Source organism: Coregonus clupeaformis, chromosome 26, assembly GCF_020615455.1.
Source record: "Coregonus clupeaformis isolate EN_2021a chromosome 26, ASM2061545v1, whole genome shotgun sequence".
NCBI lineage: Eukaryota > Metazoa > Chordata > Actinopteri > Salmoniformes > Salmonidae > Coregonus > Coregonus clupeaformis.
In genome coordinates this window covers 16,408,701-16,478,826 of record NC_059217.1, presented here as the reverse complement: position 1 = coordinate 16,478,826, position 70,126 = coordinate 16,408,701, and the positions used below count along the sequence as shown (strand labels likewise).

The following is a 70,126-nucleotide window of genomic DNA, read 5'->3' as shown; positions in this document are numbered from 1 at the left end:
GTTAATTTGTTAAGCTTTGGTTAAATGTGCAACACAATATTGATTATTGAATGATCATTGATCTGGTTCAGTCTTATCAATCACTTAAACATATTTAATAATGATCCCTTACCTAGCTTGATGATTGGGCATTTTTGCATACTTTATGTTGTTCTAAATAGAGACGGCTAGACGGGCCATGGGTCATATTAGATTGTGTAGAAATGTAGGAAATTAGTTTTAGATGCCCCCAAAAATGTCCTTCCCAGGGCTCGAGACTTGGTTTGTCTGACCATGCACTGCCGAAGACATAGTAAAACTCATTGTATGCTATTTTTATCTCACTCTAATTATGAGGGGGTCCCTGATGAATTGGCTATCACAAAAGGGGTCCCCGGCCCCAAAAAGTTTGAGAACCCCTTTTTTAGTGTACTCAATTATCTCTGGACTTCTATTACAGTTTACAACCCACTGTGCATACCATGCTATTCTGTATTAACATAGTTCTGTTTGGTATTCACAGAAGCACCAGAGACACACACACACCCATGGCCCAGTAGAGTTGTCATCGTGCTGTAGGGTCAGTGGCTTACACAGAGCGGAATGACGTCTGGCACAAGGGATAGGTTACATCACATGCCTCACTAGAACTGCCATCACTACCTTTCATCTCACCCTGTCCACACACATAGTTGGCATTTAGCTTTTGTGTGTGTGCGTTTGTCTGTGTGCGTGCGTGCACCTCTGTGTGTCTTCCTGCGTTGTATAACCTGCATCTCTTTCTATTCTCTTACATAATTAATTCCCTCAGAGTTAGACACAACCTTTAAAACTGCAGCCTTTTCACAGCTACCAGTCACCAGGCAATAGTTAGTCACCAGTTACCGCTGGCTACACAGAGGTTATGTCAACACACACACATTAGTGATCAACAGCTCAGTCACACACAGAGACAGAAACGCCAGAGGGTGTGTGACTGTGTGGTGTGGTGTGTCATGTGTGCTGCCCAGCCAGACATAGCCTCCAGGTGGGGGAGAGATTTCACAGGTTTCAGAAGGGAAATAATTGCATTTCAGAGTTATGAGATCTCCTTTGTGATCGAGTTCATTTCCATTCCGTTTTGTTGTTACCTTTTTGAGGGCCTTGGAGTAGATCGCAAATGAGAACTCGTATGAACATATCAACCAGTAGTACTCCAAAGGTCATTTTCCCACCTGTTGAATGGAAAGAACTCCTTTCTGATAACTTGTTATGACATAAAAATGTATAAAAAAAAATAATACATTGTTTACATAATAACCAGTAGGGTTGTGAACAGCAGAGCCCAACCAATATACAGATATTGGCATTTTACCGATATATATCGATATCGGCCGATAAATCCACCGATATTCAATAAATAGGAAATAAAAACACATATGATCCCTTTTGTTTGTTTGTTTTACTTGATCAAAAATGAGGTTACCATTGGATAGCTGGAAGTCGCTTTCTCAGTAAAACCTCTCACAGACCTAGCCTGGTTCCAAATCCACAGTAACAAAATGATGCAGAGAGCCAGATTTTTCACTTTAAAATGTACACAACCGTCATTTCGTTACCAAACTTTGAATCTAAACTGTTCTTCAAGTAAATGTGTTTAAGTAAAATGTTCAGTGGAAATTGTTAAAAGTAGTCCTTGTGAATAGAGTTGTATTGCTTGTTTAACTTTGCAATCATTGGCTTTTATTTGGCATACATTTTGAAGTGAAAAATCTGAGTCTAAGCATCATTCTGTTACCGTGGAATTGCCGATGTGTTTCAGGGAAGAGAACAGAACCGTGAAGGAGCTGTGCTTCATTCTATAGCTAGAGGACTCCTGATATCTCCAGGAGTGATAAGTATATATTTTTGGGGGGTCTTTATCTGTTGTGAAAAAGTACTGTATTTTTGCTGGCTAGGGCCATCTACTTTAAGTGCTGCCTGTTTTCCCAGTAGCCTACTTGGTGTTTGAACTGCTGACTGATAGTTGTTGACACATCAGCCAGGATCAAGGGGCAGGGCAACATGTGACTTGTTTTGGTAATCAGTGGCTGTATTGGAGGGGGAGTGGTTTTATCTCTTTTTTCTTCTTCATGGTGCTTATCTACGGAACAGCAAGAAGAACTGCCCCTCCCTACCTTCAGGCTATGCTCAAAACCCTTTTACAGATATATCGATATCGGCCGATTTATTCCACCGCTATTCGATAAATAGGATGAAAAAAGGTAATATTTTGCTTATCTGAACACTTGCTGCCGATCTCATGTCATTATTGTCACAATGTAAGAAATCCAAATTTGAAGCATTGACAATTGCTCTTTTGGATACCGATTTATGAGAATTCAGTTTGGAGAAATTACACTTTTAGATTTTCACATTGTATATCGGCAGATGTATAGGTATCGGTATGTTTTGTCCGCCAAAAAATGTGAATCGGACCCCTAAAATGTGAATCGGACCCCTAGTAAACAGAGCACTCCAACGACAGGAAAATATTACAGATCAACAGCTAAATCATTGTTATGCTGCCTCATATCATTGACACAATTTATGATTATTACAGTTGGAGTGACAGAAAAGTTGATTAAAACTAAAAACACAGGGGTCTTGGCTGATTCATTTCCACAGAAAGAGCTACAGTGAGGGAAAAAAGTATTTGATCCCCTGCTGATTTTGTACGTTTGCCCACTGACAAAGACATGATCAGTCTATAATTTGAATGGTAGGTTTATTTGAACAGTGAGAGACAGAATAACAACAACAAAATCCAGAAAAACGCATGTCAAATTTTATAAATTGATTTGCATTTTAATGAGGGAAATAAGTATTTGACCCCTCTGCAAAACATGACTTAGTACTTGGTGGCAAAACCCTTGTTGGCAATCACAGAGGTCAGATGTTTCTTGTAGTTGGCCACCAGGTTTGCACACATCTCAGGAGGGATTTTGTTCCACTCCTCTTTGCAGATCTTCTCCAAGTCATTAAGGTTTCGAGGCTGACGTTTGGCAACTCGAACCTTCAGCTCCCTCCACAGATTTTCTATGGGATTAAGGTCTGGAGACTGGCTAGGCCACTCCAGGACCTTAATGTGCTTCTTCTTGAGCCACTCCTTTGTTGCCTTGGCCGTGTGTTTTGGGTCATTGTCATGCTGGAATACCCATCCAGGACCCATTTTCAATGCCCTGGCTGAGGGAAGGAGGTTCTCACCCAAGATTTGACGGTACATGACCCCGTCCATCGTCCCTTTGATGCGGTGAAGTTGTCCTGTCCCCTTAGCAGAAAAACACCCCCAAAGCATAATGTTTCCACCTCCATGTTTGACGGTGGGGATGGTGTTCTTGGGGTCATAGGCAGCATTCCTCCTCCTCCAAACACGGCGAGTTGATATTGATGCCAAAGAGCTAAATTTTGGTCTCATCTGACAACAACACTTTCACCCAGTTCTTCTCTGAATCATTCAGATGTTCATTGGCAAACTTCAGACGGGCCTGTATATGTGCTTTCTTGAGCAGGGGGACCTTGCGGGCGCTGCAGGATTTCAGTCCTTCACGGCGTAGTGTGTTACCAATTGTTTTCTTGGTGACTATGGTCCCAGCTGCCTTAAGATCCTCCCGTGTAGTTCTGGGCTGATTCCTCACCGTTCTCATGATCATTGCAACTCCATGAGGTGAGATCTTGCATGGAGCCCCAGGCCGAGGTAGATTGACAGTGCTTTTGTGTTTCTTCCTTTTGCGAATAATCGCACCAACTGTTGTCACCTTCTCACCAAGTTGCTTGGCGATGGTCTTGTAGCCCATTCCAGCCTTGTGTAGGTCTACAATCTTGTCCCTGACATCCTTGGAGAGCTCTTTGGTCTTGGCCATGGTAGAGAGTTGGGAATCTGATTGATTGATTGCTTCTGTGGACAGGTGTCTTTTATACAGGTAACAAACTGAGATTAGGAGCACTCCCTTTAAGAGTGTGCTCCTAATCTCAGCTTGTTACCTGTATAAAAGACACCTGGGAGCCAGAAATCTTTCTGATTGAGAGGGGGTCAAATACTTATTTCCCTCATTAAAATGCAAATAATTTTATAACATTTTTGACATGCGTTTTTCTGGATTATTTTGTTGTTATTCTGTCTCTCACTGTTCAAATAAACCTACCATTAAAATTATAGACTGATCATGTCTTTGTCAGTGGGCAAACGTACAAAATCAGCAGGGGATCAAATACTTTTTTCCCTCACTGTATATACATCTCTAAAACATTAGGGCTCCACCAGGTGATGACGTCAGAGTGGAGTTTTCTTAGAAGTCGTGTTGACACATTAGCTGCTTTGCTGAATACAGAAATAAAATGATAAGTACAGAACTCATGAGTACAGAAATAGCTGTGTCTGTTCCAGTGAACAGTTGTGACAGCTCATCCAAAGTTTTTGAAAGCTTAGTTCAACATTTGTTCCAGAATAAAAAATTTTCATGCAGTGCAATTTGGTATTGAGCAGGTGATGAGTTCTATGGTTGCTGAGTTCGCTGAACCCCATAGGGCTCTGGTCTAAAGAAGTGCACTATATGGGGAATAGGGTGCCATTTGGGACGGAACCACAGTCTTTGCTGGACAGTATAGAAGCATTCAAGTTGACACTGGTCTGCAGTGATTGTATGGATACACAGTAGTGTCTGTGGTTTATGTGACTATGTCTATGCATATTTGACTGTTTGTACTGTTTGTCTAAGTTTGTACAGCACCAATGTGACAGTGCATGTGTCAATTGTGACAAATGCCTTTCATGTATTAATAAAAACCAGCCGTGGTGGTATGCCTCACTATAAAAAGAGACCATTGTCATCTATGTCAACACATTTTAAAGTGTACAATTACTTCACACATCCCAGCTATCCCAGAGAGCGAGAGAGCGAGATGAAGAGAGAGAGCGAGCCCAGTGCAATGTGGGAGTAGCTTAGAAAGGAGGGCAGAGCTATCGGTCCATCTCTCTATGGTTACATAAACACAGATAGAGGAGGGAGGATGGCGGGAGGGATGGGGGCAGGGTGGGAAATTAACTTGTTGGTCCACCAGCCGCAGTGGCTGGTGAAAGCCCTAATTTTACCAGCCACTCAAATCTTTTACCAGACACATTTGTTTATGAAAAAAAAAAAAATTTGCATGAAGATATATCACAGAAAACATTGTACGCCAACCCACTTTCACCACTGTAGCGTTGAGATTCTCTCTTCCAGAGCTGAGACACATACTCAAACATGTTTGTTTATTTACAAGTGGGATTTGGATATTTTTTTGAGGCTGCTCCCAGTTGTTCTGTGTGACCACCCGCTAATAGAGTGGTGAGAAGGAGGAGTCTACCGTGTCCTGAAACGAATTCACTATTCATTTTCTGTATTCAGGGTTCACTCAAACATCGTTTTATGCTTTGTGTTACTATTGACAGTTACAGCTGTTTTTGGGATTGTATATCGATTTGCTCTACTTAAATATAAATCATTTGATTTATTTGTTTCAGTCTCTGAATGTTTAATCAAACTTTTCAATGCTGGCTCCTGATATCAGGGCATAAAAAAAACGAGTCTCCTGAATTAGCGTAATGCGCATGTGCGCCCTATGCCCGAGCTCGTTTTCCCTGGGTAAACTAGCTGGCTAGCTGAACTATGCTAGTTTCCGTCCTCATTGCGAAACTTCATAAATACTGCACCCTCAACTTCAAAACTCCTTTGCTAGTTATATAATCATGTAACTAAGACATTTGCTGGAAAGAAACTTAAAAATGATGTATTGTTTTGTTTAATAGTCATGACTGGTTCAAGATATATTTTGTAAGACAACAGAGGCAAAGGATATCATTGCTACTTAACGTGGACCCTTTTTATTATATACTTTTTGTAAAACAAAAAATAGATTTAAAAAAAAGTTCATGGGGGAACACAAGTATATTTAAGTGATAATGCCAGAGAAGCCAGTGTTTGAATGATATACTGGCACGGGTGTTGTTAACCGTGCCAATATATCCTCCAAACACTGGGGCTTCGAGGAATTATCACTTTTATACAACGTGTTACCAACATATTCAAATAATGATTGAGATATTTTCATTAACTTTAATTTGATTAATACAAGATATAGTCCCGACACAAATCTAGGGTTCCTACCCAAGCCGGCCTGTCGTTCGTTCTATCGGTTCGGATGCCAGAGACGCGACCCAGTCGTTCAGTCTTTTTGTTCTGTATGTGTGTTTTGGATCAGGTCTGTGTTTGTGTGTGTTTTGGTTCTGACGTCTGAGTGTGTGTGTTCACAGGGAGAAGTTGCGTGTGTGTGGGGGGGGGACTGAGTTGGCAGAGCTGAACGTCAGTCTGGAGCACTGCACTGAGGTCACGTCCCGGCAGGTCACACAGCACGTGGCCCTGATTAGGGGGAAGTTTGGACCAGAACATCCAACCAGAGGCCTTTAATCATATCGCATCTCAACGACTTTACTTGAAGCTACTGTTGTCATGTGTGTGGATATTGGTTTTCGAGTTTGTTGTCTCACTCAAAAGAAGTGGAGAAGGAGGGAGGGCATTGAAGTGAGCAGCCAACATGGCTCTTCTGGCGCTTCTAACAGTAGCCATTTTGTGCTACTAGAAACCTCTCCATCTCCCCACCATCTCTATACAGAGTATGTTAATAGGGACGTGGATCCTTCTTACAAACAGTTTGTTATCCTCACACTGGAATGGAATGTTTACACATACAGTACCAGTCAAAAGTTTGGACACCTACTCATTCCAGGATTTTTCTACATTGTAGAATAATAGTGAAGACATCAAAACTATGAAATAACACATATGGAATCATGTAGTAACCAAAAAAGTGTTAAACAAATCAAAATATACTTTATATTTGAGATTCTTCAAAGTAGCCACCCTTTGCCTTGATGACAGCTTTGCACACTCTTGGCATTCTCTCATCCAGCTTCATGAGGTAGTCACCTGGAATGCATTTCAATTAACAGGTGTGCCTTGTTAAAAGTGAATGTGTGGAATTTCTTTCCTTAATGCGTTTGAGCCAATCAGTTGTGTTGTGACAAGGTAGGGGTGGTATACAGAAGATAGCCCTATTTGGTAAAAGACCAAGTCTATATTACGGCAAGAACAGCTCAAATAACCAAAGAGAAACGACAGTCCATCATTACTTTAAGAAATGAAGGTCAGTCAATCCGGAAAATTTCAAGAACTTTGAATGTTTCTTCAAGTGCAGTCGCAAAAACCATCAAGCGCTATGAAGAAACTGGTTCTCATGAGGACCGCCACAGGAATGGAAGACCCAGAGTTACCTCTGCTGCAGAGGATACGTTCATTAGAGTTACCAGCCTCAGAAATTGCAGCCCAAATAAATGCTTCACAGAGTTCAAGTAACAGACACATCTCAACATCAACTGTTCAGAGGAGACCGCGAGAATCAGGCCTTCATGGTCAAATTGCTGCAAAGAAACCTCTACTAAAGGACACCAATAATAATAAGAGACTTGCTTGGAAACAAGAGCCATGGACATTAGACTGGTGGAAATCTGTCCTTTGGTCTGATGAGTCCAAATTTGAGATTTTTGGTTCCAACCACTGTGTCTTTGTGAGACGCAGAGTAGGTGAACGGATGATCTCTGCATGTGTAGTTCCCACCGTGAAGCATGAAGGAGGAGGTGTGATGGTGCGGGGTGCTTTGCTGGTGACACTGTTGGTGATTTATTTAGAATTCAAGGCACACTTAACCAGCATGGCTACCACAGCATTCTGCAGCGATACGCCATCCCATCTGGTTTGCGCTTAGTGGGACTATCACTTGTTTTTCAACAGGACAATGACCCAAAACACACCTCCAGGCTGTGTAAGGGCTATTTGACAAAGAAGGAAAGTGATGGAGTGCTGCATCAGATGACCTGGCCTCCACAATCCCCCGACCACAACCCAATTGAGATGATTTGGGATGAGTTGGACTCTTATGGGTTAATGATTTTCAATTTGAGCATCATTATTTCTATATAGCCTACACTTTCTCGTTCTGAACTTCTAACGCGAGTAGGACGGTTGTTGCTTCGTGACAATGATCACAAGAGCAGCTAGGTGTTGGCTGTCACCGGTTAACGCTTGATCTGACTGAATCTATGCATAGATTAGAAAATTACTTACAGTTAGTGAAACATTTGTCACAGAACATGTTTCATTCCAAACCTCCCCTGTGGGACCCTGATCCTAGCTAAAGCTCATGCCTCTATGTGTCTGATTCACAGTGAAACAAAATTCTGACTGTTCATTTTTAGAGCAGATGAGACAATTATAATTCCATAGAATTATAATTCTATTTCTATGGGTAGGTAATTGTTTGACATGGCCTGGCCAAAAGCCACGACCGCTCAGCAGAAAGTGAAGTGCTGCCCTCGACCCTTCTGTGGCCTACTTCCCTCAGCCAGGTCACGACGTGATTGACAGGTGTGCCGTTAGACTCGTAACAGATTATAGGAGGCTATTTTGTGAATTGACAGAACGTAGAGGGGAAGGATTAGTGGTCTTTGACCGACGTGTTAGGTTAGCCAATGTCCAAGGACAGGGTCATTCAATGGATTGCAGGTGCAGCTCAGCTGTTGCGCCGTTCACCCACCTTTAGAGATCATGTGACCCAGACTGACTGGATCCCGCTATCCTTCCCTCACTCCTTCCTCTGCAGGCAAACTACATTTACTGTAATCTCTCAAATTACACACTAATGGGAACAGAGAAAGGATTTAGGGCTCTATTCAATCCATAACGCTGAAGATCTGCTTTATAGCGCAATTGACAATTAAAAGGCAATGTTCCCACAGTTCGCGGAGACTGCATTCAAAAATTACCTTAATTTTAATGCAGATCTTCCGCAATACGGATTGAATCCAGCCCTTAGTGAGGTAGGTAGGTAATCCGGTCCCAGTGGAAACTAACTGGTAGAGGAGCTAAGGCTGCGTTTACACAGGCAGCCCAATTCTGATATTTTTCCACGAATTGGTCTACTGACCAATCAGATCAGATATTTTGCCAATAATTAGGCAAAGGATCAGAATTTGGTTGCCTGTGTAAAAAGCAGCCTTGGACGGCTGCAGAGACCATGCTGCTAATCACCTGACAGATGTTTCTGCTTGTGTAGAGAGAGAGAAAGAGAAGGAAGGGAGAGAGAGAGAGAGAAATGCTATATTTGGGGACAGTAATTGTGTCCTGGTGGAATAAATAGTGAGCTGCAACGTCCAATTGGTGGAAAGTTTATAGAACGTGTATAATCAGGTCGTTATTTCATTAGAACCCCAGGGTAGAAATTCCCCAACGCTGCCTAAAAGACAGCGAAAGGCTGACAGTCACTCCACTTTAACAAACCAGTCAAACCTGACTCTTAGTTCTAGTACTGTATTGACCTGGAAAACTACAAGAGGACATACTGTCAGGTTGAAATGGTTTATTAGTTAAGAAATATCAGCTTGTTACAAATGTGATGCAGCACTTTCCAATTGAATCATTCTAAACTCAAAAAAGAAAATCGAAGCCCAATGTCTGAACCCCTTCTAAAACACTCAACACAAGAAAACAGCATCTCTATAATAGTAAATTAGTCAAAATGCAGCAACAAAAGAGTTGGTTAGCAGAACAAGCACAGAAGCGTGTTAGGCGTTACTAAACTGGCACTGGTTCCGTTTGATGACTCAATAGTCATGTGCGTCCACTACTTCCTCTATTGGTAAATCAGCAGTGTATAAAAATATAAAAAAGGCGTTCAAGATTCGTCAAGCAATCCAGCTTTAGTTTAAATGACACAAAAAAGCCATGATGAAGGGAGTTACCCTCTTTCTTTGAATAAGGCTTCAGAATTGCAGATTTTAAATGTGTGAGCTAAAATAACAGTTCAACAAACAAAACAAAAAACTTTCCTAAAACAAGTCAACCCAAAGTTTTCCAGTAGTCACCTATTCTGATCAGACCAGTAAATCTAAGGTAGTCTTGAGGTGACCAAAACAGTAGCCTTTTCTCTGTAAACCCTCAGAAAACAACTTTCAACAAAGAAAAACTAAATTGCACTAAAAATGTATTAAATGTTGGCATTCTTAAGAAAAAAAAGAAAAAGAAAAAATGTAAATATATACAGAACGAAAAATATTGTATGCAATATGCAAAGGCTTGATGTTGCCTTCGGTGGCAACCCCCCCCCCACCCCCACCAAAAAGGATTCCCCTCCCGCTCACGTAAATAAAATCATGAAACACGATTACATCACTAAGCATGTTAGTTTAGGACCCCCCATAACACAACCTTAACCCCTGATTCTCAGGCGGAAGAGGAGAGGGCCTCGGCGCAGTCACTCCACTCATCCGTCTCAGGGTTGTACACCTCGAGCGTGTTCAGGAAGTTGTTTCCGTCAAAGCCGCCCACGGCGCAGATGACGTCACCCAGCGCGGCTACACCCGCATTGCTCCGTGCCACGGTCATGCTACCCAGCATCCTCCACCTGTTACAGGCTGGGTCATACACCTCTACGCAGCGCAGTGCATGGGAGCCATCGAACCCACCAACCACTAAGAGCTTCCCTAGAGAGGGGAAGAGAAGGAGATAAGAGAGAGGAGAGAAAGAGAGCGAAGGGTCAGCACAAATCAGATTTTATCTGAGGAGTATTGTTTTGGATATTTCTGCCAAATTCCAAGGTTGCAACCACAGCAAACTGCATTCCCACCCTGTGAACTGATTACACTATACAGTGGGGAGAACAAGTATTTGATACACTGCCGATTTTGCAGGTTTTCCTACTTACAAAGCATGTAGAGGTCTGTAATTTTTATCATTGGTACACATAAACTGTGAGAGACGGAATCTAAAACAAAAATCCAGAAAATCACATTGTATCATTTTTTATTAATTAATTTGCATTTTATTGCATGACATAAGTATTTGATCACCTACCAACTAGTAAGAATTCCAGCTCTCACAGACCTGTTAGTTTTTCTTTAAGAAGCCCTCCTGTTCTCCACTCATTACCTGTATTAACTGCACCTGTTTGAACTCGTTACCTGTATAAAATACACCTGTCCACACACTCAATCAACAAGACTCCAACCTCTCCACAATGGCCAAGACCAGAGAGCTGTGTAAGGACATCAGGGATAAAATTGTAGACCTGCACAAGGCTGGGATGGTCTACAGGACAATAGGCAAGCAGCTTGGTGAGAAGGCAACAACTGTTGACGCAATTTATTAGAAAAAGAAGAAGTTCAAGATGACGGTCAATCACCCTCGGTCTGGGGCTCCATGCAAGATCTCACCTCGTGGGGCATCAATGATCATGAGGAAGGTGAGGGATCAGCCCAAAACTACACGGCAGGACCTGGTCAATGACCTGAAGAGAGCTGGGACCACAGTCTCAGAGAAAACCATTAGTAACACACTACGCCGTCATGGATTAAAATCCTGCAGTGCACGCAAGGTCCCCCTGCTCAAGCCAGCGCATGTCCAGGCCCGTCTGAAGTTTGTCAATGACCATCTGGATGATCCAGAGGAGGAATGGGAGAAGGTCATGTGGTCTGATGAGACAAAAATAGAGCTTTTTGGTCTAAACTCCACTCGCCGTGTTTGGAGGAAGAAGAAGGATGAGTACAACCCCAAGAACACCATCCCAACCGTGAAGCATGGAGGTGGAAACATCCTTCTTTGGGGATGCTTTTCTGCAAAGGGGACAGGACGACTGTACCGTATTGAGGGGAGGATGGATGGGGCCATGTAATGCGAGATCTTGGCCAACAACCTCCTTCCCTCAGTAAGAGCATTGAAGATGGGTCGTGGCTGGGTCTTCCAGCATGACAACGACCCGAAACACACAGCTAGGGCAACTAAGGAGTGGCTCCGTAAGAAGCATCTCAAGTTCCTGGAGTGGCCTAGCCAGTCTCCAGACCTGAACCCAATAGAAAATCTTTGGAGGGAGCTGAAAGTCTGTATTGCCCAGCGACAGCCCCGAAACCTGAAGGATCTGGAGAAGGTATGTATGGAGGAGTGGGCCAAAATCCCTGCTGCAGTGTGTGCAAACCTGGTCAAGACCTACAGGAAACGTATGATCTCTGTAATTGCAAACAAAGGTTTCTGTACCAAATATTAAGTTCTGCTTTTCTGATGTATCAAATACTTATGTCATGCAATAAAATGCAAATTAATTAATTAAAAATCATACAATGTGATTTTCTGGATTTTTGTTTTAGATTCCGTCTCTCACAGTTTACCTATGATAAAAATTACAGACCTCTACATGCTTTGTAAGTAGGAAAACATGCAAAATCGGCAGTGTATCAAATACTTGTTCTCCCCACTGTACATGGTAATCCCCTCGAGTCCGCCCCAGTTAATAGCAGACCATAGAATTAGAATGGTCCATTTCTATGGAGTAGTCCCTTACCATCGTAGACGGCCACCCCAGCCCCCCTGCGAGCAACGTTCATGGGGGTGATAAGGGTCCAGGTGTTATTCTCAGGGTTGTAGCGCTCCACTGTGTTCAGGCAGTTCCACGACTCAGCACCTCCAATCACGTACATGAAGCCATCCAGCTCACATACCGCAGCCTGGTGCCTCTCTAGGAGAACAGACAAGGTTAACACTACACATTACTCACTTTTCACATTCACAGACCAACTCAAAGCTGTTCCAGTTCTTAACTAATACAGTATGTGCAATACAGTGCATTCGGAAAGTATTCAGACCCCTTTACTTTTTCCACATTTTGTTACGTTACAGCCTTATTCTAAAATAGCTTAAAATGTAGTTTTTCCCCCCCTCATCAATCTACACACGATACCCCATAATGACAAAGCGAAAACAGGTTTAGGCATTTTTGCAAATATATATACACTGCTCAAAAAAATTAAGGGAACACTAAAATAACACATCCTAGATCTGAATGAATGAAATAATCTTATTAAATACTTTTTTCTTTACATAGTTGAATGTGCTGACAACAAAATCACAAAAATTATCAATGGAAATCAAATGTATCAACCCATGGAGGTCTGGATTTGGAGTCACCCTCAAAATTAAAGTGGAAAACCACACTACAGGCTGATCCAACTTTGATGTAATGTCCTTAAAACAAGTCAAAATGAGGCTCAGTAGTGTGTGTGGCCTCCACGTTCCTGTATGACCTCCCTACAACGCCTGGGCATGCTCCTGATGAGGTGGCGGATGGTCTCCTGAGGGATCTCCTCCCAGACCTGGACTAAAGCATCTGCCAACTCCTGGACAGTCTGTGGTGCAACGTGGCGTTGGTGGATGGAGCGAGACATGATGTCCCAGATGTGCTCAATTGGATTCAGGTCTGGGGAACGGGCGGGCCAGTCCATAGCATCAATGCCTTCCTCTTGCAGGAACTGCTGACACACTCCAGCCACATGAGGTCTAGCATTGTCTTGCATTAGGAGGAACCCAGGGCCAACCGCACCAGCAGATGGTCTCACAAGGGGTCTGAGGATCTCATCTCGGTACCTAATGGCAGTCAGGCTACCTCCGGCGAGCACATGGAGGGCTGTGCGGCCCCCCAAAGAAATGCCACCCCACACCATGACTGACCCACCGCCAAACCGGTCATGCTGGAGGATGTTCTTGGTGTTCTCTGGCAAATGCCAAACGTCCTGCACGGTGTTGGGCTGTAAGCACAACCCCCACCTGTGGACGTCGGGCCCTCATACCACCCTCATGGAGTCTGTTTCTGACCGTTTGAGCAGACACATGCACATTTGTGGCCTGCTGGAGGTCATTTTGCAGGGCTCTGGCAGTGCTCCTCCTGCTCCCTCCTACGGCCTCCTCCACGTCTCCTGATGTATTGGCCTGTCTCCTGGTAGCGCCTCCATGCTCTGGACACTACGCTGACAGACACAGCAAACCTTCTTGCCACAGCTCACATTGATGTGCCATCCTGGATGAGCTGCACTACCTGAGCCACTTGTGTGGGTTGTAGACTCCGTCTCATGCTACCACTAGAGTGAAAGCACCGCCAGCATTTAAAAGTGACCAAAACATCAGCCAGGAAGCATAGGAACTGAGAAGTGGTCTGTGGTCACCACCTGCAAAACCAGTCCTTCATTGGGGGTGTCTTACTAATTGCCTATAATTTCCACCTGTTGTCTATTCCATTTGCACAACAGCATGTTAAAATGTTCTGTCAATCAGTGTTGCTTCCTAAGTGGACAGTTTGATTTCACAGAAGTGTGACTGACTTGGAGTTATATTGTGTTGTTTAAGTGTTCCCTTTATTTTTTTGAGCAGTATTTGTATATATAAAATACCTTATTTACATAAGTATTCAGACCCTTTGCTATGAGACTCGAAATTGAGCTCAGGTGCATCCTGTTTCCATTGATCATCCTTGAGATGTTTCTACAACTTGGAGTTCACCTGTGGTAAATTACATTGATTGGACATGATTTGGAAAGGCACACACCTGTCTATATAAGGTCCCACAGTTGAGAGTGCATGTCAGAGCAAAAACCAAGCCATGAGGCCGAAGGAATTGTCCGTAGAGCTCCGAGACAGGATTGTGTCGAGGCACAGATCTGGGCAAGGGTGCCAAAACATTTCTGCAGCATTGAAGGTCCCCAAGAACACAGTGGCCTCCATCATTCTTAAATGGATTAAGTATGGAACCACCAAGACTCTTCCTAGAGCTGGCCGCCCGGCCAAACTGAGCAATCGGGGCCTTGGTCAGGGAGGCGAGCTCCAGAGTTCCTCTGTGGAGATTGGGGAACCTTCCAGAAGGACAACCATCTCTGCAGCACTTCACCAATCAGGCCTTTATGGTAGAGTGGCCAGACGGAAGCCACTCCTCAGTAAAAGGCAAATGGCGGCAAGCTTGGTGTTTGCCAAAAGGCACCTAATGGACTCAGACCATGAGAAACAAGATTCTCTGGTCTGATGAAACCAAGATTGAACGCTTTGGCCTGAATGCCAAGCGTCACATCTGGAGGAAACCTGGCACCATCCCTACGGTGAAGAATGGTGGTGGCAGCATCATGCTGTGGGGATGTTTTTCAGCTGCAAGGACTGGGAGACTAATCAGGATGAAGGGAAAGATGAACGGAACAAAGGACAAAGATCCTTGATGAAAACCTGCTCCAGAGCACTCAGGACCTCAGACTGAGCACACAGCGAAGACACCGCAGGAGTGGCTTCGGGACAAGTCTCTGAATTTCCTTGAGTGGTCCAGCCGGAGCCCGGACTTGAACCTGATCGAACATCTCTGGAGACCTGAAAATAGCTGTGCAGAGACGCTCCCCATCCAACCTGACAGAGCTTGAGAGGATCTGCAGAGAAGAATGGGATAAACTCCAAATACAGGTGTGCCAAGCTTGTAGAGTCATACCCAAGAAGACTTGTACTCACTGCCAAAGGTGCTTCAACAAAGTACTGAGTAAAGGGTCAGAATATTTATGAAAATGTGATATTTAATTTTTTATACATTTGCAAACATTTCTAAAAACCTGTTTTTGCTTTGTCATTATGGGTTAGTGTGTAGATTGATGAGGGAAAAAAAACAATTTAATCCATTTTAGAATAAGGCTGTAACGTAACAAAATGTGGAAAAAGACAAGGGGTCTGAATACTTTCCGAATGCACTGTACATAAGCACAATTACTAAAGCATTCGGCCCTGGTGACAGATCAAAGAACCCCTTTTTGGTATTATCTGGAACCCTTTTTGCTCAGTGTGTAGTGTGTGTGTAGTATTGGTACAGTATGTGTGTAGTACAATCGTATTTGAACAATGAAGCTAAAACTTTTAATTTGGCTCTATACTCCAGCATTTTGGATTTGATATCAAATGTTTTATATGAGGTGACAGTACAGAATGTAGCCTTTTATTCGAGGGTATTTTCATACATATCTGTTTTACCGTTTAGAAACTAATGCACTTTATGTATCTTGTCCCCCCTTTAGATGTCAAATATTTTCACAAATTCACTTAGTGTACTCAATTTAGTCAAAAGTTTAGTATTTGGTCCCATTTTCCTAGCATGCAATGACTACAATATTGTGACTCTTCAAACTTGTTGGATTTATTTTCAGTTTGTTTTGGTAGTGTTTCGGATTACGTTGTGCCCAATGAATGGTAAATAATGTGTCATTTTGGAGTCACTTATTGTAAATAAGAACAGAATGTTTCTGAACACTTCTACATCCAAGTGGAAATTCCCTCAAATAATCGTGACATTCTGTACTGTCACCTCATATAAAACATTTGATCTCAAATAAAAAAAATGCTGGAGTATAGATCCAAATTAAAATAAATACGTAGGGAAGTGTATGTGTGGTATAGGTACTTACTGATGTTGAGGGGGGCACAGTTGTTCCAGGTCTTGGTCACAGGGTCAAAAGCGTCACAGTTCTTCAGTCCTTTCTGCCCACAGGGGTCTGACCCTCCCACCACAAACAGCTTATTGTTCAACGAGCAGACACCTGCGTTGCAGCGATTGGTCCGGAGCTCTGGCACCTGAGCCCACGTGTCAGTGTGTGGATCGTACGTCTCCCCACAGCTCAGCTCGTCTGAGTGGCCGTTGGAGCCACCCATCACGTACAGCTGACCCTATGAGGGATGAGAGGAGACAAAGAGGCGGGTTTAAGTCAGACAACTCCTGATAGGTCCGAGTCAGACAGGCACCTGTCAATCATATGAAATGCGGGTCCAAAGGACAGGGGTGTGTGGTACCGTGAGCACGGCCATCTGGAAGCGAGCCCTGGCAGTCCGCATGGGGGCGGTGAAGGTCCAGCGGTCCTCTTTGGGGTCATAACACTCCACCGTCCTGAGGCACTCCTCCCGGTTATACCCTCCTGGAGAGGGAACATACAGAGAGGATACCAGGTCAGAGTCTAGGCCTACTGAACCATCAGGTTATATACACTGCCAGTCAAAAGTTTGGACACCTACTCATTCAAGGGTTTTTCTTTATTTTTACTATATATATTTTTTTACATTGTAGAATAATAGTGAAGACATCAAAACTATGAAATAACACATGGAATCATGTAGTAACCAAAAAAAAAAAAGTGTTAAACAAATCAAAATATATTTGAGATTCTTCAAATAGCCACCCTTTGCCTTGATAACAGCTTTGCACACTTGGCATTCTCTCAACCAGCTTCATGAGGTAGTCACCTGGAATGCATTTCAATTAACAGGTGTGCCTTATTAAAAGTTTATTTGTGGAATTTATTTCCTTCTTAATGTGTTTGAGCCAATCAGTTGTGTTGTGACAAGGTAGGGGTGGTATACAGAAGATGGCCCTATTTGGTAAAAGACCAAGTCCATATTATAGCAAGGACAGCTCAAATAAGCAAAGAGAAACAACAGTCCATCATTACTTTAAGACTAAGTCAGTCAATACTGAACATTTCAAGAACTTTGAACGTTTCTTCAAGTGCAGTCGCAAAAACCATCAATGATGAAACTGGCTCTCATGAGGACCGCCACAGGAATGGAAGACACAGAGTTACCTCTGCTGCATAAGTTCATTAGAGTTACCAGCCTCAGAAATTGCAGCCTAAATAAATGCTTCACAGAGTTCAACAGACACATCAAGATCAACTGTTCAGAGGGGACTGTGTGAATCAGGCCTTCATGGTCGAATTGCTGCAAAGAAACCACTACTAAAAGGACACCAATAAGAAGAGACCTGCTTGGGCCAAGAAACACGAGCAATAGACATTAGAAAGGTGGAAATGTGTCCTTTGGTCTGGAGTCCAAATTGGAGAATTTTGGTTCAAACCGCCATGTCTTTGTGAGATGTGGTGTGGGTGAACGGATGATCTCCGCATGTGTAGTTCCCACCGTAAAGCATGGAGGAGGTGGTGTTATGGTGTGGGGGTGCTTTGCTTGTGACACTCTCCCCGTGATTTATTTAGAATTTAAGGCACACTTAACCAGCATGGCTACCACAGCATTCTGCAGCGATACGCCATCCCATCTGGTTTGGGCTTAGTGGGACTATCATTTGTTTTTCAACAGGACAATGACCCAACACACCTCCAGGCTTTGTAAGGGCTATTTGACAAAGAAGTGCTCAGCATGTGGGAACTCCTTCAAGACTGTTGGAAAAGCATTCCAGGTGAAGCTGGTTGAGAGAATGCCAATAGTGTGCAAAGCTGTCATCAAGGCAAAGGGTGGCTATTTGAAGAATAAATATAAAATATATTTTGATTTGTTTAACACTTTCTTGGTTACTACATGATTCCATGTGTGTTATTTCATAGTTTTGATGTCTTCACTATTATTCTACAATGTAAAAAATAGTTTAAAAAAAGAAAAACCCTTGAATGTGTAAGTGTGTCCAAACTTTTGACTGGTACTGTGTATAGATAGATAGATAACGTTTGTGAGTAACAGGACAGGGTTGATTTGGAGGATCTGAGACCTGTCAGTGCCAGTTTCCAGATAGAGGCCCATTGGCTTTTTAACCCTGTATACCTGCAGCGATGAGCCTGCCCTGCAGGGTGGCAGTACCCAGGCCAGAGCGGGCATAGTGCATGGCGGTCAGCGGGTGTTCCTCCAGCTCCTCAGGCCGGGCCTCAAAGCTCAGGCTCTTCATCAGACAGGGTGTGGCAGAGGGAGAACTCTGGGGAGAGTTGCGGCCATGCAGGAAGATCACACATAACACCCCGTCCAGCACAGCCAGACACAGGTAGGTGTTGTCTGGGAGAGAGAGGGAGAAGGAGGAGAGAGGGAAATAGCCATGAGTGGAGGTGATGGTTAAACTTTATGCTATACACCCACTCCATGACACCGAAGGCTTCAAACATTCTTCGACACATTCACTTACTGGTGGTCTTCTCGGAGGCGATGTACTTCCACTCTCTCCTGCAGGGTTTGGGTGTGTTGGAGGCCAAGCCGGAGGGTGAGGTGCTGCCGGAGGAGCTGGAGCTCGGCTGTCTCTGGGTGTTGCTGTTCTCACGAGGGGGCTTCTTCTGCAAGAGCACAAAGCAGCTACAGAAGCCCAGCCAGAGGCAACAGCCACATCATTCCACCACTGGCTATTACACCAGCTGGCTGCAGAGCGCACACTCCACAATCTGGCCTGAAAATGGACTAAACCTGGGTTTAAACCTGCCTAGAAATACACCCAAGCACATTCTTTTAGCAGTGCTAATCCCCCTGAAATGGTTCAAACCAGCCTACAACCCATTTTAAACCATCTGAACATGCTGAAAGACAGCACAGACAATGCAAATACTTTTACAAATGCAGAAGCAGCTACATACGGAGACAAAACACAAAAGGTAGTAATCACTACCATTACCATTGAACGTGCAACATGAGCTACGCAAGCAAGTCTGTAGTATCCCCAGGTTCTACATGCTAATTGTTTCCCTTGTTGTCAGGCTACATAAGGTGGGATGAAGGCCAGGTTGGGCCAAGCGACACTCAGGTAGGCCCAGGAAAGGTCCAGGTAGGGGTGGGTAGTGCGTACGGCCCAGTACATCACTGGGGCCAAGCTCCATGCCATCCAGGACCTCTATAGCAGGCAGTGTCAGAGGAAGGCCCTATAAATTGTCAAAGACTCCAGCCACCCTAGTCATAGACTGTTCTCTCTGCTACCGCACAGCAAGCGGTACCGGAGCGCCAAGTCTAGGTCCAAAAGGCTTCTTAACATCTTCTGCCCCCAAGCCATAAGACTCCTGAACTGCTAATCATGGCTACCCAGACTATTTGCATTGCCCCCCCACCCCAACCCCCTCTTTTACGCTGTTGATACTCTGTTTATTATTTATGCATAGTCACTTTAACTCTATCCACATGTACATATGACCTCAATTAACCGGTGCCCCCGCACATTGACTCTGTACCGGTACCCCCTGTATATATCCTCCCTACTGTTATTTTATTTTACTGCTGCTCTTTAATTGTTAGCTATTTTTTACTGAACACTTTTTTTATTTTTCTTAAAAACTGCATTGTTGGTTAAGGGCTTGTAAGTAAGCATTTCACTGTAAGGTCTACACCTGTTGTATTCGGCGCATGTGGCAAATAAAAATTAATTTGATTTGTGTACCTGCACAAACTGGATGTGGTCCTCCTCCGCACCAAACCCAAACATCCCATGTTCCTCAAGGATGAGTGCGCCGTCGAGCAGCTTGTGGTCAGCTGAGTAGTACAGCGTTTGCACCTGCAAGACACACAGCGACAACACCCATGTGGCAGGCTGTCTCCATGGCAACACAGCAGCACCCCGGGCAACACGAGAGGGAGGGAGGTGGAAGGAAGACGGTGGGGGAGGGGGTTGGTTGGGGAGGAAGGCTGATCGGTTGTCACTGGTAGGAACCAATGCTTCTTTATCAACATGGACACACAGTTGAACGAACAGAGGTGGTTACAGTACATGTAGGAGTCCACACAAAATCAGCAGTTTCGACTTCTGTGCTGCCCTCTCTCCATAAGATCTAAAAAAGGAGGAGTCTGGGGTTGGTAAAGACGCAGCATCTGGAAACGTCTTCAGTCCTCACACCGGCTGCTTGGAAACCAGAAACCACGCTCACGGGTGGCTCAGGAAGTTGGTCAGTACAATTGCATAGGAAAACATAAGAAAAAAGGCACTGCAGTTCCCTGATGTAAATCCATGAGTTGTTCTTTCATACAGCAGGTGAAGGCAAAGCTTTGACATACATTGACGTTTCATACAAGTCGTCATAAAATAAAAAAACAAGAAAATAGATGTTTTCAAACAAAATTACAGTAAAAATCGGTTTAAAAAATCTGTTCAAATAAGTGATTGGATTGTGATGTGGGCATTGAGATGGTGTGTAGAATATTTTTGAGCAGAGAAGCATTTCAAAAGCTGCTTTAAATGGCCGTCATTCTGCTCTTGCCCACTTAGCACGGCTCTTAAAATGTACTGTGCAATCACTGCTATGGATTAAATATGGGATATGGTTCATATTAAATGCGGTTCCAAAATAAGGAGTTTGGCTATAAATCATGAATGAGAGATGACACATCATTGATCAGTGAATTATGAGGGGTGTATCGAGTATGTGGTGGAGGGGTTGGGGTAATCATTGTTACGTGCTATGCATATGTACTGTTCAGTGGATATGGGTTTCTGTGAGTACTCTCCTGCATGTCATTTTTTTATATCCGGACGACCAATGGAATGAAAGTAAATGTATGCATACTATCCAAATGTAAATATGTGTAAGCTAAGTGTGTGTGTGTTCCATAGACAGATAGGAACTCAGTGTTGCTTTGGCTGTAGAGAGGAAGTCGCTTCTCTCCCCCCCTTTTTTTTCCTCTCTCTGTTTCTCTCTCTGACTCATTACCCTGGTGGCTCAGTCTTGGTTCTTCAGTCTCGTCTCCTGCTGCTGTTAATAAACCTGGAGAACAGAGAAAATCAACGGGGAGGAACAGTCGTTAGTACTGGAGCGCACGCTGACACGCGCATGCAAACACACACTTAATGCGCACACACACACACCCCTGCTCAGAAAGAGAACAGTGAGATAGAACAGAGTCAAACAACTGCTCACTCGCATTTGTTTCAATGCTAAAGAGAAGAGACCAAAAAGTCATAACACTGTGGGGTGGAAACAACTGGTCACTAAAACAGACAAATGAAAGAGCGAACAGCAACGCTGCGGTGTCTCTGCTCACCTCTAGTTTGGAGTATGGCCAGGTACACTGTACTGCATAACTTTACACTTAAAAAAAGAAAGAATGGAAAAACAAACCAACCAACAGTCCTAACACAGTGTGTGAAATGACATCATGCCACGTTGGGTTGTGAACAGTGCCAAAACAACTTGTTAGAGGAAAGAGCGGAAAGGAGGGAGGGATATGGGGTGGATGAGTGCAAGCTAGACTCCAGCTAGGGTACTGACCTCCTCCATCAGTCCATCCAGTTGGTCTCCATTCTCCCACAGTCTGCGCTGGACCCAGTTGAGCACCTTGGAGTAGAGCTTGCCATTGCTGGGCAGGCTCAGGCTGTCTTCCAGCATTACTTCTAACTGTAGAGACATACAAGAGGAGACCAGTCAAAAGAGGTGCTAGGATCAACCATGGCTAGGGTCAAATCACAAGACACTGATTCCTTATTGAACCATCGTAGCCTGACTAGGGTTATGATGTGTTCCACCTTAAAAATTGGAGAAACAGAGAAGACTACTCAATCAAAACCAGTAACTGGTGAATTCTACAGCACAAAAGTAATAATGCAACCGACTGTATTTGAAGGCCATAAGTAACCAGTTGGGTCACACCCACATTAACAGATGGTCATTTTGAGGCAGGATCAAATACAGTATCTGTGTATAGACATGGAAGCCATCGATTTAGATATGAACGTCAAGCGAGAAATGTAACTGTTCACTGATTAGTACATATTGGGTGAGATCCAGAGCAGTTACAGCTAACAATTTCTACTGAGATCATTTATCCAGGTTTTGTCCTCAAACGGTCAATAAAGCAATCAGATAGCCTCCTAGTCAAGGTAAAGTCTTGGAGCATCACAAGCTAGGTAGCGACAAGGTCTGGGGAGGATGTCGGCTTCTCTGACATTTCAAAAGGAAATTATTTACTTTTTCAGGAAGGGTCCTCTTCAGACAGTCAACACTCTTAACAAATCACAAGTTTGGGTAGGCGGGGCTTAAAATGCTGGCGGGAATTGTGCTCATGTTTAGCTAGGGCAAGAAGCAGACTACCAGTGACGGGCTTCCAATTTCCGACTGTCCCAACTGACGCCAGAACTACTACGGACGTGTTAAGCTGGAGCAGTGGTACATTGCCGGAAGCAACCCGTATGTCTAGAGAGACTAGGTAAATAGTGAATTTAAATAAAATTATCCCTGTATGTCTAACCAATCACTGAGGTTATTTATTGAATATAATTAAAAATATATATTTTTCTAATTTCTTTTCCTGAGCCTCCTTAGGCCACTGAAATGCTTAGTCCAACTGTGTGGGCGTGGGGATACAAATGTGAATATATTCCATCCTGGCCTATACCCTGTCTGCCGTCTATTCATTGCACAACGCCATGATTATCTACAGGGCAGACTATAGGACTCTGTCTAAGGCCAAAAACAAGTAATACTTCCATGCAGAGGCCCATGGTATAATCTTCAGTATAATCAAAGTCTATTTCATAATTTTGCGAAATAGACTTTGTAATGACACGGAAGATAATTATTTGAATTTTTCTAATGAGTAAACACTCTTGAATTACACATTTTGGAATGTTTTCTGTTGTTGAAAGTAAATAAAATAACCAGACTGCCATGAAAGGCTGTCATTCTACAAATTCTCTTGTCAGTTATTTACATAACAGAATAAACAGATCGTAAACAAGGTTATAATGAAAGTATGGCATGTAAGTATCTTTTCAAGTAATTGTTTTACATGTGCTCAAGCTCTGGAAGGTGTTCCTGTGAGAGGAAAACAGATCATGGTGAAAGTAAGAGGGTGTTCGCTAAACATAATCAGATCGGAGGTATAGTGCAGCAACAGAGTAGACAACAAAGTACAAAAAAGTTGTGCTTTAATTTACATTGTAATCACCAGCTTTCTCAAACACTGACATTATGAGACAGCCTATAGGGAGGAGGTCAGAGATCTGGCCGTGTGGTGCCAGGACAACAACCTCTCCCTCAACGTGACCAAGACAAAGGAGATGATTGTGGACTACAGGAAAAAAAAGAGGACTGAGCACGCCCCCATTCTCATCGACGGGGCTGTAGTGGAACAGGTTGAGAGCTTCAAGTTCCTTGGTGTCCACATCACCAACGAACTATCATGGTCCAAACACACCAAGACAGTCGTGAAGAGGGCACGACAAAGCCTATTCCCCCTCAGGAGACTAAAAATATTTGGCATGGGTCCTCAGATCCTCAAAAAATTCTACAGCTGCACCATCGAGAGCATCCTGACTGGTTGCATCACCGCCTGGTATGGCAACTGCTTGGCCTCTGACCGCAAGGCACTACAGAGGGTAGTGCGTACGGCCCAGTACATCACTGGGGCAAAGCTCCCTGCCATCCAGGACCTCTATACCAGGCGGTGTCAGAGGAAGGCCCTCAAAATTGTCAAAGACTCCAGCCACCCTAGTCATAGACTGTTCTCTCTGCTACCGCACGGCAAGCGGTACCGGAGTGCCAAGTCTAGGTCCAAAAGACTTCTCAACAGCTTCTACCCCCAAGCCATAAGACTCCTGAACAGCTAATCATGGCTACCCGGACTATTTGCACTGCCCCCCCACCCCATCCTTTTTACGCTGCTGCTACTCTGTTAAGTATTTATGCATAGTCACTTTAACTCTACCCACATGTACATATTACCTCAACTACCTCAACTAGCCGGTGCCCCCGCACATTGACTATGCAACGGTACCCCCCTGTATATATAGCCTCCCTACTGTCACTTTATTTTACTGTATATATAGCCTCCCTACTGTCACTTTATTTTACTTCTGCTCTTTTTTTCTCAACACTTTTTTGTTGTTGTTTTATTCTTACTTTTTTGTTTAAAATAAATGCACTGTTGGTTAAGGGCTGTAAGTAAGCATTTCACTGTAATGTCTGCACCTGTTGTATTCGGCGCATGTGACCAATACAATTTGATTTGATTTGATTTGATTTGACATTACTATACACAACTCTAACCTCATCCCTTGACAGGAAAAGTGGAAGAGTTGCAGTATTGCACACTTAGCTTCTCACCAAGAACTTGTTTGGCGGAATCTGTTGTGATATGTGATGTTGGAGAGAAAATCTACCGGAGAACAGATCTCCTGGAGGTTGGTTGGTGACAACTGCCCCTACACACACACACTACAAATGGGTCTTCAAATAGTCACATCTCCCCCACCCATTGAATTCCTACTTGGTTATAGGACATGGTTTACTCCACTACTCTCTCCAAAAAAGTAAAATCAGACAGGGGTGGTGTCGTGAGAAGTCAGGCTGCATAGTTTTGAACCATTTGAAGTATATAGAGGGAGCTTGTGTTGATGCCTGAGAGTAGTGAGTTACAGTGGTCTAGTTGGGAGGAGATGAATGCACGAAAGAGGGTTTTAGTGCCAAGACGGGAGAGGGAGGTCCTGACTCTGGAGATGTTACGGAGAACATTCTGTCGGATGTGGTGGTCGAAGGTGAGGGTGGAATCAAGGATGACGCCAACACCTTTTGACTTATAGAATGTGGTGACATTAAACATTTTTTTTTAAATAAATTAGAAAGATTGGAAGAAATGAGCCAACAAGATTTGGCTGTCCAAGATGTGGCTGTCCAACTTATCAACATTGATTAGTTGGTTAATTACATAAATAGTGAACAAGTTAAAACTAAGTGATTGCAACTGTAAATCAGGTTATGAATTAAGCATTGATGCTGCTGCTGCTAAAATATAGCTAGGTAGCTAGCCAGCTATGCTGCTGCTAGCTAACGACAGTTGTCTAAAATACACGATAATGACCTGGAAATACGATTACGTTGCTAAAGTAGGCAAATCATTATTAGGAAACTATGCCAGTTTGATGTCGTCAAATTTACTTTAGAGGGATAACTGTTGCCATTAGCTAGCCAAGTTCGTCAAAAATAGCCAGCAATGCTAACGTTAGCTAGCTAAAACTCAGTGTTGTCCCCTCAATCTTAGCTAGCAAGCTTAAGTTATACAATCTAAAGTCAATTTAGCGATATCACAAGGATGACAAAAGGTGTTCCTATTAATTATATGCCTCTTTTTGAAATGTCATCGTTTTCCCAAGCCACTTTTGACTAAATCTTTAACAGCGCCAAATCGAGACTAGAACTTTGTCGGGCATCAGTCTTCAAAATAACATTCAAAACAAAACATGCCACTCATGAATATTATGTCCTTTACTTTTAATAATAGAAGAATAACTATCTAGATACTTACTTACCTGAATGGTTGCTGCCGGGTGCAAGATAAAGTAGGAAGTAACCCCAGAAATATTTTGGTCTTTGGTAGCCCAACTCTGCATGGTGCCAACAATGAGGAATGGAATGCCAATATAACCAGGTGGGGCCAGCCGCAGTGTAGGCGGACATATGCTAGTAATAGATGAACGGTCATTGGTCGGTTATAATCAGATTGCCTTATAACCGACCAAAACTCCATCCAACCTGAACAGGCTGACATTTTTTAAACAGCTCTTACACAAAAAGGGCATTATAATTTTCATTTAGCAGAAGCTCTTAGCCAGAGCGACTTACAGTTAGTGAGTGCATACATTTTTTTTTTTTTTTTTTTCATAGTTCAATGTGGAAATATCATTAAAGACCCCCGGAAAGACACGTTTTTAACTGCACTGCCCCTTTAAGGTTGCAGTAGACCATTGCCCAGGGAAGGCTCACCTTGAGGCGGGGGAGTTTGAGAAAGTCCTCCTGCTCAGAGACCTCCAGCAGGTGTTCTTGGATGTAGGCATCGATCTTGGACAGCATGAGGCCGTCTCCCATGCAGCTGGAAAAGTTGCGAAAGGAGATGGCGCTCTGGGATTCCACCTTCGACAGCAGGTAGTTTCCACAGATCTGACCAATCAGCGAGGAGAGAAGTGTAAACCTCTGAACATTGGGACTGCATTAAAACATACAGTATTGCGTATCAGTAGTTAAAAAAATAGAAAGATCCTACCTGCTTGACTCGTTCCATCTTTAGCCTTTTGGCTGCAGTGTAGACATCCTTAACCAACTCCTTGTCTGCCTTCAATCTGTAAGACAGAACCATTAGTCAGTCAGACAGTCGTCGTACGTGTGTTTGACAGGAATGATGAGCAATCAAAAAGAAAGCCTTGAGAAGATTTTTTATAATGTATTTCTCTGTGCCTCCTTGGGCCACTGAAATGCTCAGTCTGATCGTGTGGGCGTTAGGAAACAAAATCGAATATGAAATTACACAGCCGGATTGGCTGATAGGATGGTCTAGAGCCCACCCCCTTAACCCTTCAAAAAAACAAAGGCATATGGTATTCAACCGGTCAGTTGGAGCTGGAGTTGCACCCTGAAACCCTCTGCGTCTCAGAGGCCAAACACAGTAAGTCATATTTTGTTAATACTTAATATTGTGTTATTTCAACCTCAGTGTGGAAATATCAGTTAAAAAACATAACTGCCCCTTTAAAAGAGACTTTCCAGAAGATTTGCAAACGTTTTAACCAGTAGTTCTGAAAGCAGCGCTCAAGAGCCAAATGGGTCCCATGAAAATTGTGTACTACGTCATATATGTGCAGTACGTCATTGCTCTCGGGCTCTGTCTCTGTTGTGTCACTGAGCCATTGGGCCCGCACTGCAAGTAGTGATGAAAAAATAAATAATAATCATAGATACATATCGGGATATTATTGTTGACGATATATCGTATAGACAATGTCGCAAAATTATTTTTGTGGTAGTTTGCTGTACCTGCACCAAAACTGCTTGTTCCAAATCTTCTTTTTAAATAGGGAGCCCATTTGTTTTCAGCACTTTTATTTCCATGACTGATCAAAACTCATTTTCTCATGCTCCCTCGTCTTTCTGCAGCAGACATACGGTGAGCAATATGTTTGGAACATCGAATCGCAATAAAATTACAGTATGGAATCGCAATATATATAGAATCGTGAGAATCGCAATACATATCAGTATGAAAATTTATGCACTCACTAACTGTAAGTCGCTCTGGATAAGAGCGTCTGCTAAATGACTAAAATGTAAATATCGTATCGGCACCCAAGTATCGTGATAATATCGTATCGTGAGGCCTGGACCAGCCTTCTTTCAATGTGCATCTTGCTAGTTGTCACTCAAAATGGCGAGGGGCTGAAGCTCATTGGCTGGAACTCGAATTGCTAGGGGGGTGGCCCACATGGGCCAAGCTTGCTGCACTCAAAACAGCGGCAATTAACTTCCAGAAAACAGTCACTTTCAAACTAGGGATTTCTTGGCTATTAGAGTTAGGATAAAAATTCTGCTCATATGCATGTATGAAGTACACATTGACACATCCAGCCCAAAGCAGGAGGATTTAAAAAAATAGTTATGTAGTGGCCAAAGTTGCAGAACGTCACTTTAACAAAGCTCATTGCATGTATTTGAAGATGTATACTCACTGGGCAGTGTAGGCATAGTGTAGGGGTCAAAGGGTAGAGGTTAGAGGTCATGGCACTTACTGGGCAGTGTAGGCGTAGTTAAGCAGGATCTCCACAGCGTCTGGGTCAAGGTCTTCGAAGGTGACGTGGGACACACCGTGAGGTTCGATCGCACTGTTGAAGATCTCAAACAGGTAGGGGCTACAGCAGGCCAGCACGGCACGGTGAGCCATCAACTCATGACCACACACCTACAGAGGACACAGATCAGAGGTCAGGGCTCAAACTATAGAGATCCTTCTTCAGAGGTGCTATCATTTATACTGAACAAAAATACAAACGCAACATGAGAAGCATGCTGACTGCAGGAATGTCCACCAGAGCTGTTGCCAGAGAATGTTATTTTTAAAGATTTTTTCCCCAGCTTGAATGTTGCAAATGATTATGCGCTTAGGGTCGTTGTCCTGTTGGAAGTTGAACTTTAGCCCCAGTCTGAGGTCCTGAGCGCTCTGGAGCATGTTTTCATCAAGGATCTCTGTACTTTGCCTCGATCCTGACTAGTCACCCAGTCCCTGCAGCTGAAAAACATCCCCACAGCATGATGCTGTCACCACCATGCTTCACCTTAGGGATGGTGCCAGGTTTCCTCCAGACGTGACGCTTGGCATTCAGGCCAAAGCGTTCAATCTTGGTTTCATCAGACCAGAGAATCTTCTTTCTCATGGTCTGAGAGTCTTTAGGTGCCTTTTGGCAAACTCCAAGCGAGTCGTCATGTGCCTTTTACTGAGGAGTGGCTTATGTCTGGCCACTCTACCATAAAGTTCTGATTGGTGGAGTGTTGCAGAGATGGATGTCCTTCTGGAAGGTTCTTCCATCGCCACAGAGGAACTCTGGAGCTCTGTCAGAGTGACCATCAGGTTCTTGGTCACCTCCCTGACTGAGGCCCTTCTCCCTTGATTGCTCAGTTTGACCGGACGGCCAGCTCTAGGAAGAGTCTTGTAGGTTCCAAACTTCTTCCTTTTGAAGGCCACTGTGTTCTTCGGGACCTTCAACGCTGCAGAAATTTTTGAGTAACCTTACCCAGATCTGTGCCTCGACACAATCCTGTCTCATAGCAAAAGGTCTGAATACTTATGTAAATAAGGTATTTTTATTTTTAATAAATTTGCAAAAAATTCTAAAAACCTGTTTTCGCTTTGTCAGTATGGGGTATTGTGTGTAGATTGCTGAGGAAAAACATTTATTTAATCAATTTTAGAATAAGGCTGTAACGTAACAAAATGTGGAAAAAGTCAAGGGGTCTGAATAGTTTCCGAATGCACTGTATGTATGTATGTATGTATGTATGTATGTATGCATGCATGCATGCATGTATGCATGTATGCATGTATGCATGTATGTATGCATGTATGCATGTATGTATGTATGTATGTATGTATGTATGTATAAAACATTTAATATATTTTCCTTTGTTATTTTCCCCTATACCCTAACACCCCTCCCCTAATTGGAGTAAACTAATGGACAACACTTAGGCTTCTACTTCTAGCTTATACATACTATGTACATTTTACGGACACAATATATTTTACATGAGTTATCTTGTATTTTTAGTCCCACCCTTCAGCTCCACTCAACCCCTTCCATCTATCTCTGAACACCATCCAGTTTTGATTTCTATTTGCCATACATTTTTCAACTGTGCTGTTTCACAAAAGTTCTGAACCTTTCTATTCTCAGTTTACAGATTGTAAATTAAAGATACAAAAATTTGCTAAGAGTATGATTATATTATTGATCGATTGACTGACTGACTGAGGCGCCTTTTAGAAATGGCGCCGGAGGGGATGGCTGCCGTTTTATGGACTCTTAACCAACCGTGCTATTTTATGTGTTTTTTCGTATTGTTTGTACCTTATTTTGTACATAATGTTGCTGCTACCGTCTCTTATGACCGAAAATAGCTTCTGGACATCAGAACAGCCATTACTCACCTTGAACTGGACTAATTATTTTTCTTTAATGAGTCGGACGAGAGGGATTCGCTCCAGACACCCGACAGGGCCCTCATTCCCGTCATTCGAAGTAGAAAGAAAAGGAGATATCACGGAAGGAGATCGGGGTGCTTGTTAAGGAGCTGGCGACGAGTGGCTAATCTGCCTTTGGCATCGATACTATTGGCCAACTTACAATCGCTTGATAATAAAGTGGAGGAACTACAGGCACGAATATCCTACCAACAGGACATTAAAAACTGTAATATCTTATGTTTCACCAAGTCGTGGCTGAACAAAAACATGAATAACATACAGCTGGCGGGTTATACACTATCGGCAGGATAGAACAGCAGCCTCTGGTCAGACAAGGGGTGGCGGTCTATGTATATTTGTAAACAAAAGCAGGTGCACGATATCTAAGGAAGTCTCGAGGTTTTGCTCTCCTGAGGTACAGTATCTCATGATTAGCTGTAGACCACATTATCTACCAAGAGAGTTTTAATCTATATTCTTCATAGCTGTCTATTTACCACCACAAACCGATGCGGGCACTAAGACCGCACTCAATGAACTGTATACGGTCATAAGCAAACAGGAAAACCCTCATCCAGAGGCGGCACTCCTCGTGGCCGGGGACTTTAATGCAGGGAAACTTAAATCCGTTCTACCTCATTTCTACCAGCATGTTACATGTTCAACCAGAGAAAAAACAAAAACAACAACTCTATACCACCTTTACTCCACACACAGAGACACGTACAAAGCTCTCCCTCGCCCTCCATTTGGCAAATCTGACCATAATTATATTCTCCTGATTCCAGCTTACAAGCAAAAACTAAAGCAGGAAGCACCAGTAACTCGGTCAATAAAAAAGTGGTCAGATGAAGCAGATGCTAAGCTAAAGGATGGTTTTGCTAGCACAGACTGGAATATGTTCTGGGATTCTTCCGATGGCATTGAGGAGTACATCACATCAGTCACTGGCTTCATCAATAAGTGCATCGATGACGTCGTCCCCACAGTGACTGTACGTACATACCCCAACCAGAAGCCATGGATTACAGGCAACATCCGCACTGAGCTAAAGGGTAGAGCTGCCGCTTTCAAGGTGCGTGACTCTAACCCGGAAGCTTATAAGAAATCCCGCAATGCCCTCCGACGAACCATCAAACAGTCAAAGCGTCAATACAGGACTAAGATCGAATCGTACTACACCGGCTCCGACGCTCGTCGGATGTGGCAGGGCTTGCAAACTATTACAGACTACAAAGGGAAGCAGTCGCGAGCTGCCCAGTGACACAAGCCTACCAGACGAGCTAAATTACTTCTATGCTCGCGTCAAGGCAAGTAACACTGAAACATGCATGAGAGCATCAGCTGTTCCGGACGACTGTGTGATCATGCTCTCCGTAGCAGATGTGAGTAAGACCTTTAAACAGGTCAACATTCACAAGGCCGCAGGGCCAGACGGATTACTAGGACGTGTACTCCGAGCATGTGCTGACCAACTGTCAAGTGTCTTCACTGACATTTTCAACCTCTCCCTGTCTGTAATACCAACATGTTTCAAGCAGACCACCATAGTCCCTGTGCCCAAGAACACTAAGGTAACCTGCCTAAATGACTACCGACCCGTAGCACTCACATCTGTAGCCATGAAGTGCTTTGAAAGGCTGGCCATTGCTGACATCAACACCATTATCCCAGAAACCCTAGATCCACTCCAATTTGCATACCGCCCCAACAGATCCACAGATGATGCAATCTTTATTGCGCTCCACACTGCCCTTTCACACCTGGACAAAAGGGACACCTATGTGAGAATGCTATTCATTGACTACAGCTCAGCGTTCAACACCATAGTGCCCTCCAAGCTCATCACTAAGTTAAGGACCCTGGGACTAAACACCTCCCTCTGCAACTGGATCCTGGACTCTGACTGGCCGCCCCCAGGTGGTAAGGGTAGGTAACAACACATCTGCCATGCTGATCCTCAACACTGGGGCCCCTCAGTGGTGCATGCTCAGTCCCCTCCTGTACTCCCTGTTCACTCATGTCTGCATGGCCAGGCACGACTCAAACACCATCATTAAGTTTGCCGATGACACAACAGTGGTAAGCCTGATCACCGACAACGACGAGAAAGCCATATTACCTCGACTAACCGGTGCCCCCGCACATTGACTCGGTACCGGTACCCCCTGTATATAGCCTCACTATTATTTTTTTTACTGCTGCTCTTTAATTATTTGTTACTTTTATTTTGTATTATTTTATATTGTATTTTTTTGTGATTTATGGTAGTCTTTCTTAAAACTGCATTGTTGGTTAAGGGCTTGTAAGTAAGCGTTTCACTGTAAGGTCTACACCTGTTGTATTCGGCGCATGTGACAAATAAAATTAGATTTGATTTAATTGAATATTAATGTCTTTACCATAAGCAGCCTCCATCATGTTAGAGAATTTGGCAGTACGTTCAACCGTCCTCACAACCCCAGACCACGTGTACCCACGCCAGCCCAGGACCTCCACATCCGGCTTCTTCACCTGCAGGATCGTCTGAGACGAGCCACCCAGACAGCTGATGAAACTGTGGGTGGGCTTGCACAACGGAATAATTTCTGCACAAACAGTCAGAAACAGTCTCAGGGAAGCTCATCTGCGTGCTCGTCGTCCTCACCAGGGTCTTGACCTGACTGCAGTTCGACGTCGTAACCCACTTCAGTGGGCAAACGCTCACCTTCGATGGCTACTGGCACGCTGGAGAAGTGTGCTCTTCACGGATGAATCCCGGTTTCAACTGTACCGGGCAGACGGCAGACAGAGTGTTCGGCGTCGTGTGGGTGAGCGGTTTGCTGATGTCAACATTGTGAACAGTGTCCCATGTTGGCGGTGGGGTTATGGTACGAGCAGGCATAAGCTATGGACAACAAACAATTGCATTTTATCGATGGCAATTTGAATGCACAGAGATACCGTGACGAGATCCTGAGGCCCATTGTCGTGCCATTCATCCGCCGCCATCATCTCATGTTTCAGCATGATAATGCACGGCATTAATCACAAGAATCATGTCGCAAGAATCTGTACAAAATTCCTGGAAGCTGAAAATGTTCCAGTTCTTTCATGGCCTGCATACTCACCAGACATGACACCCATTGAGCATGTTTGGAATGCTCTGGATCGACGTGTATGACAGCGTGTTCCAGTTCCCACCAAATATCCAGCAACTCCGCACAGCCATTGAAGAAGAGTAGGACAACATTCCACAATCAACAGCCTGATCAACTCTATGCGAAGATGTATCGCGCTGCATGAGGCAAATGGTGGTCAGACCAGATACTGACTGGTTACCTGATCCACGCCCATACCTTTTTTTTTTTTTTTTTACGGTATCGGTGACAAACAGATGCATATCTGTATTCCCAGTCATGTGAAATACATAGAGTAGGGCCTAATGAATGCATTTCAATCGACTGATTTCCTTATATGAACAATAACTCAGTAAAATCTTTGAAATTGTTGCATGACCTTTAGAGAAGGAAAACAAGTGAAACCTCTGCCTAATGTCTAATGACATGTGTGTCTGCCAAACCTGAAATCTAGAAAAACACCTCTGGCTCTTTACGTCTTATCCTCCCACTCCCTCAGTCTCACGTGTCACAGGTGCTCTGATTGCAGTGACTCAAGACTCTTCCCCATAATGGTGGGACTGGTGTCATTTCTCAAAAGACAGAAGGAGTGAGAAGGGGGTGGAGAGAGAGAGAAAGGGGGGTAGAGAGAGAGAGAGAGAGAGAGGGGTAGAGAGAGGTGGAGAGAGAGGGAGGGAGGGGTGGAGAGAGAGGGAGGGAGGGGTGGAGAGAGAGGGAGGGAGGGGTGGAGAGAGAGGGAGGGAGGGGTGGAGAGAGAGGGAGGGAGGGGTGGAGAGAGAGGGAGGGAGGGGTGGAGAGAGAGGGAGGGAGGGGTGGAGAGAGGAAGGGATGAGGGAGGGGTGGAGAGAGGGAGGAGAGAGAGGGAGGGGAGGAGAGAGAGGGAGGGGAGGAGAGAGAGAGAGAGGGAGGGAGGGAGGGGTGGAGAGGGGGAGGAGAGAGAGGGAGGGGTGGAGAGAGGGAGAAGAGAGAGAGAGCGAAAGAGAGAGAGAAAAAGAGAGAGCTCCACGTACCTGCAGTCTCACATCACAGAACTGTCCGCTCTTTCTCAGGGCGTTCATCTTGGCCACAGTGGAATCCAGGAAACTCTCATCTTCAAAGATCAGATAACCGTTGGGAATCATCTTCACTATTTAATGTTGGGGGCAGAGCCTGACCAGTGAGGGATGGAGGGGAGAGAGAAGGGGGAACATAAAAAAAAAAAAGAGTATCACAGACAAAGTAACATCTACATTTCTATCCCCATATGACTACACTCTTCAACCATCAGTCCCACACACACACACACACACACAAAGTAGAGTGGCATGATGCTGGCATCGTTCATAAAAGCTTGCTTGATTAATTCATGATCACATTGAGGATTTGAATTAGGCACATGTGCATTGTGTGTGTAATCTGCCCCTTGCTTTAATAATAATGGTCTTACCTAATACAGAATGACGTAACTCCAGGGAGTGCTACTGGTGTCAGTAGAGAACCGACGGAAGTGAAGACAGGCAAAGTAGACAGAGAACCACAAGGGAAACCAAGTCTTCTTTACCAGTGGAGGAGGAAGGGGGCTGTCAGAAGTAATACCAGTTGACCAAAGGGGTGTGAGCCGGGGGTAGGGGGGCAGCCGCACCGATGCAAACTATCAGGCTTGAAGCGACTGTAAATCAAGTCCTCGGGATCCCGTTGGCTATAGAGTCAAGCTTTTTCTGTGTTGGTCATGCATTATAACCTGGAGGAGAGAGGAGAGAAAATGTGTCAACTAGATTACACCAAACTGCAGTGAGATTGATAGATTGATAGAATATAAAGAACATACTCAGAGAGCAAGGCCTGAATTGAACCCACGTGTTTAAACTAAGCTACCTCATGGCATCTCCAGCAGGCAAGCAGAGTGACTGCTGCAGTCAAGTAGCACACTGACAGTCCAGTCACTAAAATAGTCTCTCAGTAGCATTAACACCCTCCCTCTCTCAAGTCTTAAGGACAGGGCAGGCACTCTGATCCCTGCCCTGCCCTGCCCCTCAACACGTGTCACCCAGCTTAGACACCACCTCTGAATCCGGCTCAAACTCACCCTCGGCAAAGCACACCCACTAGGACTATCCCTCGGTCTTAAGACTGCTAGCACACCCGTGGATCCATGAGCTCCCGCCTCAGGACCCTCCCATGTCCCATCAAAATCCACCAGTAAGGCCACACCCACAAGACCACAACCCAAACCATTAACTACCTCCATCTTGGTATGCCTTTGCATTACAACAACTATGCTGGAATGGAGACATACTGCTGACTGACTACATAGCCCTTTGAGATCACTGCTATGCTTATGCCGTGCTATCCCCACCTCTGTGTGCATTCATCTGCCACTGTGTTAGTGAGGAGTGTTACTGTACCATACACCGGAGACCTTCACAGCTCTAACACATAGGAGAGGAGCCAGACAGCCTCACGGTACCCCATCTAGCACCCTCCCTCCCTCAGCTCCCCAGGATTCTCTCAGAGGTGGCAGGGAGGAAAGGAGGGAAAACATGGGAGGAAGAGGGGGGAGGTCCTAGCTGATAAAGCCGTTGGAATTCCTGTGTGATTTATCACTTCTCTTCCCACATGGAGGGAGAGGGAGCATAGCAGCTGCAGTATGTCGAAATCCCATACATAAAATGATAGTGATGGCGGAAGAATATATACATTTTTTGATAGCTACATATCGGAATATTATTTGACGATATATCATATCGTTTTGACAATAAAGCAATATTATTTTTGCACTAGTTGGTGTCCCAGAACCAAAACCGCAGTATGTTTCCTTCATAGCTTGTTCTCCATCTTCTTTTTAAATAGGGAGCCAATTTGTTTTCAGCACTTATTTCCATGACTGATCAAAACTCATTTTCTCATGCTCCCTCGTCTTTCTGCAGCAGACATATGGTGAGCAATATGTTCGGAACATCAAACCACAATAAAATCACAGTATCGAATCGGAATACATATCGTATCGGCACCCAAGTATCTTGATAATGTCGTATCGTGAGGTCCCAGGCAATTCCCAGCCCTAATACATAACGACAGAAGGAAGATCTAGTCACCATTCCAGGGAATCTGCCATTATGTGGGGAATGTGTGAGATTCTCACAAGGCAACATGGAACTGCCCTTGCTATTTTACAAGCGTACATACAATGTCATAGCCAACCTAACTGCTGTCACTGGTGCCGACAGCTACAATGCCGTGAAAAAGTATTTTCCCCATTTCTGATTCTCTATTTGTGCATATTTTTTACACTGCATACCAGATTGTCTACCAAAACCTAATATTAGATAAAGGGAACCCGAGTGAACAAATAAAAACTGGATACTTAGTTCATTTATTTAATAAACAAAAGTTACGCAACACCCAATAGCCCTGTGTGAAAAAGTATTTGCCACCTTACACTCAATAACTGGTTTTGACACCTTTAGCTGCAATGACTGCAACATCGTCGTGGAGGAATTTTGGCCTACTCTTCTATGCAGAACTGCGTATGAACGGAGTACGAACTGCTCGTTTCAGCGCCTACCACAACAGGTCTGGCAGGGAGGGAGGGAGAACATGGGAGGTCCTAGGTGATAAAACCGTTGGACTTCGACTAGGCCATTCCAAAACTTGACATTAGTTGCTTTTCAGCCATTCTGATGTAGATTTGCTTGTGTGTTTTGGATCATTGTCTTGCTGCGTGACACAGCTGCGCTTCAGCTTACAGACCGATGGCCTGACATTCTCCTGTAGACACAGACAGGGCTCTAAATTAATTTAATTGGTAGCACTGGTGCGCTCAACTTAAAAAGTTAGGCGCACCACATGAAATTTAGGAGCACCACCAAACACGATTTTTTTTTTTATTGATTGAGATACAGCCTATGAATTCTAGCTACTTTTGAAGCACAAATGAAACTTCAGCACTTCAGTTTATTAAAAAAGCTAAGATGTTGATACGAATAACAGTCGTTGAAATGACAAAGTCATTTGTGGAACATTAGGCTTCTACATTGTGTAAAAGCACTATTTTCCTATTGAGACACATTACATTCAAAATTGTAGTCTCTAAAAATGTAAATTTGTGATAACGACATGCAAGAGATCCATCATTAATTAATTTATCTCCTGAAGAAGCTATCCTTTTTCTTTCTGTGCCCCAAAATGTTTGGATATACTGGTTACCAGGTTGTTAGCTAGCTAGCCAATAAGGTAACATGACTGAACAACAAAATAATAATAATTTGTTAAATTTGTAAAGCGCTTTTCGTTACACAAAAAAATCTCAAAGTACATAATTTATTTTGCATAGAAGACGCGATCTCTTTTATGAAAGTGTGCGCTGTTTCTTAAGAAAGTTCACAAGGCAGAATGTAGTTGTGGAATCTGACCTTTTGGCTTTGGAATCTAGTGGAAACAAGATGGGAGGAGAGGAAGACAAAGTGAATTAATAACCTTGTCGGTCACAATCAGCTCAGAAAATATAGCATATTTTGCGTTACTAGGGTAGTGAATTCAGCTGTATGCTAGCAAGGAAAGTTAGCCTACAATTAAAGCAGGAAGCTACCGCTACAGTCTTGCATTGTAAAGTGTAACTTCTAGCCTGTATGGGCATTGTTTTGCAAACAGTAATGAACAGTTTCTACATGTCGTGTTGCATTATTCAAGTTTAATAATAATAATAAGCCATTTAGCAGACGCTTTTATCCAAAGCAACTTACAGTCATGCGCGCATACATTTTTACGTATGGGTGGTCCCGGGGATCGAACCCACTACCCTGGCGTTACAAGCTCCGTGCTCTACCTTAACTTTGTGCAGTATGAGTGGGGAGCTAACAATGCAGCCCAGCCAGCTCTAGCAATGAATCAGTAAGTGGAGCAGGCACTTCCTTTTATAGTGCGAAGAGTGGCTTCACTGAGACTTGATCTGCTCAATCACTCAAGAAACATTTGACAGAAATACCAAACGAAGGTAACAAATTCTTGTATCGAACAGTTTTTATTTTATTTTTTGACAAAGTACATAGTTTCTGTATACCGTGCAACATTACAATATTTTTCCTAATTTAGTTACAACACTCCTCACGTTCACTCACACACCCATTGTAATTATGCTGTACAAAGAAATGTGCGCTCTGTTCACAACGGTCTACTTGGTTTTTCAAACAGTCATGAGTTAAAATATCTTAGGCTGCAGTGACTACTGTTACTGAAACTTGTCCTATGCTTAGGCCTACTCACCACATTAGGAATTTAATTTCATCATTAGCTTCCAAATGCTTTATTATAAAAGGATATTTTTTCCCCCCAGCTCCCCCTACTCATAAAATCTTCATGTGACTATGCATGGAAGGATGAAATAAAATGAATAAATTAAAGAAAATAACGCTTAATGAAAATGTCAAATCATTATTTTAATATGTTGGTCACCAATGTATAAATGTGATGATGCCCTCGAAGCAGTGGTTTGGCCACAGCTTTCCTGGCATTATCACTTATGGATGCACCATTGATTGCCCATTATCATTACAGACTGAAAACAAGCTATAAAACTTTGGATCTCCCCGGCGGAGTGTGTAGCCAGATGCCAGCCATGGCCATTTGAGACGATAGCTCTTAAACGATTACACTCAGGGGGATAGAGAAGTAGGCCTTTATGTGAAACAGAAGCCCAGAATTAAAAGCCTTATTCTTCTCTACCTGGATAGATAGATGGATAGATAGATATGGATGCAGCCTGCCAGCCACCCAAGTCAGCTGAGCTCCCTGTCCCAATATCTATTCTACGGGGGCTTTCACACCAAATTGGTTTGGAGAGATTTTTTCCAAACTCTGGAGCATTTCCCCGATAGTTTGGTTCGTTTGGACTGGTGTGAACACTCTTTCCGCACTCGGGAGCGCACTAAACAACACACTGTGGGTTTGCTCAAAAAGAGACCGTACAGGTGCATGAAAGCTCATTCCGAAAGACTGAAAAACAGCTTCCATCTCCAGGCCAGCAGACTGTTGAACAGCCATTAGGCCATCTCCAGTAGTAAGTATTACTCCAAAGTAGTACTGTAAAAGATACTCACTCACACACACCTCATACAGCGTGTGTACTCGCACTCACGCCCATACTCAAACACACATAGCCAACGCTGCTGTCCCATGTATATAGAGACATTAAACACTGCACAGTTTCACACTGTGTATTCATATACTGTATTTTCATTTAGCTCATTCTAATATATTTACATTTTAGTCATTTTAGCAGACGCTCTTATCCAGAGCGACTTACAGTTAGTGAGTGCATACATTATTTTAATTTTATTTTTCATGCTGGACCCCGTGGGAATCGAACGCACAACCCTGGCGTTGCAAACGCCATGCTCTACCAACTGAGCTACATCCCTGCCAGCCATTCCCTCCCCTACCCTGGATGACGCATAAATGTGCTGCTTCTCACAGAATGTTGCAGCGATATAAAGTTTTGGTATTGCGTGCATTTCATCAAATGCTCGCAGTCAAACAACCAATAATACTTCGCGCCTCTGGTTCCTTTCCTGTGTTTGGTCTGGACTGCTTTCTCACCTGCAGTGAAACGCACCACGGTACGAATGGAATCGGACCAAGACCACCCTTTTTCAAAACCAAGTTTATTTATCGCGTACACAGTTTAGCAGATGTCATAGCGGGTGCAGCACAATGCTTGTATTATTAGCTCCTAACAATGCAGTCAAAATGTCAAACAGTACACAAATGATTAAAAACAAGTAATTACAACTGTCCAGTTCACAACCCAAATAACACTGTCAATAATCCAAATGCAATCTATGCATATATATATATAAAGAATATATATATATATATATATATATATATATATATATATAAGAATATATATATAAAGAATATATATATATATATATATATATATATATATATATATATACACACTAAGACTATGTACAGCAGTAGATACAGTGCATTCAGAAAGTATTCTGACCCCTTTACTTCTTCCACATTTTGTTACCTGCTACCTGCTCTAGAGTGCTCAGGATCTCAGACTGGGGCGACAGTTTGCCTTCCAACAGGACAACGACCCTAGGCACACAGCCAAGACAATGCAGGAGTGGCTTTGGGACTAGTCTCTGATTGTCCTTTAGTGGCCCAGCCAGAGGCCGGACTTGAACCGATCAAACATCTCTGGAGAGCCCTGTAAATTGCTGTGCAGCGACGCTCCCCATACAACCTGACAGAGCTTGAAGCTGCAGAGAAGAATGGGAGAAACTCCCCAAATACAGGTGTGCCAAGCTTGTAGCGTCATTTTTTATTTTTATTTAACCTTTATTTAACATCAGTTATCAGTTAAAAATAAATTCTTATTTACAATGCCGGCCTACACCGGCCAAACCCGGACGACGCTGGGCCAATTGTGCGCTGCCCTAAGGGACTCCCAATCACAGCCGGTTGTGATACAGCCTGGAATCGAACCAGGGGGTCTGTAGTGACACCTCAAGCACTGAGATGCAGTGCCTTAGACCGCTGCGCCACTCAGGAGCTGTCCAAGAATACTTGAGGCTGTAATCGCTGCCAAAGGTGCTTCAACAAAGTACTGAGTAAAGGGTCTGAATACTTACGTAAATGTAATTTCAGTTTATTTTCGTGTTATAACATTTGCTCAAATTTCTAAACCTTTTTTTGCTTTGTTATTATGGGGTATTGTGTTTAGATTGATGGGGGGAATTTTATCCATTTTAGAATAAGGCTGTAACGTAACAAAATGTGGGAAAAGTGAAGGGGTCTGAATACTTTCCGAATACACTGTATATTACAGTAAGATGTCTAGAATCCAGTATATCAATCAGTGGTTATATATTTTTTTGTGGCCTATATGTACCAGTCATTCATGATTTGAAATGCAATCAAGCATTTTAGTTTTAAAATTAAATAACACAGGGATCCTTGAATAATTAGCCCCCCCAAAAATATAAACCGTTCCATGTCAGCAATTGGATTAACGAATGCATGCAACTGTTTTTAGTCTTTGTTGTAATAAAGGTGTCACAAAAAAATTTAGTGTTTGAACTGTTCCAAATGGTCAGAAAAAAACCATTGTAATCTAACAGCACCTGCTTGGCACACGTAGGCCTAATATGCACGCTTGCTCCTTACCTTCTTTTTCTTGATCTCCAGTAGTTTCCACAACTAAGTAAAATGTCTTCCACACATCTGACTTCCCCTTTCCCTCCTGAGCAACCAGTAAACAATCCCCCGTTTCGAGTTTCTTTTTCACGTCCTCCGCACCCATTTTGCTGTCACATGTTACGGTGTTCGGAGTTTGTTATAACCAATTAATTTATGAAATTAGGTCAGGCCCCGTTGGTCATGTGCATGTGATACATACATATGTCATGTAAAGAGGGCAAAGGTTGAGAGAATAGGGAATGTTTTTCTTAAACAAATGAACGTTTTCAGTGACAGAACTTTTCAGTCAGAAATGACTAATTATGTTACAGCTTCAACAACACGAACTGCACGATAAACACTGATGTTCTGTGGTGGTCGCTGCAGTAGGGAAGAGAGCGAGCGGGTGCTAGTCACGAAGGCACTCAATGTATTTTTTTTTTAAAACGCAGCTCAGCAAGTCTGAGCTTGGCCAGGCACAATCAATCGGACTCCCTTGAGTCATTTGTCTTAATTATTTAATCAAACAGTGTGCTTAAAGCATCAGACAAGCTCTGTGGATATTATTAAAACACATGTCTATATGGAAAAATATATAGGTTAAAAAAATTGACCAATCTGGGACAGCCCTAGAGTAGATACAGTGAGGGAAAAAAGTATTTGATCTCCTGCTGATTTCGTACGTTTGCCCACTGACAAAGAAATGATCAGTCTATAATTATAATGGTAGGTTTATTTGAACAGTGAGACAGAATAACAAAAAAATCCAGAAAAACACATGTCAAAAATGTTATAAATTGATTTGCATTTTAATGAGGGAAATAAGTATTTGACCCCCTCTCATTCAGAAAGATTTCTGGCTCCCAGGTGTCTTTTATACAGGTAACGAGCTGAGATTAGGAGCACACTCTTAAAGGGAATGCTCCTAATCTCAGCATGTTACCTGTATAAAAGACACCTGTCCACAGAAGCAATCAATCAGATTCCAAACTCTCCACCATGGCCAAGACCAAAGAGCTCTCCAAGGATGTCAGGGACAAGATGTGTCCCAAACTTCATATTACTTTTGCTTTGGTCATCCAACAACATGCGGTAGGAAACGGCCCAATAGCCGCTCTAACGGTGAAGTGAATAGGCTAAATTTAGTAGCCTAAAAGCTATCCCCGGTAGGCTATAGCCACCTGTCTCCCCTAATCTGCATCGGATCAGCTCATAAATGTGCTGCTTCTCACAGAATGTTGCAGCGATATAAAGTTATGGTATTGCGTGCATTTCATCAAATGCTTGCAGTCAAACAACCAATAATACTTCGCGCCTCTAAATGTTCTTTTCCTGTGTTTGGTCTGGACTGCTTTCTCATCTAGTAGTATTGGGCCGTTTCCTACCGCATGTTGTTGGATGACCAAAGCAAAAGTAATATGAAGTTTGGGACACACAAGTTATGCTTCTTGATAATCATAGATGGATTTAACATGAACATTTTTCTCCAATAAACAAATGACTTGCATGAACACGTGGTTTTGTTTAGGCATTTTAGTTTGACATTTAGCAATGTGAAACCAACCAGACCAAATTAAAGAAATACAACGTAACAAATAATCGAACTCTAAATCTCAAAACTATGTGTGATTTTTTATTTTATTTTTATAACCCTAACACACTGATATTTATACATGTAGCCAGTCAGCCTTGAAGTGTCTATCACACTGGGCATTCATAAAAAAAAAAAAGCCGCTTTTGAAAGTAACTAAACCATAAGAAAAAAGACAGGCTTAAAAGGAGGGCTGAACTGACTAATTTGATCCAAATTAGGAAATGCAACTGAGAACAGGATTTGGGTCTTGGAGGCATGCTTTGATGTGGGTTTCACTTGTGTGTGTTCGCATGGGGGAAGCATTTGTACATTCACCCTTCTAGATAACTTGAAACAGTCTAACCAGGTCTTGTGTCTGGAAGTAGCCTAGGCTAGCTAGCAAAACTAGCCAACTTCTATCGGTAATTAGCTTCAGCCGCCGATGTGCGACTGTGGCAAAGTTGGTTTGACTTTGGATAGCCCATCTGTGGGGCTAGTTAAGGACCATGAATAAATTACACAATGTAAATGGAATAATATTTTCATGTTGAACACACATTAAATGCTTTCAATATTTGTATATGAATTTATACAATTTATACTTGGTTTTCAGGTTGTCATTGAAATTTGGAGCTATTGACATTTTAAAATATTGCTGCATGTACATTGTATAAATTACTGATGGTCCCCAACTAGCCCCATAGGTATATCCAAAGTTAAACCAAATGTACCACGGGCATTATGTGCCAAATGTATTATTACTTGGGTGCTGCCAGCTGTGGACAGGATTGAAATAAACCAAAGGAAAACTGGCGTACACTTCATTCTGTGACATACACATTCTTTCCTAATCATCTCACAACTCTCAATTTTGGACGAGACAGACTTTATGACCCAAATTATCCTATTTACACAGTTTTTTTTTTTTTTACACTAGAATAAATGCTTGACTCATAAATGCCATATAGGCCTTTTTCAACGAGAGAAGTTGGTTTTTCGGTTCAGTTACACTTTAAACTACAGGTTGCTGGTTTCTTGGCTGTGTGGTGGCAGAAGGATTAGAGAATTAAATGATAAGATCCTGGCTAGATCAGCTTTATGACCTTAATGTGCCATGTCTTCTTCCAGTCCTAGACAGTTCAGACAGAAGAAACAATACACGCGCTCACATTCTTAAAACTGCCACGAAGGCCATATGTGAAAGAGACTTTTGTAAAGCTTTTTCTTTTTTGGGAATCTTGTGCTCAGCTGGTTTGGAAACAGTGTGTGAGTGTGGATGTGTAGTTTGTGTGTAGGGGCAGGGGTCGGCAACAGGCCAAAAACCGGCCACCTAAAGTATTTTAGTTTTTGATTTTAGTTATTGGTCCAAAAATACTAAAATCACCAGGAATTCTACTCCAAAATAGTTGATTTTAGGAAATCTGTTCCCAAGCATTCCCACTAATAAAAAAAAGAGACATGTGATCTTGTCTCAATATAATCAAAGCATGAAATGATTGCATTTGCAAATAATCTCTTTTTGGGCTTAGTAGTGGTCAATTTGTAGTGTATATAAAGTATTATAATTATGTTCCCGACACGCAACCATCCGCGCCAACAAAAATCTAGTTGCCTACCCCTGATGTAGGGCATTGCTTTTTAGGTATTGCTTTTCCACCGTTTAATCAAAGTAGGTGCCATTTGCCAAATTAAACCGTTAAATTGGCGTATCATGACAGTACAATGGCAGCCAAGACATCACCCGTTAGTTCATTAAAAGCTCTTTAGTTAATATCCCTGACGGGCTTCAACCACCTAACTGTCACCTGAGGAGATAAATGTGTGTGTCTGGGATCTCAATTACCCATAGGACAGACCGCTATCTTCTGCCAAACACACAAACATACAAAGTAGACTTCTCCACCAAGTCTTTCAAACAGACTAATCACAACAGAAACCGACTTGAATAATTGTTATGAAACGTGTGTACGGTGGCGTGGGGTTCAGACAATGACACTCCAGCCAGGAGCATCCAGTGCAGTTCTGTTCTGCAGACAGACCCCTCAGAGGCATGGTAAGACGAAATAACATGCAGATCAGATTCCTCTCTCTGCCTCCTGATCCAATGAATGATTCCCTCTCACTATTGTTGATCACATGCCGTCCACAAGTCTTACACAACAGCATGGTGACTGGAGAGAGGGGGAGTAAAGACAAACTGTACAGGCAAGGGGGGGGGGAAGAGAAAGGGGAAGTACAAGGGGAGAAAGGGGAACTACGTAAAATGTATTGCATTGCTGTGGAACAGAACGTCACATGACTAACGTTGCAGACTGAGGCACGCTACACTACTGAAATCCGGAAAATGTTTTTGAATCTGGGTGTGTCTCATGCCTACTCCCTGTGTGTGTGTGTGTGTTAGGATGGCGGATGTGACATAGCTTGCATGCAGAATGAAGTGACAGAGTTGGCCAGGCTGGTTATGAAATTGAATGTGTGCCAAACTGCGTATGTGTGTGTCCGTGCCCGAGCATGTAAGCAAGACTTGAATCAAGGATCTGTTTGTAGGCCAGGGTGTGTTGAGGGTTAGAGCAGCCATAGCCTGTCTGTGCTGTACAGATGTGGGTCGGTTGGCCCACTTTACTAGCGGTTATGCAACATGCCATCTGGCAGAAGAGCCTTCTGAATGCTCCACTGGCTCTCTGCACAGTTCGTTTGTCTATATTTCATGGATTCATTTAGGGCTGCCCCCCAAAAAATATATATATTGGTCGACCGAGAGTCTGTTCTTTCGACCAATCGATGGTTGAAATGTTAAAACGTTTATTTTACCACACTATGTTGAATAAAATCAACTATATGTGGGCTACTGAGCTTGTCTGACACTTTAAACACTGCGATTAAAAAAGGAAGACACAAATTACTAAAGAGGGAGTCAGAGATTGATATAGGTTAACCAGAAGAAAAAAACATGTTCCCGACGCTCCAGCTGGCCTTCGCATTGTGCCACTACGCTCCTTAAGTTGCCAGTAATAGGCTACACCAGCGGTCGGCAACCTTTTCCATTTGGAGTGCCAAGTTATAAATACAATTTCTACTGATCTGCGCGGCAGCTAAGATTTTTTTTTTATGCACATTTTTATTTAACTTATAATAAAGTCTTCATATCGCAAATTCAATGTCATGTGGTTAATCAAAATGCCATCTAAATGAAAATGATACAAATCTAAAAGTAACTTCTATTGCCATTGACAATATGTAATATTGGCCTACATAAAGCCGACAAATAAAAACATTGCAGCCTGCAGGTAGAAAATATCCTGATAAAATAAATATCCTATAAAATCACATTGGCTATGCATGGCCTGTTTGAAACATTGTATCAGCTGTAGGCTATTTGCACAAGGGATAAGAAGTAATCAGGTAGGCCTATTTTATGACGTCTCCACCAGATCAGAGCATGACATTTTCTTCCCCTTTCATGCTGAGTGGCTATCGAAAGGGAGAGAGCTGGAAAGATTTTTCAAATAGGCTACATTAAGGAACTATTGTCATTCTCAATGGATGTAAAAACAGGCTGTTTACTTGCTGTATGAGGCAAAGAAAATGTACTTTGAGAAGTTCCACAGTGATGGTGAGTTAAGACAATCAGAAAATGCCCAAATGGGCACATTTATAGGCCAGGTAGCCTAGGCCTACTTCAGTTGATCTTTGTCAAAAACGCAGAACATCTTTTAATAACAGACATACTTCTCCCCATCTTCACAACAACTTTGTCAATATGACTTGACTATGATAACTGACCATCCAATGTTACTCCTAGGAGTTCAGCTTCTTCAACTTGTTCAATGGTCACACCCTTTAAGCACAACTCCTGTAGAGGTTTAGGTCTAAGAGAATGATTATTTTTATTATTTTAACAGTCTAAATTTTTTTTTGAGTCATTTCAGTTGGCCATGGCGAAATTAAAATGTGATGTCACGAGTGATATGCTTAATAATGAACGCAGGCATAGCCAGCTAACTAGTTGGCTAGCTAGATGCTGAAGCTTATTAGCTAACTAGCTACATTGCAGGAACCGAAATGGAACTATGAAGATGTGATTTGTAAACATATTGACAGATTCTGCAAAGCGAATTCATGCTTAGCAACGTAGCTACCTTGCTAACTACCTCAGGTCGGTTAGCTAGTTAGCTACCGCGGCCAGCTTTCATCAAAATATATAAACGCATCCAGGAACATACATTTACGTCATTTAGCAGATGCTCTTATCCAGAGCGACTTACATTATTTATTTATTTTCATACCCCCTGTGGGAATCGAACCCACAACCCTGGCGTTGCAAACACCATGCTCTATCAACTGAGCTACATCCCTGCCGGCCATTCCCTCCCCTACCCTGGACGACGCTGGGCCAATTGCGCGCCGCCCCATGGGTCTCCCGGTCACGGCCGGCTACGACAGAGCCTGGATACGAACCAGGATCTCTAGTGACACAGCTAGCACTGCGATGCAGTGCCTTAGACCACTGCGCCACTCAGGAGGAACATACACTATATATACACACAAAAGCATGTGGACACCCCTTCAAATTAGTGGATTCTGGTTGTTGACAGGTGTGTAATAAAACCAAACACACAGCCATGCAATCTCCATAGACAAACATTGGTCTTACTGAAGAGCTCAATGACTTTCAACGTGGCACTGTCATAGGATGCCACCTTTGCAACAAGTCAGCCTGTCAAATGTATGCCCTGCTAGAGCTGCCCCAGTCAACTGTAAGTGCTGTTATTGTGAAGTGGAAATGTCTAGGAGCAACAACAGCTCAGCTGCGAAGTGTTAGGCCACACAAGATCACAGAACGGGATGGCTGAGTGCTGAAGCGCATATCCTCGGTTGAGACACTCACTACCGAGTTCCAAACGGCCTCTGGAAGCTGCACAATAACTGTTCCATGGCCGAGCAGCCGCACACAAGCCTAAATTCACCATGCACAATGCCAAGTGTTGGCTGGAGTGATGTAAAGCTCACCACCACTGGAGCAGCGGAACAGTGTTCACACTTTACCTACTGGCAGTCCGATGGACAAATATGGGTTTGGCGGATGCCAGGAGAACGCTACCTGCCCCAATGCACAGTGCCAACTGTAAAGAATAGTGGGCAAATATTGTACAATCCAAGTTTCCAAAGCTCTTAGAGACTTACCCAGAAAGACTCAGATTTAAATCGCAGCCAAACGTTATTTTAACATGTATTGACTCAGGGGGTTGAATACTTATCCAAATCAAAATATATTATTGTTTTATTTTCCATTAATTAAAAAAAGTTCAAAATGTTCTTTCACATTGAGAGTATTTTGTGTAGATGGTTGACAAAAAAATGACAAATCCATTTTAAATCACACTTTGCAACAAAATGTGGAAAAAATTGTGTGAATACTTTAAGGCACAACATAACTCAAATTGTATTTAGAATTTCATGTAATATATTTTGTTCTTGTCTATAACTGTTTTGTACTTTGTCATGTATTTGTACATTTTATGTGGACTGCAGAAACAGCAGCTAAAAGGGATCCACATTTTTTCCCCCAACATTTTAGCAGGCGCTCTTATCCAGAGCGACGTACAGTTAGTGAGTGCATACATTTTTTTAAATTCTCATACTGGTCCCCCGTGGGAAACAAACCCACAACCCTGGCGTTACAAAACGCCATGCTCTACCAACTGAGCTACTAAAGAGTCAAGGGATAATGTGTTTTTGTAACATTAATAACAAGGAAGATATTTATTTAAATCTTATTTTAGTCCAGAAGACCAAGGAAAGAGTAAGGAACATCTGACCAGGGGATGCCAAGAAGAAGAAGTCTAGGCCTAGCTACTGCCACAGTGTACAACAAATGTCACTCAGATGATAGGAGAACTAGCTTTTATTATTTATTTTTTTCACCTTTATTTAACCAGGTAGGCCAGTTGAGAACAAGTTCTCATTTACAACTGCGACCTGGCCAAGATAAAGCCATATTGTACAACATAAATGTCACTCAGATGACAAGACTAATGTTACTGCTACCACAGAAAATGTCTCAATGGTTGGAAATACTAAGATATTGAGTTGTGGGTTTGATGATCCTTTGTTGTGCATCTCTATAGATTTGAATAAAAACTAAACCATTGAACCATTGCCGTTTTCACCAGCATGCTAGGCTAACTAACGCTATTGGATTCCATGATGCCTAGTGTTGGGCTGAGTAGCTTACTGGAAGTGTTGTTGAAACCTATGGGTTACTTCACCATTAGAATTACACAAAATTGTCACATACACCAGATAGGTGCATTGAAATGTGTTGTTTTACAGGGTCAAACATAGTAGTATGGTGCCTCTGGAGCAAATTAGGGTTAAGTGCCTTGCTAAAGGGCACAGATATATTTTTCACCTTGTTGGCTCTGGTATTCGAACCAGAAACCTTTTGGTTACTGTCCGAACAGTAACCACTATGCTACCTGCCGCCCCCTAGCTAGCCTAGCATAATGACAAAAACAGTAGTTTAATTAAAAATAAGTTGTATTTCAATCTTCTCGATTCACCTCTCATCATTTCAGGATGATTAGGAGTACAACCACATATTCCATCCCTGGATTGAGTTACGTTTTCCCAGCCATATACTGCGCCGAGCTCTGGCTGTCCACATTCCGGCATAGCACCGTTCCACTCAAGAGAGTGAAATGAACAAGAGTCCGATCCTTTTGACTACTGCTCCACAAGAGTCAAACCATTTTCCTCAGTGACTGTCAACAATGAGTCCATGCAATTCTGAGCCAGCACTCCGTCAGACAGCCCTGTCAGTCTAACACGCTCTTAAGAGTACGGTGCCCGAGAAAGCGTGTTCAAGTGCAGGCGTGCAGTTAGTCTCACTGCCACCGGCGTCGACATTGTGCCAAAAGTCTACCCCGGTCCCCTAACACGAGCATGTAGGTCAGTGAAGCTCATTAGCTTGCATGGCTTTACACCGACAGTACCAACAGCGCACACAACAAAAACACCAGGGACATGGCAATTACTGTGTATTACGAAAGAGGCCGTATCAGGAAAACATCTCAAAAGGCTATTTTTGTTTGGTAGCATGCCTGCTAAACTATGAGTGTTGATGATGATGATGCATCGTTCCTACAATGACCGAATATGTAATATACGTTTCCCAAAACACTACGCAGAGAGAACGTTCGCTAAGTATGTGCCGATAATGATCGATTCGAATGAAAGGCAGTGCTGCTCTCGGATCAGTTTTCCCCATTCAAATCTTATCTTAACATTATAATTATTTCACAGTACTGATGACGGATCAGCTCCTAGATATTATCACATATGGCTGCAAATATTGAGGAGTCTTATTCTAATTCTTACACTATAATAATAAACTAAATCAAGATTTGGCACATCATTGTGGACATTGTTACATATCATGAAATATATTGAGGCAAAAACTACAGACAGTAGCCTACAATGAGCAAATATTGACTTCAATATTATTTAATTATATAGGCCTATGTAGCCTACTCATCTTTTAATAAAGTCATCTCCGTTTTCATTTGAAGCATCTTACTATCCTTTGCTTATTTGTAACAATTGCAAAGACATTGGCAACTTTGTATTTGTTGTCAGCTTCCTTGTGTTTGTGAAATTATCAGCAGTCAGAGAGACAGATACACATCTTGATTAAAAGACAGATAAACATCTTGATTCTATGTTTAGCGGATATCTGTGTATAAAGGGTTTATAATGCATCTAAAGGCGCACTTAGCTGCTCTACAAGTGGTCTGAGGCAGATGGTAAATAACAAGCATTTTCAAGTCCAACTTTAACAATGGTTTTGGGAAACAACTGACATTTAATGATGCTCCTATGTAGGTTCTTCCAATAAAGTTAGCCTTGAGATGGCTCCGATCTCAGCTGACCATTTTTTTCTTCTTTGCCAGACAGTGATGAGGATATGCCTAGCCAGCAGATCCGCTTGCTTACAGCTGCACTAGGGTCAGACAGGCTTCCTGTTTAGAAAGAGACTGCAGAGTCTGCGCGAGATATGGCTCTGAAAAACGATAAAGAAATGCATTGTACTACGAATTGTCCCATTAACCAAACTGTTACACCGATAAGATTGAACGACTGCTAGTTTAAGGAAACTACTATTTTTGTCTTCATGCTAGCTAGCAGTAGCAATTAAGGAATGGCACATGGCGTTGAACAACAAAGGAGCTGATTGGCTGACACTGCCATTCCAAAATGGCTGCTGTGGCTTCTGCTACCTAGCATGAGGATGAAAAGGGCCGTTTTCTGGAGAAAGAATTACAGTCCTTCAATCTTCTCGGTGTAACAGTTGGGATATGGGAAAATTTTGAGTTAAATTTATTTCTAATCCCTGGATTTAGGTAAATTTTCAGAGCCATATCTCGCACAGGAAGCCTGTCCGACCGTAGTGCAGCTGTATGCAAGGGGATCGGATCTGCTGGCTAAGGACATGCCTTGACAAAAGCACATTCACAAATCAAGATATCTTTATTACTAAAACACGAATAACTTTCTAGATACTAATTATAGCCTAGGTAAAAGCTGCCAACAGTTGGTATGCGGTGTAGCACAGTCCATGGATTTATTGATAAAAATGTACTCGCGCTAACCACTGTCACAGCAGCCAACGACAAGTTGTGGCTATTCATTCTGCAGTTGGCCACTCACTACAAGGCGGGAAGATGCAATGTAACAAACGATGATTAAATTTAAAACATGTAGGCTACAGTGCAGTAAAAACAAGTCTAGATTTAGAAAAACGACCCGACAGAGGTCCCGTGTAGCTCATTTGGTAGAGCATGGCGCTTGCAACGCAAGGGTTGTGGGTTCGATTCCCACGGGGGCCCAGCATGAAAAAACGTATGCACTCACTAACTATAAATCGCTCTGGATAAGAACGTCTACTAAAAATGTAAAATGTCAGCATATAACAAGCAAGCAACCTCGTGTTAAATGTACACATTTCCTCCAGTAGGCTAGCCTTGGCCTACGTACACAACATCTACCAACAATGACAATAAGCTATATTTGACAGAAATAAAACCTTACCTGGGGCTTTTGACAGCAGATGGTGGTAGACATATTTAATGTAAATTCAGAGTTGTGTGGGTACGGTTCAGTTTTCGGACAGGTCCCACTCTTTACTCTCTCTCCAATGCGACTGTAGCGCAGACTAGTCTGAACAGAAGTGACGACGGGGGCGACTCGAGCACGTTTACAAAGTGCTACCGAAGATGGTGGATAAATGACGATAGTTCACTCAGGCCGTTTACCATAAAAAAAAAAGGTAAATTCCGGTTTGCTTAACTGGGTGTGTCTCCCATAAACACCAATGCAATAGCAGCTGGGTCTTTTCTAATTAGTTCATTGACTTTCATTGAACCAGAAAAAAACTGCGAGTGGAGTGTCTCTCTTCCTCTTCCGTCTCTGGTGCCACCCCAACATGTACCACACGTAGCAATACCCAAGATAGAGCGAGGAGCTAGATATTTCAACGGATATAAAAGTGTGAAGCATCCGGTTGCCGTTTCCACACTACCAAATATGGTGATGAGAGGAAGCCCAGTGGCCGGCAGTGGGAGAAGAAGGAGCGAGATCGATTTTGACCGACATTATGCTAATATTTTAATCGATGAAACATTTGATCTCAATACAGTTTAATGTTCCCAAAACAAAAATATGTTACGAACAGAGTGGACAAAGTTTTGTAGATTTTACCCTTTTCCAAAGTATTGTTTTTTGTTATTGTTTAGAAGGAGTTACGAATTGAGTAATTGCACATGCGCACTTCACAGAGTAGGCGTTCCCTAACGGAAATATGCAAATATATTATATAACGCGCCAATAGGATCTCAGTAGCTCGTGCTTGGCTCTGCCCTCCTCCTTGCTTGTTCTGTCCAATATGACTAATTTGTTCCTATTGGAAATGACAGGCTGTGGTCTATGTTGGGTTAGTTGGTTAATGTAGCCTAGCCCTGCCTGAAGACAATTACTTACAACTGCAAGGTGGGGTAAGCAATTGGGTAAGAGATGGGTTGCGTTCCAGACACAGGAGGTTGACTTCCTGCATTTTAAAGGCCCAATGCAGCTGAAATAAATAAATATAATCTCAATATCAAATCATTTCTGGGTAACAACCATGAACCTTACTGTAATAGTTGTCCATTAAAGTGGTCAAAAAATAAAAATGTATTTCTATATTTTGAAAGTTATATATCTTGAAAACTTGATTGCTAACATGCAAACCATTTTAGGATTGTATCAATAACGGAATAATGAAACAAATACCAAAATATAGTTTTTGTGTTGAATTTTTCTTTAATGCTGACTACCAAGCGGTGGCATCATGTCCCATTCTCAAATGGGCATCGAACCCCCAACCTTTCAATCTCAGGGTGTACTTTTTAACCACAAGGCCAAGGCAGTTATTAAAAAAATATATAGGCCATTATAATTTCTGCATACTTTCTATCAGGTTTTAGACATTCAATAAGGGATGCACCAATGTGAATATTGTAGGCTGATACCAATATCCTATTTCCTTTTTCATTTTATGGCTTTTCTAGCACAGATATCAACTGCAACCACATTTCTACGTAGGCTAACAAGAAAATATGTAAAATTATTTGATTAAATTTTTTATTTGCATCACAATGTGACTGAAATGCATTCAAAAGGATTTGGAAAGTTCACGAAAACATCAGGGAAGATAATTAGGTAGGAATAGTGTGTGTAGAAAACAACATCTGCATTGCTTTAAATTGCGGTTGTGTCACTGTCCCTTCTAACGAGACCTGCACGGCTTGTTGGCATCGTAGAAGGAAACAGAATACAAGTCTGTATTCCTGAGAGTTTTAGCTATCAGTGATGTGGTCATAATAGCTGATAGTTCCAACCGTTCAAAAGTTAGAACTACATGTGTTTGAAATTATTAGGTTGGGGGGGGCATGTCTCCCTCACTTAACCTTCTGTAACATTGGGGGGACATGTCCCCCTCACTTAAATGTCAATTATGAATCTTTGTGTAAATAAATAAACATTCGAAGACAGTCATGGTGCCAAAATTGCTTAGAATACACCAGATGTGTGTCCTTGAACCGATTATTAAAAAAAACGCACAAAGAAGAAGTTAAATGGATCATTTAGTTGCTAATGTCAGCCTGCAGTACCCCAGTCTGCCTTCAACATGAGTTACTCAATGAGAGGGGGCAGCACTGAGCAAGCCTGCCTCCTGGAGTACCTCACACTGCGCATGTTACGTCTCCATGAAATGCTATTTTAACCGACTTGGCTTTAATGCGCTATAGAGTGGTGGTGAGGAGGAGGAGGAGGAGGAGCTGTGCGAACCCTTCGTGTCCATAAGTAATTTAGCCATTCATTGTAGTCATTGCGCTCTGTAGAGTTGCTATTTTCTCAAGTTTTCTCATGACATTCCTGGATTAGTCATTATCAGTGGCGATTTTAGCATGTAAATCTTGGTGGGGCGAACTCAATAAAAAAAAAAAATGCATGCCAGCAAAGCCACTACACAACACAACACAACATTAAACAATACATTAATTGCACTATAATGGTGACAAATGGTGCCCACAAACGGTTAGGGCCTACATAAAGCTGTCCTTTCTTTACAGCACCATGAAGTGAATCCTTACCAAAGCTACACCTGGCTATCAGCGGAGCCTTGTCTGGCAGTGAAACAGTTCATTCAGCCTCATTTAATGCCTTTTTAAAAAACATAGTTGATATGGCTGACTTGCTTAAACAAATGTGGTTTCTATTGACAATTGAGGTGTACACACTATGGCATAAGGGAACGATGAGCGGATAAGAGGCAATCCATAATTTTGAGGGGGGAAGGGACCAAATGATTTGGGTGAGGCACATGGGCTATTAATTGCTTACTACATAACATACACTTAGTATTACTTTCTTAGCTACAGTATACATATCTCCCTGGCATATTACATCATACATACAAGTCATTTTTGGACTCACCTTGTTGTGCTGTTCTCCCTTGAACAGGAAGGTGGCGCGTCGGTCCTTCTTGTGGGCAAATCTTTGTCATCAAACTTTTTCATCAAAGTCTGGCATTCTCTGTATTTATGGTGCTTTCAAGACAACTGGGAACTAAAAAGAACAACAAGGTCGAATCATGACATCAGTGATCTTCAGGTCGGAGCTCTAGAAAGACGCCTAAGTTCCCGACTTGGAATTCCGAGTTGGATGACCGTTCAAAACATATCTTCCCAGTCTGAGCTCATTTTTTTCAGAGTTCCCAGTTGTCTTGAAATCACTGAAGTCTGAGATTTTACAGTTCCGAGTTGTTTTGAACGCGGCAGAAGTCATGCTGGATTGACAGCATGGCCAATCTATTCAACCTTTTCTGGCCCATGGTGTTGCATGTGGATGTTTATCCTTTTAAGCTTGGAAAAGAGACCCTTAAACCCAGACTTGGACCACACACCCTCTCCTCTTGCAGTTAGAGACTGATTCCGTCCAAACCACTCATTGTTGAATTTGCGATTTCCAACTTGTTGTGTAATGTGTCCAATGGCCGATGACCACCAATACATTTTATCTATAATTTCTCTTCATATGACAAGGATTGAAAAGGATTTGCCAGTAGATTGTCGACTTGATTCATGATGACGACTGCTTGTCTAGCTTGCTAGCTAAGATTTTAAAAGTATGACGTTGACATGATCAGTCCAATCAAAGCTACAGCAGATATAACGTTATTTGACGTCATTTTATCTGTGGCCAATGAACTTGAGCCTTCTTGGATGGGCACTTCTAATGTAAATCTATGGCAGCACCCAAGGGACTTGAATTTTCGAGCTCTCCCCTGTAGATTTTGTGGTGACGTAGTCAATCACAGCTCAACTAGAGAACATTACCAACCCCTAAGTTCTGTATTTTCCGCTGGCTGCCCCACTACCACAGAAAGCACTGAGCTAGGCTGAAACACCTTTTTGGAGTTGCCTTACTCAAGAAAGCAAAAAAGAGACCATGTTTGTATGCGGCGTTATTAACTCAATTATTGTTTAGTTTTTTACATTGTTTCCAGCCTGATATGTGACATGTATTAATACCAAAATAACATGCAAAACAGTCCAAAAAATAATATTGCTAAACAGGTGGGGCTCAAAACAGGTGGGGCTCTGCCTGTTCATTATATTAAAAAAGTCAGATTTAATCAACAAGAATGATAGTCAGTTTAAAAAAGGTTAAGGGTACACGACTGTGTACATATCTGGCTGTGTTGGCCAAATCACTACATATCCCATCAAGTCAAGCGGGGAGAGGCTGTCCATTGTTACAGTTCAAAGACCAGTCAGAAACGTCCAGCTAACACTACGCCAATGACGCCTGTGGATTGCAAAACTGAACTTGGATCCACGTTAAGTAGCAATGATATCCTTCGCCAATGTTGTCTTATGACAGATATCTCAAACCAGGGCCGGACTACCAGGTCCCCCACCCCCCAAGAAAATGATTACTGCATTTCAACACATTTTGCCATGGTGCGGAGAGAAAAATGCAGTTTTAAAGCTAATTTCCTGAAATTCTACACGTTTTGCAATGGGGCAGAGAGGAAAATGTGTTGTTTTATAGCTCATCTCATGCTTTTGATCACATTTTGCCATGAGGCTGAGAGAACATTTTAGAGTTTTAAAGCTAATTTCCTGCAATTCTACACATCTTGCTTTCATATGCTATCTGGGGACCCACGTCCTCCAGGGGCCCCCAATCCACGTGCCCTGCGTGCCGTTTGGTAATCTGGCGCTGTCTCAAACCAGTCATGACTATTCAAGAAAACCATAAAAATAAAAAAAAGTTTATTTCAAGCAAATTTCTTAGCTACATGATTGTATAACTAGTAAAGGAATTTTGAAGTTGAGGGTGCAGTATTTATTAAGTTTGGCAATGAGGACGAAAACTAGCATAGTTCAGCTAGCCAGCTAGTTTAGCCAGGGAAAAACCGGGGGAAACGAGCTCGGGCCTAGTGTGCATGTTAGATTAAACAATACATCAGATTACTTATATTTAAGGAGAGCAAATCGATATACAATCCCGAAATCAGCTGTAACTGTCAATAATAAAACAAAGGTTAAAATGATGTTTGAGTGAACCCTGAACACAGAAAATGTATAGTGAAGTTGCTTCCGGACACGGTAGACTCCTCCTCCTCACCACTCTATTCAGTCTTCACATAGGAATGAAGGATGTCACGTGATCGATGGCTTTGTCCATTCTTAAATACAGTCATTGGTCGTGTTCCCCTGCTCAGATGTTGCATGCATCAACCAATGGTTGCGTGCCAAGTCATCGATTGTGTCATCAACTGACAGATTTCTATAACATATGGTTAGCTGATACGTAAAATACCTATCCAGGTGTTGTAAGATCTGGCATCAGCAATGCCTAGGCAGAGGAACGCACCAGACTGACTAGGTAAGGCGCCATGTAGATGGCGATTGATAGCATAACTCTCAGTGCTTGGCCCCTCTTTCCCGCCAAACATTCCTTTGTTCATTGAGCAGCTTTGCTGCGTGAGGTATGCGGTGGAGACCAAATTTAGCGCTGCGCAATTCAAGGCCATTTCACCGATGCAGGCGGTGACTCTACTTCCGTTGGCGGTGTCATTTTTCTTGACCGCTGGGACACTTTTTTGTTGTTGCTATGAACCCAGCGAGAATCGGCAGAGTTCGCCCATTGGTTGTTGCGTCTCCTCGCCTTAGCTGAGGAACATGCCCATGAATAGAGTTAGAGGTCTGTGTTGGTATAAATTCACTTTGGAGAATGAAGTATTTTTTTATCCAAAGGCATCTATTTCTTCTGCTGTCTTATGTATCTGCTGGACAAGTAGCATTTAATTGAAACAGCATTCTTTGGACTTTGATTTAATCATAGGACATACTAATGCTACTGATTTGGACTGATTATGACTGGTTTGATAGGCCTACTGTATACTGCCTACTTATTGTTGTTGGTCTTGCCTGATAGGCTAGGCCTACCTATATTCATGGCATCTGCCTGCCTAAGCCTGACTCCTTTGAGTGCCTAGTGGCGCAGTGGTCTAAGGCACTGCATCGCAGTGCTAGCTGTGCCACTAGAGATCCTGGTTCGAATCCAGGCTCTGTTGTAGCCGGCCGCGACCGGGAGACCCATGGGGCGGCGCACAATTGGCCCAGCGTCATCCAGGGTAGGGGAGGGAATGGCCGGCAGAGATGTAGTTCAGTTGGTAGAGCATGGCGTTTGCAACGCCAGGGTTGTGGGTTCGATTCCCACGGGGAGCCAGTATGGAAAAAAAAAATGTATGCGATAAGTCGCTCTGGATAAGAGCGTCTGCTAAATGACAAAATGTAAATGTAGTTCTTCCACTCCCGATGAGGCATTCTGAGATCCTAGTACATCCTGTCCCTGAGTGACCCCATGGCCTCTAGCACCTACAGACATCATCATCAGTGAGGGAGGCAGACCCTCAGATAGATCCCTGCATGGCTGCTAAGAGCTTACTACTTTACTGTACTCTACAGTGATTAAATCAGATTAAGGGGTCACAATCACTACTATAGACACATGAGCAGGGCCAGCTCCAGGCATAAGTGACATAAGACTTTGCTTAGGGCCCCCGGCCGCTAGGGGGCCCGAGATGAAAAAAAATTAATATATTTTTTAGGAACTCAGTCGTGGTCTAAACTTACTTTTTTTTTCCATGTTTTTGTCTTGTTTTGTCAGTGACTGTCACTCAGTTAGCCATGTCAGCTAATAATTTTTAGATTGGTAAGTTAGTCTAGCCAGTTATCTAAACTTGTAGTAATCATGGCCGAATACCGGCCCTGGGGCCCTGATCTCCATTTATTTTGTTAGCCACTCTCACTCAGATATCATAAACATGGCATAAGTCATGGCAAAATGTGTAGAATTGAGGAAATTAGCTTTAAAACTGCAAACATTTCTCTCAACCCCATGGCAAAATATGTAGAATTGCAGGAAAGTAGCTTTAAAACTGCAAAAATGTATTTCACATTTCCTCTCCGCCCAGGGCAAAATGGGTAGAACTGCAGAAAACTTGCTTTAAAACTGCAGAAAACGTGCTTTAAAACTGCAACATTTTCTTTACGCCCAATGGCAAAATGTGTAGAATTTCAGGAAATGAGCTTTAAAACGACAAAAATGTATCTCTGCCCCATGGCAAAATGAGGATAACTGCAGAAAACAAGTTTTAAAACAGCTAAAATGTATCTCTGCTACATGGCACAATGTGTACAATTGCATGAAATGGTTGGGCCCCCCAACCAAATCTCGCTTAGGGCCCCCAAAAGGCTAGAGCCGGCCCTGCACATGAGCCTCCCATTTAGCCAGTGTCAGCCCTACAGTGTCTGTAACATGGCTCCTCCTGCCTACTTATTAAGTGTCATTGACAGTGACAGAACAATAGTGTTGAGCCAAAGCCCTGCTGTAGGAGAGCTCTGTTTGTCCTTTGTATGTAGCTAACCTAACAAACAAGCCCAGGGGGACAGTCAACATTCGGTTCAAATTTGTCAACCCAGTGCTGAATGGTTTTTGGGTGGGATGAAGCAAGGGATCATGGCAGAACAGAACATTGCTTGTGCTAGTTGGTATTTATGCATGGAGACACTGTCATTGTCACTCTGTCTGTTACCAACGTGGGGGAGACATCACATTCCTGGTTGAGTGAATGTGTGCATCCCAAATGGCACCCTGTTCCCAATGAATGCACTACTTTTGTCCAGGGCCCATAGTGCACTCAACCGGGCACCATTTGGGTCTCAACCAATGTGTTTGTGTTGGACATGCTCTTTACAGGGGCATCAGAGGACCTGTCACTAGCTAGGCAGTCTGGTCGACGGTCTCTGTGTATTGCTGAAAAACAATGGCTGCCTACATCAGATTTCACCTGATTCCTCCCCCTTTTGTGTGTATGCATAATGCCCTGACCTTGGTAGGGAGAGACACTGGAAATGTACAAGACAGAATTATAACTGAGAACATAGTCCACAGTTAGTTAGTCCACAGTTAGTCCACAGTTAGTTGAACTCCTTTCAAAGCTTTGAATGTGGTTTGAAATTAAGAGCCATTGATATGTATCTACTATATCTACTCTTGAGGTGAGTGTGTCATTACTTGCAAATAACTTGTTCCTTCGCCTTTCGCCTTTCCTGTGAGATTCCCCTCATAACAGAACAAGAGCATTGCTGCAGCAGAGGACACTTGTCAGGTTGTCATAGAGGTGAATGAAGTTCCCTTGGCAGTACTCTGTTCTTGAACTGGCCAAGTTTTTTGACTGGTTTGTGCCTGGAGCAATGGAATGGAATATGAGAACGGTGTCATAAGAGTCACATGGTGTTCTGATAAGGAACTGATAAGCTGTGACAAACTCTCTCACACATGACTAAAGCACCATATGACCTTGACAAATATGAGGCAGTGGGTTTGTGTATCTCTCTCTGGTCATTGCTCCAGAGTTGGAGTAAAAGTAGTTGGATGTAAAAAATTGTGTGCTGAAATGCTATGGTCCAGAGGGTCAGAGAGATAACATTTAGACCTTTTAGTCCAAGAGGTGCTGCCAACAGATTTCACAGGTGGAAGTTTAGAGAGCATATTAGTACTGTAGATCACATAATGCTACCAGATAGTGAACAGTGTCAGAGAGGAGAATTGGTTTATCTAGGATTCTAGGCCATTGAAACACTGTGCCATTAAAGTTAATAGACCCAAACTGAAAACATTGTGTCCACTCCACTGAGCCAAAGTCTTGTGAGAACAATTGGTTTTTAGGCAGAAGAACAATTTACCATTTTGCAGACATAATAATAATTAAATTAAATGCATTCTTGAACATTAAAGTGAATCCTATCCTATTCTCCACACTGGTGTTAAAATCAGCAGCGACATGGAACACAATTAAAGTGTGCCTGTTAACTGGCTCATTATGCTGTGACCATGGCGCAAGGGTGTCTGTTGCCCCAGCAACGTGTTCATTAATTTAACAGTGTCCATATTAATGGGGTAGCTGTTGGACATGTTGAACTACTGTGAAGTCTCTGACTCTTCATCAATCCACTTTTATATTTTGTGAAATATTTTATATTTAAAAAAAAAAGTACTAACTCTGTAATAAGTCAAGCCTGATCTTCTATAGTTCTAAAGGTTGAGGATGACTGAGAGCCTTGATGACAGTATGATTAAGTGACAATGCCCGAGAAGCCAGTGTTTGGAGGATATAATGGCATGGGTGTTGTTAGGCCAACAGTACAGTATGTCACAGTTCAGCACAGTAGAGCACAGTAGAGCACAGTACATTACATTACAGTACAGTACAATACGTTACGGGACAGTAGAGTTATATTCAGTAGAGCAGAGTACAGTACTATGGCAACCGAATCGATAGAACAAACAACCAGCCGGCTTGGGAAGCAACCCTAGATTTGTGTCGGGAGTATATCTTGTGGAAGGATGAGATAGTGTGAATGAATTCATAAAAATATTTTTTTTCATGAACATATGTCATTATTATTTGAATATGTTGGTAACCCGTTGTATAAAAGTGATAATGCTCTCGAAGCCGGTGTTTGGAGGATATGTTGACAGGGTTTTCCGGCCCTCGACTTCATTTCAGCTGTTCAAACTTGGGAAACATAACCTAGACATACAGTACCAGTCAAAAGTTTGGACACACTTACTCATTTTCTACATTGTAGAATAATAGTGAAGACATCAAAACTATGAAATAACACATAGGGAATCATGTAGTAACCAAAAAAGTGTTAAACAAATCCAAATATATTTTATATTTGAGGATCTTCAAAGTAGACACCCTTTGCCTTGATGACAGCTTTGCACACTTTTGGCATTCTCTCAACCAGCTTCACCTGGAATGCTTTTCCAACCGTCTTTAAGGAGTTCCCACATATGCTGAGCACTTGTTGGCTGCTTTTCCTTCACTCTGCGGTCCAACTCATCCCAAACCATCTCAATTGGGTTGAGGTCGGGTGATTGTGGAGGCCAGGTCATCTGATACAGCACTCCATCACTCTCCTTCTTGGTCAAATAGCCCTTACACAGCCTGAAGGTGTGTTGGGTCATTGTCCTGTTGAAAAACAAATGATAATCCCACTAAGCGCAAACCAGATGGGATGGCGTATCGCTGCAGAATGCTGTGGTAGCCATGCTGGTAAAGTGTGCCTTGAATTCTAAATAAATCACAGATAGTGTCACCAGCAAAGCACCCCCACACCATCAAACCTCCTCTTCCATGCTTCATGGTGGGAAATACACATGCGGAGATCATCCGTTCACCTACTCTGCATCTCACAAAGACACGGCGGTTGGAACCAAAAATCTCAAATTTGGACTCATCAGACCAAAGGACAGATTTCCACCGGTCTAATGTCCATTGCTCGTGTTTCTTGGCCCAAGCAAGTCTCTTCTTATTATTGGTGTCCTTTAGTAGTGAGTTTTTTTCAGCAATTCGACCATGAATGCTTATAATATAAATAATAGTAATATGCCATTTAGCAGGCTTTTATCCAAAGCAACTTACAGTCATGCGTGCATACCTTTTTTTTTTGTGTATGGGTGGTCCCGGGGATCGAACCCACTACCTTGGCGTTACAAGCGCCGTGCTCTACCAGCTGAGCTACAGAGGACCAGTAGTTGATTCACGCAGTCTCCTCTGAACAGTTGATGTTGAGATGTGTCTTTTATTTTAACTCTGTGAAGCATTTATTTGGGCTGCAATTTCTGAGGCTGGTAAATCTAATGAACTTATCCTCTGCAGCTAAGGTAACTCTGGGTCTTCCTTTCCTGTGGCGGTCCTCATGAGAGCCAGTTTAATCATAGTGCTTGATGTTTTTTGCGACTGCACTTGAAGAAACTTTCAAAGTTCTTGAAATGTTCCGGATTGACTGACCTTCACATTTTAAAGTAATGATGGACTGTCGTTTCTTTTTGCTTATTTGAGCTGTTCTTGCCATCATATGGACCTGGTCTTTTACCAAATAGGTCTATCTTCTGTATACCAAACCTACCTTGTCATAACACAACTGTTTGGCTCAAACAGTTGGCCACAAATTAACTTTTAACAAGGCACAGCTGTTAATTGAAATGCATTCCAGGTGACTACCTCATGAAGCTGGTTGAGAGAATGCCAAGAGTGTGCAAAGCTGTCATCAAGGCAAAGGGTGCCTACTGTGAAGTATCTCAAATATAAAATATATTTTGATATGTTTAACACTTTTTTGGTTACTGTCACACCCTGATGTGTTTCACCTGTCTTGTCCTTGTCTCCACCCCCCCACCAGGTGTCTCCTATTTTTCCCCATTATACCCTGTGTATTTATACCTGCGTTTTCTGTTTGTATGTTGCCAGTTTGTCTTGTCTCGTCAACTCGTCCCAGCATGTTTTCCGTGTGTTACCTTCTCTCTTGTTTTCTAGTCTTCCTGGTTCCACCATTTCTGCCTGCAGTGACCCTGAGCCTGCCTGCCGTTCTGTCCCTTGTTGACTCTGCCTTGGATAACAAACCTCTGCTTGACCTCGACCTGCCCTTTTGCCTGACCATTTGTGATAATAAATATTCAAAGAACCGAACCATCCGCCTCCTGTGTCTGCATCTGGGTCATATCCTGAGTTGTGATAGTTACTACATGATTCCATATGTGTTATTTCATAGTTTTGATATCTTCACTATTATTTTACAATGTAGAAAATAGTAAAAATAAAGAAAAACCCTGGAATGAGTATGTGTGTCCAAATTTTTGACTGGTACTGTATATGATTCAGTTTTGTCCGGACCGACCAAATGTGTACTTGTTTGGAGGCGGACTGCATTAGAATAATACCCAGCATGCTTTGCATGTGTATGCTTTTGCCCCGTCGGAAATCTAATAGGCATAATAAAAAAATCCCCATAAAAATCTGTCAGTTAAAAAATCGGTCTTCTCACAACATCGTCTGTAGCATCCAAACAGTTTGACCTCAAACAATTATGACCCCTCTATGAAAAGATGAGACTCTCACGAACACGTACATGTTGGTTGCCTCACAAAAATAAGGGGTTAATAAGGGGTTAAATACATGTACATCTTTCTTATATCTCTCAAACATAGGACAGACACTTCAGAACAAACTTTATTTTTGTTGACTATCTGTTGTTCCATGTAGTGAATCTGTCATTCAGTGCATTTTGATGGGCTAATTGCAGTAAGGCCACTTTTTTTTCATCAAATAATGTTTTTATATATTTATTTTTACACTTCAAGGGGTCTTAAAATTCAAAAACAAATAGCAACATGATCCTTGGTATGACCTTCTTAAAACAATTCCATATAGCTTAAACCATGCAATCTATTATCAGTTCTAAACATGTATTTTTCTTCTGTATGCTGCGTGCAGCAAGATCTATTTTCCTGTTCGCATATATGACAGACAGTTATTGGTTGGAGAATGTCTCTGGAGCCACTGAGCCAAGAGGGTGCATCAATCCTGCTGTAGGACTCATTGCAACCAGCCAATGAAACAAATGACTAAAATGAACGAGTCACTCAGAAAAACGAATCATGACTCTCAAGTCAGTAAAAATAGTTGTTCAAAAAGAACGAATTGTTCGCAAACTGCACGTCACTACTGTGAACATCATTGCTGCCAGTTTTAAAGCTTTTGAAAAAGCTAACATAAGTGCTTGTGACAGATGGGAGCAATATGTTGCAATCATCAGTTGGCTCCTCTTTCCTATATTCAATTAATTGGAAAAGTTAATTGGAGGTGACTGAGTTTTACAGAGGAACTAAAAGTGGAACTGTGATGCAATGCAAACTAGCCCAGTTTGGTTATGCTGCTACAGTGTGACCCGAGATACTGTGTAGACTGTCAGTCATATTGATAGTCTATTGTGACTGGTTGCAGGGGTCAGGGGAAGGGTTGATGTTAGCAGCATGAGAAGCCCAGTGCGTTGTAGTCATGTGTGTAGTATGGGGACACAGGCTAAAGCTAAACAAACCCTGCTTGCTGTGTGTTGATAACTACTGTGACCAAGTCTGCCAGGACTGATGCAAGGCCCCATTTACCCCCGATGCATCTAGCCGGGTGCAAGACATGTCATGAGAGTGTTTGGCCTCTGTTGAGGTACACAGTATCCGTTTACGTTTGGGCCTCCCTCTCTGTTTGTCTTCTCTCTCCCTTTCTGTAATGTGGGTCAGCCAAAAGGGTACACAAACATGACACACACACACACACACACACACACACACACACACACACACACACACACACACACGCTTTGTTTTTGTGAATTTTCGGGACTTATTGGGGAGTAAAAACCATAACCCTAATCTTAACCCCAATCCCCAAACCCCTAACCTAACTCCGAACCCTAAACCTAACCCTTAAGCCTAAAATAGCATTTTAACAAATTCAGGACTTTTATAAATGTTTCTTGTTTTCCTACCTTGACATTCTGGTGACTTGTCAGGACATTCTGGTCCTGATAAGGTAGGAAAATATGTACACACACACACACACACACACACACTGAACTCTGATGTTCTATTTGGCTCACACAGTTTAGCTAAATCCATGTTCTTTTATTTTGGTGCACTTACATTAATTTTGGGAACGGTGCTTAATTCTACTCTGCACCAGTAATTTGGCTCTCTATCTCAGTAATCGCCATGGCATCCAGACATTTTAATGCCTCCCTCAAATCTAGGTGCTCTCATTAACATAAGAGCAGATGTGTCGTCATTAGTTGAATTAGAAGTAGCCAACTTCTAATTCAAGTAGCCGCAAGTCACCCGGGAGGTTGGCCCCCCAGATAGCATATGAACACAACATAAGCAATGAAAGAAATGTTTAGAATTACAGAAACTTTGCTTTAAAACTGCATATTATTCTCTCTGCTCGCTTGGACCTTGCAGGGGTCATGCAAAACTGCGCTACATGTGATACCTCCTCACTACATATGCACATATGTGTTAAACTATCTGTTTTCTCAAAGGCTTCCCATGGTTTTGACGTGCCTTGTCCCCTTGAGTTCAGATGGGAAAATGTTTAAAATGTTTACCCAACAGCCTACCTACGGTCTACCCAACTCTCTTTTTTTACACACAATAGGGGTATGTTTTCCTTGTATGATTCTTGGAAATGGTCATCCCTAAGGTTAGAACCATGTGCAGAGAGAACACATGTCATGAATGACCATCCCCTAGCCCACCCCCCATACCTTTCTCTGATAACAATGCAAAACACTGGGAGTACCACAGAATCAAAGCTCACACTGTTCTTCAGGATATATTTGCACAGTATTGCCAATGTTAAATATCACTACAACTCTAATACACCCTCCTAGACCTAGATGACACTGTCATTCTCCTCAATGACGTGGTAAAATGGTGAGTGACAGATGTATTAGACGGATTGACTCCTTCACCAACATGTGACCAGTCCAGCTGATGACCTAGAACAACCCCAGAATCTCAGAGAGCATTTACATTTACATTTTCTCAAAAAAAGCTTATTTCTCTCAAATGTTGTGCACAAATTTGATTACATCCCTGTTAGTGAGCATTTCTCCTTTGCCAAGATAATCCATCCACCTGACAGGTGTGGCATATCAAGAAGCTGATTAAACAGCATGATCATTACAAGGGTGCAACTTGTGCTGGGGACAATAAAAGGCCACTCTAAAATGTGCAGTTTTGTCACACAACACAATGCCAAAGATTTCTCAAGTTTTGAGGGAGCATGCAATTAGCATGCTAACTGCAGGAATGTCCACTAGAGCTGTTGCCAGTTAATTGAATGCTAATTTCTCTACCAGAAGCAGGCCTCCAACGTCGTTTTAGACAATTTCCAACAGGCCTCACAACCACAGACCACGTGTATGGTGACGTGTGGGTGAGTGGTTTGCTGATGTCAACGTTGTGAACAGAGTGCCCCATGGTGGCGGTGGGGTTATGGTATGGGCAGGCATAAGCTACGGACAACGAACACAATTGCATTTTATCGATGGCAATTTGAACGCACAAAGATCCCGTGATGAGATCCTGAGGCCCGTTGTCGTCCCATTCATCCCCGGCCATCACCTCATGTTTCAGCATGATAATGCACAGCCCCATGTCACAAGGATCTGTACACATGTCACCCATTGAGCATGTTTGGGATGCTCTGGATCGGCGTGTGTGACAGCGTGTTCCAGTTCCCACCAATATCCAGCAACTTCGCACAGCCATTGAAGAGGAGTAGGACAACATTCCACAGGCCACAATCAACAGCCTCTGTGCGAAGGAGATGTGTTGCGTTTCATGCTGGTCACACCAGATACTGACTGGTTTTGTGATCCACGCCCCTAACTTTTTTAAAAAGGTGTCTGTGGCCAACAGATGCATATCTGTACTCACAGTCATGTGAAATCCATAGATTAGGACCTAATGAATTTATTTCAATTGACTGATTTCCTTATATAAACTGTAACTTTATATTTTTGTTCAGTATATTTATCAGTCTTATGGCTTGGGGGATAGAAGCTGTTCAGGGTCCTGTTGGTTCCAGACTTGGTGCATCGGTACCGCTTGCCATGCGGTAGCAGTGAGAACAGTCTATGACTTGGGTGGCTGGTGTCTTTGACCATTTTTGGGGTCTTCCTCTGACACCGCCTGGAATAGAGGTCCTGGATGGCAGGAAGGTCGGCCAGCTAGTGCAGCTGTAGAGCTTTTTGAGGATATGAGGGCTGATGCCGAATCTTTTCAGCCTCCTGAGGGGGAAGAGGCGTTGTTGTGCCCTCTTCACGACTGTGTTGGTGTGTATGGACCATGATAATTCCTTAGTGATGTGGACACCGAGGAACTTGAAGCCCTTGACCTGCTCCACTACAGCCCTGTCAATATGGATGGGTGCGTGCTCGGCCCTCCGTTTCCTGTAGCCCATGATCACCTCCTTTGTCTTGCTGACGTTGAGGGAGAGGTTGTTGTCCTGGCACCACACTGCCAGGTCTCTGACCTCCTCCCTGTAAGCTGTCTCATCATCGTCGGTGATCAGGCCTACCACTGTTGTGTCGTCGGCAAACTTAATGATGGTGTTGGAGTAATGTGCGGCCACGCAGTCATAGGTGAACAGGGAGTACAGGAGGGGACTAAGCACGCACCCCTGAGGGGTCCCTGTGTTGAAGGTCAGTGTGGCGGATGTGTTGTTGCCTACCCTCACCACCTGGGGGCAGCCCGTCAGGAAGTCCAGTTGCAGAGGGAGGTGTTTAAATCCAGGGTCCTTAGCTTAGTGATGAGCTTGGAGGGCACTATGATGTTGAACGCTGAGCTGTAGTCAATGAACAGCATTCTCACATATGTCTTCCTTTTGTCCAGGTTGGAAAGGGTAGTGTGAAGTGCAATAGAGATTGCGTCATCTGTGGATCTGTTGGGGCGATATGCGAATTGGAGTGGGTCCAGTGTGTCTGGGATGATGTTGCTGATGTGAACCATGACCAGCCTTTCAAAACATTTCATGGCTACATAGTGGTACGGGGCGATAGTTATTTAGACAGGTTACCTTGGCGTTCTTGGGCACAGGGACTATGGTGGTCTGCTTGAAACATATCGGTGTTACTGACTGGGTCAGGGAGTGGTTGAAAATGTCAGTGAAGACACTTGCCAGCTGGTCAGCGCATGCTCTGAGTTTGCGTCCTGGTAATCCGTCTGGCCCTGCAGCCTTGTGAATGTTGACCTGTTCAAAGGTCTTACTCATATCAGCTACGGAGAGCGTGATCACACAGTCGTCCGGAACATCTGGTTCTCTCATGCATGATTCAGTGTTTCTAGCCTGGATGCCAGCATAGAATGTATTTAGCTCGTCTGGTAGGCTCGTGTCAGTGGACATCTCGTGGCTGGGTTTCCCTTTGTAATCTGTGATAGTTTGCAAGCCCTGCCTAAATGTATGAGTGTCAGAGCCGGTGTAGTAGGATTCGATTTTGGTCCTGTATTGACGCTTTCCCTGTTTGATGGTTCATCGGAGGGCGTACCGGGATTTCTTATAAGCGTCCTGATTAGTGTCCCGCTCCTTGAAAGCTGCAACTCTAGCCTTTAGCTCAGTGCGGATGTTGCCTGTAATCCATGGCTTCTGGTTGGGATATGTACTGCACATGCGTACGGTCACTGTGGGGACGACGTCGTAGATGCACTTATTAATGAAGCCGGTGACTGATGTGGTAAACTCGACAATGTCATCGGATGAATCCCAGAACATATTCCAGTCTGTGCCAGCGAAACAGTCCTGTAGCTCAGCATCCGCTTCATCGTACCACTTCTGTATTGAGTGCGTCACTGGTACTTCCTGCTTGAGTTTTTGCTTGTAAGCAGGAATCAGGAGGACATAATTATGGTCAGATTTGCCTAATGGAGGGAGAGGGAGAGCTTTGTATGCATCTCTGTGTGTGAAGTAAAGGTGATCTAGATTTTTTGTACAGGTGTGTGTGGAATTCAGTGTGTGTATTGAATCTTATTCCCTATATCGTCCCAAATCATCTCACTGCATCTCACTACTCAAACCGGGGCATACATGAAGTAAGGAAACAGGGTGTTAAAGAATATTCCCACACTCTTAGAAATAAAGGTGCTATCTAGAACATATCAGGGTTCTTCGGCTGTCCCCATAGGAGAACCCTTTGTCGAACCCTTTTTGGTTCCAGGTAAAACCCTTTTGGGTTCCATGTAGAACCCTTTCTACAGAGGGTTCTACATGGAACCCAAAAGGGTTCTACCTCGAACCAAAAAGGGTTCCCCTATGGGGACAGCCTACAAACCCTTTTGGATTTCTTTCTACTTATAGTGCATGAACCATATATAATTCATAACTCACACTACATCAAAAGCAGTATGGCTACTCTGTGCAGTTCCACATGTACATGTAGCTTAAGAGACCACAGCCCAATGGGACCAGTTTGCCACCACAGGAACAGTACAACTAGGTTTATGATTTTATGATTTTATTCAGATCCACATTAGCTGTTGAAGAAGCAGCAGCTATTCTTCCTGGGGTCCACACAAAACATAGAACATGACAAAATGCAGAACCCTAATGGACAGGAACAGCAACACACATTTTAACT

At 42.9% G+C, this 70,126-nt stretch overlaps 1 protein-coding gene across 2 annotated transcripts; it reads right to left on the bottom strand.

Annotated features, from left to right (window-relative positions):
- Nucleotides 1–9,432: 9,432 nt before the first annotated feature.
- Nucleotides 9,433–52,418, bottom strand: LOC121540420 (influenza virus NS1A-binding protein homolog A-like). Of its 2 annotated transcripts, XM_041849275.2 has the most exons (15): nucleotides 52,056–52,418; nucleotides 37,615–37,630; nucleotides 34,650–34,943; nucleotides 34,234–34,372; nucleotides 28,156–28,325; nucleotides 26,640–26,715; nucleotides 26,363–26,536; nucleotides 21,875–22,000; nucleotides 20,053–20,166; nucleotides 18,823–18,967; nucleotides 18,471–18,695; nucleotides 16,716–16,837; nucleotides 16,334–16,592; nucleotides 12,421–12,594; nucleotides 9,433–10,570 (listed from the first exon to the last, which is right to left on the bottom strand). In XM_041849275.2, exons 4-15 carry the CDS (start codon nucleotides 34,342–34,344, stop codon nucleotides 10,311–10,313), a joined length of 1,956 nt encoding a protein of 651 aa, XP_041705209.1. In that variant the 5' UTR covers nucleotides 34,345–34,372; nucleotides 34,650–34,943; nucleotides 37,615–37,630; nucleotides 52,056–52,418; the 3' UTR covers nucleotides 9,433–10,310. The 2 variants fall into 2 exon arrangements, with proteins under 2 accessions (XP_041705209.1, XP_041705208.1); XM_041849274.2 differs by lacking the exon at nucleotides 37,615–37,630.
- Between the last annotated feature and the right edge of the window lie 17,708 nt (nucleotides 52,419–70,126).

Bases quoted from the DNA above. Each gene is read 5' to 3' on its own strand.
- LOC121540420 (XM_041849275.2), bottom strand. From the start codon at position 34,344: ATGATTCCCAACGGTTATCTGATCTTTGAAGATGAGAGTTTCCTGGAT. The intron at 28,326-34,233 runs GTACGTGGAGCT...TGTCCTCTGTAG, and splicing joins TCTGTGATGTGAGACTGCAG to GTGTGTGGTCATGAGTTGAT. The intron at 16,838-18,470 runs GTATACAGGGTT...TTCCCTCTCCAG, and splicing joins GGGCAGGCTCATCGCTGCAG to GAGGGTATAACCGGGAGGAG.